General features: G+C 50.0%; 1 protein-coding gene and 1 pseudogene across 1 annotated transcript; both read left to right on the top strand.

The window, feature by feature from the left end:
• The first annotated feature begins 18,925 nt into the window (after positions 1 to 18,925).
• Positions 18,926 to 58,285, top strand: gfi1b (growth factor independent 1B transcription repressor). The gene is made up of 7 exons (XM_070863667.1): positions 18,926 to 19,077; positions 25,402 to 25,525; positions 42,308 to 42,472; positions 47,223 to 47,488; positions 48,580 to 48,717; positions 52,692 to 52,857; positions 56,300 to 58,285. The coding sequence occupies exons 2-7, from the start codon at positions 25,414 to 25,416 to the stop codon at positions 56,479 to 56,481; spliced, it is 1,029 nt and encodes a 342-aa protein (XP_070719768.1). The 5' UTR covers positions 18,926 to 19,077; positions 25,402 to 25,413; the 3' UTR covers positions 56,482 to 58,285.
• On the top strand, positions 27,094 to 27,296 carry LOC139233298 (U2 spliceosomal RNA; annotated as a pseudogene).
• Positions 58,286 to 71,635: the final 13,350 nt, after the last annotated feature.

Here is a 71,635-nt window from a genome sequence, read left to right as displayed (position 1 = left end):
AACATCACTAAAACAGATTACTATTTGTGGGAGCTTGCTGTGCTAAAATTGGCTCCCGCGTTTCCTACATTAGAACAGTGACTACACTTGAAAAATTACTTCATTTTCTGTAAAAGCATTTTGGAACGTCTTGAGGTCATGAAAGGCGCTATAGAAATGCAAGTATTTCTTTTATTTTCTTGCTTTCTCACCTGAATTAAGATACTTTTACACATTTTGACCTGTCAGCAAATTTATGTTAAAGGATATGGGTGCGTTATAGTGAAATGTCTGATATAAATTGAAATATCAAATTGTATATGAATTATTTAATAGCGCAGCAGTGCCCCCTGCTGAATGATAAAGTCACTGCAGGAAACGCACGAATATTTTATTCTCTATTCAGCAGCGGATGGTGACCCTGCCATCTGTTGGTGAAAGAGCGGTACTTCAGAGTACAGCACTGTAATATTTTAGTGCACCTGATGCCATTTATTGATAACATCTGCCTATCCTTACGAAATGACACATACCCCATAATATTTAGTTCCCAGCCTTAGTCACCTTGCAACCACGTCTCTGTAATGGCAATCAGACCATACCCTTTGATTTCTATTTGTGCCATCAACTCATCTATCTTGTTACAAATGCTGCGTGCGTTCAGATATAGAGCTTTTAATTTTGTCTTATATATATATATATATATATGTTCTGTCCCTGGTTATCATTATTCTATTGCTACCCTGCACCACTTCTCTTTTCTCTTTGACTATTTTAATTTCCACTCACCGGATCCCTCCCCTCACTAACACAAGAGTAATGTAGGTCACTGCCAGCCCCTGCTCAACCCCCCCACGATCACAACCCCTTCCCAGCCGGATCAGCTTCCGGACTCTGCCCCCGGAGTTAGGCCGGCCCGAGCCATTGAGCTGCGTTGGCATGTGCCCATTGATGGGAATGAAGATTGTGCCGAGTTTATAACGGGGCAGCGAATCCGAAACCCCAGTGTTATGGCCGGGCAGAAAGTCGCAAGCCTAACCCATAGTGCTGTGGAATAAGTAACCAGGAAACGTATCGATGGAGACCTCATCAGTGGATTCAAAAGACAAAAGGAACAAATATTTTGTATTATTCACAGTAGAAGACACAAAAAACATCGCAATAGTGGATAATCAAGGGGCTATAGGGAGGGAGGAACTTAATACAATGACTATCACTAAAGAAGTAGTACTTAATACAATCACTAAAGAAGTAGTACTTAATACAATCACTAAAGAAGTAGTACTGGGCAGGAAGATCGGCAGGGCCCAGGTACAGAGGAGGTTGGGGCGGATGAGCAGCGAGAAATCATGGCGGAGGCGCGACAGATGAGGGTACGGGGCCCAGAGAGCCGAGGGGCAGCACGGACCAGCCCACACTGTGATATGTGTGCGTGCTAGGTCCGTGCAGCAGAGCAGGTCTCCAGTCGTCCTGGTTAATCCTTGCCACTGGACCAAGATCTAGCTCTGTCAAGCCCGTGTGGTGGCTAATGTGCAACGGTCACCCCACGTTAAAAAAATTCACGCACAGGCATCTTCCACCCCCTCAATTGGAGTTCAGGACTGGAACATCGGGTCCTTCATCGAAATACCTGTGAACTCGTGGAAGCAAGTCATCCTCGTTCGAGGGACCGCCTGTGATGATGATGACCGAACTCCAATTTGAAAACTGCAGTCTTATTAACTCATGTTAAGTAAATAAAGAAAATGCTGGAAATACTCAGTCGGTCAGGCAGCATCTGTGGGGAGAGAAACAGAGTTAACGTTTCAGGTTGAAGACCTTTCGTGAGAACTGGAACTAGTTAAGAGATGTAACAAGTTTTAAGCAAGTGTAGGGGCAGGGCAAGGGTTTGCGGGGGGGGGGGGAGCGCGGAGGAAAGAACAAAAGGGAAGGTCTGTGATAGGGTGAAAGGCAGGAGAGATTCAATTACAAAAGGTACGATGGTGCGAGGCAAAAGGACTAAAAGCAAAGCATTAACTCATGTTAATATCACAGTTATTTAACCATTTTCTGTTTTTCTTTGAAGCACATAACAGGTTGCTTTACTCACACTTTCTAATTTATGTGCTATTTTCTCTCTCCCCTTTCTCTTTGCTCTGTTCCCAGTAAATACTGCTCATTTACAACTTTTTGATGCAAGGTTATGACAGAAGCGTTAATTGCTCTCGTCTCTCCACAGATGCTGATTGACCTGCTGTTTGTTTTCAGCATTTTCTGTTTATGTTTCAGTTTTCTGCAATTTGCAATATTTTACTCATTAATTTATGGATCATATTTGACTAGATTGCAGGAAGATTGTGCCAACCTATGCACAACCCTGACTCAGATTGTGCAGTGATGACACCGTCAGACGGAAACGAACACGAATAAAATATTTTACACAACAGATTTCCTGTTTATAAATCAATTACATTGTAGAAAAATGCAATTATTCTCTGAAATTGTCTAATTTTTTTCAGGACGCGTTATTTGTACTGTAAAAATGGCCGCCCTTTGTCTCTGATTGGTTCCCTTGGAGGTTAAGCCACACCCTGAAGTTTCTCTGGAATGTGTAACTGGAACATCCATCCCAAGTTCTCACTGACTTTGCAAATTGTAACTCGATCCAGTTTGACTTCCAGAAGCCACAGAGGATAGATCTCCCCAGAAGCCACTAAGTGCCAGCCGAAGTGCCTTACCCCAGCGCAAGTGCTGCCTCCCCCAGCCGAAGTGCCTTACCCCAGCGCAAGTGCTGCCTCCCCTAGCCGAAGTCCCTCACCCCAGCGCAAGTGCTGCATCCCCCAGCCAAAGTCCCTCCTTGCCCCCCCCCCCCCACTCCCACCACCACAGATGGGGCATTGTGTACAGGTTTATTGGGTATGAAGTGAATAGTGACATTGAAGTGACTTCTGGATTTTGTCCACTCCAACGATGTCCCTTGTTGGGGGTTGTAAGAACGTGATCCGTCGACCCTGAGTTTCCTCTCTCCCCTCCGATCCCCCCCAACCGTGTGTCTCCCCCCCCCACCCCCACCCCCCCACTCACCGCAGGCTCCCTCTCCCCCACCCCGCAGGCTTTCTCTCCCTCCCGTCCCAGGCTCTCCCCCTATTCTCTCCCTCTCTCTTCCCCTCCTCCCTCTCGGCCGCCTGCCTGGTCGGGGCCGCTGGGGTCGGGGGCTCAGCGGGAAACGTGGTCCGAATGATGCGGGTCCGGGGGCGGGGGCTGGGCAGCTGAAGCGCATCTCGACACTGCCACCCTCTGGGGGTAAACGGTATTACACAGGTGGCGATGCTGTTGCTCCGGTTATATCGCGCTGCTGCCAACAGGTGGCAGTGTTACACCACCGGCTCAGTTCTGCACAAATTTACAGCAAGAACCTGCAATTATGCAGCATCTTATCATGTTCTCAGAACGTCCCAAAGTGCTTCACAGTCAATGGATACGTTTTTGAAATGTACTCACTGTTGTTATGCAAATAAAGAATCTGCAAAACCATATTACTGTATTATAATTATATATAACATGAAAAAAGTAACATCCCCATCCTCTCCGTCACCAAGACCACCTACTTCCACTTCCGTAACATTGCCCGTCTCTGCCCTGCCTCATCCCAGTCATTGAAGGTTGGCATGCAGGTACAGCAGGCGGTGAAGAAGGCAAATGGTATGTTGGCCTTCATAGCGAGGGGATTTGAGTATAGGAGCAGGGAGGTCTTACTGCAGTTGTACAGGGCCTTGGTGAGGCCTCACCTGGAATATTGTGTTCAGTTTTGGTCTCCTAATCTGAGGAAGGATGTTCTTGCTATTGAGGGAGTGCAACGAAGGTTCACCAGACTGATTCCCGGGATGGCAGGACTGACATATGAGGAGAGATTGGATCGACTGGGCCTGTATTCACTGGAGTTTAGAAGGATGAGAGGGGATCTCATAGAAACATATAAAATTCTGATGGGATGGGACAGGTTAGATGCAGCAAGAATGTTCCCGATGTTGGGGATGTCCAGAACCAGGGGACATAGTTTAAGGATAAGGGGTGAGCCATTTAGGACTGAGATGAGGAGAAACTGCTTCACTCAGAGAGTTGTTAACCTGTGGAATTCCCTACCGCAGAGAGTTGTTGATGCCAGTTCATTGGATATATTCAAGGGGGAGTTAGATATGGCCCTTGCGGCTAAAGGGATCAAGGGGTATGGAGAGAAAGCAGGAACGGGGTACCGAAGGAATGATCAGCCATGATCTTATTGAATGGTGGTGCAGGCTCGAAGGGCCTCTGCAGGGAGACAGAGGGAAACAAAAAGGAGACAAAAGCAAAAGACAGAAAGGAGATGAGGAAAAGTGGAGGGCAGAGAAACCCAAGGCAAAGAACAAAAAGGGCCACTGTACAGCAAAATTCTAAAAGGACAAAGGGTGTTAAAAAAACAAGCCTGAAGGCTTTGTGTCTTAATGCAAGGAGTATCCGTAATAAGGTGGATGAATTAACTGTGCAAATAGATGTTAACAAATATGATGTGATTGGGATTACAGAGACGTGGCTTCAGGATGATCAGGGCTGGGAACTCCAGGGGTATTCAACATTCAGGAAGGATAGAATAAAAGGAAGAGGAGGTGGGGTAGCATTGCTGGTTAAAGAGGAGATTAATACAATAATTAGGAAGGACATTAGCTTGGATGATGTGGAATCTATATGGGTAGAGCTGCAGAACACCAAAGGGCAAAAACGTTAGTGGGAGTTGTGTACAGACCTCCAAACAGTAGTAGTGATGTTGGGGAGGGCATCAAACAGGAAATTAGGGGTGCATGCACTAAAGGTGCAGCAGTTATAATGGGTGACTTTAATATGCACATAGATTGGGCTAACCAAACTGGAAGCAATACGGTGGAGGAGGATTTCCTGGAGTGCATAAGAGATGGTTTTCTAGACCAATATGTCGAGGAACCAACTAAGGGGGAGGCCATCTTAGACTGGGTGTTGTGTAATGAGAGAGGATTAATTAGCAATCTCGTTGTGCGAGGCCCCTTGGGGAAGAGTGACCATAATATGGTGGAATTCTGCATTAGGATGGAGAATGAAACAGTTAATTCAGAGACCATGGTCCAGAACTTAAAGAAGGCTAACTTTGAAGGTATGAGGCGTGAATTGGCTAGGATAGATTGGCGAATGATACTTAAGGGGTTGACTGTGGATGGGCAATGGCAGACATTTAGAGACCGCAAGGAATGAACTACAACAATTGTATATTCCTGTCAGGCGTAAAAATAAAAAAGGGAAGGTGGCTCAACCGTGGCTATCAAGGGAAATCAGGGATAGTATTAAAGCCAAGGAAGTGGCATACAAATTGGCCAGAAATAGCAGCGAACCCGGGGACTGGGAGAAATTTAGAACTCAGCAGAGGAGGACAAAGGGTTTGATTAGGGCAGGGAAAATGGAGTACGAGAAGAAGCTTGCAGGGAACATTAAGACGGATTGCAAAAGTTTCTATAGATATGTAAAGAGAAAAAGGTTAGTAAAGACAAACGTAGGTCCCCTGCAGTCAGAATCAGGGGAAGTCATAACGGGGAACAAAGAAATGGCGGACCAATTGAACAAGTACTTTGGTTCGGTATTCACTAAGGAGGACACAAACAACCTTCCGGATATAAAAGGGGTCAGAGGGTCTAGTAAGGAGGAGGAACTGAGGGAAATCCTTATTAGTCGGGAAATTGTGTTGGGGAAATTGATGGGATTGAAGGCCGATAAATCCCCAGGGCCTGATGGACTGCATCCCAGAGTACTTAATGAGGTGGCCTTGGAAATAGCGGATGCATTGACAGTCATTTTCCAACATTCCATTGACTCTGGATCAGCTCCTATGGAGTGGAGGGTAGCCAATGTAACCCCACTTTTTAAAAAAGGAGGGAGAGAGAAAACAGGGAATTATAGACCGGTCAGCCTGACATCGGTAGTGGGTAAAATGATGGAATCAATTATTAAGGATGTCATAGCAGTGCATTTGGAAAGAGGTGACATGATAGGTCCAAGTCAGCATGGATTTGTGAAAGGGAAATCATGCTTGACAAATCTTCTGGAATTTTTTGAGGATGTTTCCAGTAGAGTGGACAAGGGAGAACCAGTTGATGTGGTATATTTGGACTTTCAGAAGGCTTTCGACAAGGTCCCACACAAGAGATTAATGTGCAAAGTTAAAGCACATGGGATTTGGGGTAGTGTGCTGAAATGGATTGAGAACTGGTTGTCAGACAGGAAGCAAAGAGTAGGAGTAAATGGGTACTTTTCAGAATGGCAGGCAGTGAGTAGTGGGGTACCGCAAGGTTCTGTGCTGGGGCCCCAGCTCTTTACACTGTACATTAATGATTTAGACGAGGGGATTAAATGTAGTATCTCCAAATTTGCGGATGACACTAAGTTGGGTGGCAGTGTGAGCTGCGAGGAGGATGCTATGAGGCTGCAGAGCGACTTGGATGGGTTAGGTGAGTGGGCAAATGCATGGCAGATGAAGTATAATGTGGATAAATGTGAGGTTATCCACTTTGGTGGTAAAAACAGAGAGTCAGACTATTATTTGAATGGTGACAGATTAGGGAAAGGGGAGGTGCAACGAGACCTGGGTGTCATGGTACATCAGTCATTGAAGGTTGGCATGCAGGTACAGCAGGCGGTTAAGAAAGCAAATGGCATGTTGGCCTTCATAGCGAGGGGATTTGAGTACAGGGGCAGGGAGGTGTTGCTACAGTTGTACAGGGCCTTGGTGAGGCCACACCTGGAGTATTGTGTACAGTTTTGGTCTCCTAACCTGAGGAAGGACATTCTTGCTATTGAGGGAGTGCAGCGAAGGTTCACCAGACTGATTCCCGGGATGGCGGGACTGATCTATCAAGAAAGACTGGATCAACTGGGCTTGTATTCACTGGAGTTCAGAAGAATGAGAGGGGACCTCATAGAAACGTTTAAAATTCTGATGGGGTTAGACAGGTTAGATGCAGGAAGAATGTTCCCAATGTTGGGGAAGTCCAGAACCAGGGGACACAATCTAAGGATAAGCCATTTAGGACCGAGATGAGGAGAAACTTCTTCACCCAGAGAGTGGTGAACCTGTGGAATTCTCTACCACAGAAAGTTGTTGAGGCCAATTCACTAAATATATTCAAAAAGGAGTTAGATGAAGTCCTTACTACTAGGGGGATCAAGGGGTATGGCGAGAAAGCAAGAATGGGGTACTGAAGTTGAATGTTCAGCCATGAACTCATTGAATGGCGGTGCAGGCTAGAAGGGCCGAATGGCCTACTCCTGCACCTATTTTCTATGTTTCTATGTTTCTATGTGCTCTGAAACCCTCAACCGTGCCTTTGTCACCTTCAGGCTCGACTATTCCAACACTCGATACTCGTTGGCCTCCCGTCTTCCATCGTCCGCAAACTTCAGCTCATCCAAAACTCTGCTGCCCCGTGTCCTAACTCGCGCCAAGTCCCGTTCACCCATCGCCTCTGTCCTTGCGGATCAACATTGGCTCCTGGTCCCCCCAGCCCCACCCAACCCCCACTGCCTCCAATTCTCCCTTCCCTATCTCTGTAATTTCCTCCAGCCCGACACTTCGCACCTCCTCAGAACTTTATGTTCCCTCCGCTCTGTGTGTTCCTGCCCTATCGCGGTACCATTGGCAGCCCTGCCTTGCGCTGCCCAGGCCCAACCTTCTGGAATCTCCTCCCTAAATGTCTCCAATTCTCTACCTGCCGCTCCACCTTGCGGCTTGTTGCTACGTTAAAGGTGCTATATAAATGCAAGTTATTGTTGTGTTCTTGAACTACATTAAATCATTTCTAACATTTTGCATCTCTTATTAACAGCAACGGCACGTACTGATAGAAAACTGGAGGATATTTTTATTCAAATTCAAGACGGGGAGCGCTCTTGTCCTCTACAGTGATTCATTCCCAAGCACTTGAAGCTGTGGCCACACTGCACACTTTTGAGGGGCAGCTGTTGGAAAATTTCACCCCAAAAGAGCGTCCACGTGTTGTGAGCAGATTGAGAAATAATGAAACCATTGGAGAGCCGGAGCAACGCGCCACTGCCATCCACTGGCAGAGTGCGGCACTGCAGGCGGTGTCATTGTTACAAACCCACCAAAGTGCCCCCTGCTGGAAATCAAACTGTACTCAAGGATTCACCCTCACCTTTAGGCTGGGGGTCTCTAGGATTGTCACTGAGCAGATCATTGGGGGTCCTGAAGATAGATAGTGGTCAGCCGTGGCTCAGTGGCTCGCACTCTCGCCTCGGAGTCAGAAGGTTGTGGGTAAATCCAGGCTGACACTCCCAGCACAGTGCTGAGGGAGTGCTGCACTGTCGGAGGTGCCGTCTTTCAGATGAGACGTTAAACCGAGGCCCCGTCTGCTCTCTCAGGTGAATGTAAAAGATCCCATGGCACTATTTCGAAGAAAAGCAGGTGAGTTATCTATCCCCGGTGTCCTAGCCAATATTTATCCCTCAATTAACATAAAAAAACCAGATTATCTGGTCATTATCGCATTGCTGTGTGTGGGAGCTTGCTGTGGGCAAATTGAGCTGCCACGTTTCCTATATTACAACAGTGACTATACTCCAAAAGTACTTCATTGGCTGTAAAGCGCTTTGAGGGAGCAGAAGGGGGAGAGGGAGGAAATCAAAAACTGGCGGCCCATTTCGCTGCTCAATGTGGACTACAAGATCCTGTCAAAGGTCATCGCCAACAGGGTCAAGTCTGCTCTGGAGCTGGTGATCCACCCGGACCAGAACTGCGCTGTCCCCGGCAGGGAGATCTCTGATAGCCTCGCGCTACTCAGGGATACGATCGCCTACGTGCGGGACAGGAGGGTGAACACCTGTTTAATCAGCTTAGACCAGGAGAAGGCCTTTGACAGGATATCGCACACGTACCTGATGGACGTGCTCTCCAAGATGGGGTTTGGGGAGGGTATCCGCAATTGGGTCAAACTGCTCTACACAGACATCAGTCGTGCAGTTCTAATCAACGGGTGGGAAACTGAAAGCTTTCCGATCAGATCTGGAGTCAGGCAAGGCTGTCCCCTCTCCTCTGTCTTGTTTGTGTGTTGTATCGAGCCCTTTGCCGGGTCCATCAGGAAGGATGCGGGCATTAGAGGGGTGACGATCCCAGGCAGCGGAGGCGCTCAGGTCAAGACCTCCCTGTACGTGGACGATGTAGTCATCTTTTGCTCAGATCCGCAGTCGGTCCGCAGATTGCTCACAATCTGCGACCAGTTTGAACTGGTCTCGGGTGCGAAGGTCAATCGCAGCAAGAGCGAGGCCATGTTCTTTGGCAACTGGGCTGACCGATCCTTTAGTCCCTTCACCGTTAAGCCAGATTACCTGAAGGTGTTGGGAATATGGTTCGGAGCAGACGGGGCGTGCGCCAAAAGCTGGGACGAGCGTATCGCCAAGGTCAAACAAAAACTGGGATGGTGGAAGCTGTGCTTCCTCTCCATGGCAGGAAAGAACCTGGTCATCAGGAGTGAGGTGCTCTCGGGGTTGCTGCACGTGGCACAGGTCTGGCCCATCCCTCGCTCCTGTGCCGCGGCAGTCACCCGGGCCGTCTTCCACTTTGACTGGAAGTCCAAAATGCACCGTGTCCGCAGAGACACAATGTACAAATCTCTGGACAGTGGAGGAAAGGACGTTCCCAACGTGGCCCTCATCCTGATGGCCACCTTTGTGTGCGGCTGCATCAAGCTGTGCACAGACCCCCGGTACGCAAACACCAAGTGTCATTACATGCTGAGGTTCTACCTGTCCCCGGTGTTGTGAAGGATGGGTCTGGCCACGCTGCCGTGAAACGCCCCACCAGCTGGACCATGCCTGTCCACCTGTCCTTTGTGGAAAAGTTTTTCACAAAAAACCCCTTTGACCACAAGGCCATAAAGCAGTGGTCAGCACGCAAGGTCCTGGACGCCCTACGAAAGAAGGAGAGGGTGGACCCTGTTGGGTGGTTCCGAGCGGACTGTCGAACTCGTTTGGCAGAACGTCTCATCACCAGAGCTTTCACACAAGCACCAAGACGTAGCTTGGTTGGCGGTGAGGAGGGCCTCACCCGTCAGAGCCTTCATGCATAGCCGACGTCTCAGCAACACGGCACGGTGCCCCCGGGCCGGCTGCGGGGCGGACGAGACTGTCACCCATCTCCTTCAGGATTGCGCCTTTGCGACGCAGGTCTGGAAAGAGATGCAGTGGTTGCTGTCGAGGTTCATCCCGAGCAGCTCCGTGACACAGGACTCTGTGCTCTACGGGCTGTTCCCAGGGACACACACCGAGACAGACATCACCTGCTGCTGGAGGGCCATCAACTCGGTCAAAGACGCTCTTTGGTCTTGCCGAAACTTGCTGGTCTTCCAGAGCAAGGAGATGTCCACGTCTGCATGTTGCAGACTGGCGCAATCCAAGATCCAGGATTACGTGCTGAGGGACGCACTTAAAATTGGTGCAGTCGCCGCAAAGGCACGGTGGGGAAGAGCCACAGTTTAAAGCCCTTCCCCATGGTAAACCCGGGGGCTGGAATCAGTATAAAACCCCCCTCGGGCTGTATTTGTAACTTCTGTTTCGTGTACATGGAGCACCATGATCTGTAAACACCTATGTAGTGCCATGTACAATGCAAGGTCTGTTTCGTAATGCACGTTGAAAAGGAAAAAAAAATGTAAATGTACCGTCACCCATTCCGTGTAATGTATAGCGATAATTTTGTTGAATGTACTACAAGGTATCCCGTATTGTACCGAATTGTACTTGAAATGAAAAGCAAGGAAATGTATCGAACGGAACTGCCGTCAGCACCCAAATGTAGTGCATGGGATTGCTGACTGCAGCTAAACGTACTGAACTGCTTTTGAATGTACTGTACAAAGTTTTATATGAATAAAGTATATTTTGAAATAAAATTTAAAAAATTGGCTGTAAAGCGCTTTGAGACGTCCAGTGGTCGTGAGAGGCACGAGATAAATGCAAGACTTTCTTTTAGATTTGGGGTGGACTCCAGTCGAGTCAGACCTCTCGTATCCTGGTGGTCTGCTGTACTCTGCATAGTCAGCTCATCTGCAGAAAACTGCTCATAAACGGCCCCAGAGGAGGAAGGGGAGTTTGACTGAGGGTGGGAGGATGAGAGGCAGCTGATTGAGAGAGAGCTGGTGCAGGAGAAGCCCTGTCAAACTGGGCAGGGAGCTCATAGGGGCCATCTCCAGTTAAACCAATGCTACACCAGCACTGCCTTCAATGTCCGTCCAATCATTCCTGATCTGACATTCCCACTCTCACACAATATTCCCAGCTCCTGTCCATTCGGATCTTCTCTCTCTTGGGCACCTCCCCTCTTTGCTATAGAAATGAACAGCTCGAATCTCTACAGCGCCTTTCACAACCTCAGGACGTTCCAAAGCTCTTTACAGCCAATGAAGTACTACTTTTGGAGTGTAGTCAGCTCGCACAACATCAATACAATAATAGACCAGATAATTCATTTTTTAGTGATGTTGATTGAGGGATAAATATTGGCCAGGACACCGGGGATAACTCCCCTGCTCTTCTCTGAAATAGTGCCATGGGATTTTTTACATCCCTCAGTACTGCCCCTCCAATAATGCGGCGCTCCGTCAGTACTGCCCCTCCGACAGTGCAGCACTCCCTCAGCACTGACCCTCCGACAGTGCAGCACTCCCTCAGTACTGCCCCTCCGACAATGCAGCACTCCCTCAGCACTGACCCTCCGACAGTGCAGCACTCCCTCAGCACTGACCCTCCGACAGTGCGGTGCTCCCTCAGTACTGCCCCTCCGACTGTGCAGCACTCCCTCAGTACTGCCCCTCCGACAATGCAGCACTCCCTCAGCACTGACCCTCTGACAGTGCAGCACTCCCTCAGCACTGACCCTCCGACAGTGCGGTGCTCCCTCAGTACTGCCCCTCCGACTGTGCAGCGCTCCCTCAGTACTGCAGTGGATTATGGGCACAAGCCTCTGGAGTGGGACTTGAACCTGTGATCTACTAGACTCAGATTGCTGCCCACTGAGCCACAGCTGACACCAAAGTAGTTTCTTTCATCCCTCAGAAGTCCCTTTATCCCCCTGATCTTCCCTCCCGATCCCTCCAGTATCCTCTCCTATGCCCTGTGTTGCTGGTTTCACTGCGATAGTCATTCTATGTTTGAGGTACGTGGACTGATATTAATGTAATATTATAGGGCAGAGATTTTACCATAGGATTTACAGTTTGATCACTTACTGGCACTGGTATTGATACCATAATTTCCATAATTCTGTTCCACCAACAGTTCCCACAACAGTTGTACACAAATCAGATGGAAACATTTGAAGTCATTTCCAATGCAAATGTGTTGAACAGGTAGGATTGCAAAATATCAGCCTGCAACAGTGAGGGATGGACAGGTTGTGGCAATGATGGTGGGGAACTACCGTCAGTGTGTGAGAAGACAAGAAAGAAAGAACAAGCAAGGGTCAGAGAAAGAGATAGAGAGAGGCTTAGAGGGAGGGAGAAGGAGGGACTCGGGCTCAAAAAAGAAAAGACAGACTTGCATTTCTATCGCGCTTTTTAATGCCTGTTGTAATGTAGGAAATGTGGCAGCCAATTAGCACACAGCAAGCTCCCACAAGCAGCAATGTGATAATGACCAGATCATCTGTTTTTGTGATGTTGATTGAGGGCCAGGACACCGGGGATAACTCCCCTGCTCTTCCTCCAAATAGTGTCATGGGATCTTTTACTTCCACCTGAGAGAGCAGACGGGTCTCGGTTTAACATCTCATCCGATACACGGCACATCCGACAGTGCAGCACTCCCTCAGTACTGCCCCTCTGACAGTGTAGCACTCCCTCAGTACTGCCCCTCCGATAGTATAGCGCTCCCTCAGTATGGCCCCTCCGACAGTGCAGCGCTCCCTCAGCACCGCCCTTCTGACAGTGCAGCACTCCCTCAGCACTGCCCCTCCGACAGTGCGGCGTTCCCTCAGCACTGCCCCTCCGACAGTGCGGCGTTCCCTCAGTACTGCCCCTCCGACAGTGCAGCACTCCCTCAGCACTGCCCCTCCGACAGTGCGGCGCTCCCTCAGCACTGCCCCTCCGACAGTGCGGCGTTCCCTCAGCACTGCCCCTCCGACAGTGCGGCACTCCCTCAGTACTGCCCCTCCGACAGTGCGGTACTCCCTCAGTACTGCCCCTCCGACAGTGCGGCGTTCCCTCAGCACTGCCCCTCCGACAGTGCGGCACTCCCTCAGTACTGCCCCTCCGACAGTGCGGTACTCCCTCAGTACTGCCTCTCCGACAGTGCAGCGCTCCCTCAGTACTGCCTCTCCGACAGTGCGGTACTCCCTCAGTACTGCCCCTCCGACAGTGCAGCGCTCCCTCAGTACTGCCCCTTCGACAGTGCAGCACTCCCTCAGTACTGCCCCTCCGACAGTGCGGTACTCCCTCAGTACTGCCCCTTCGACAGTGCGGCGTTCCCTCAGCACTGCCCCTCCGACAGTGCGGCGCTCCCTCAGCCTAGATTTTTGTGCTTAGGTCGCTGGACTTGGAATTGAACCAAAACAATTTGACTCAGAGGTGAGAATGCTACCCACTGAGTCAGAGCTGACATCAAGCAGAGTGACAGTGTGAGAAATGTGACGAAAGAGATGGGGAGAGAGGGGAGATGGACAGGAAGATCAAACAGAAGGGGAAGACAGATCTCAGAGAGATAGAAGGACAGAGAGGCAGGAAGAGTGTGAGGCAGAATGGTGAAGAGTTGGAGAGTCAAAGTAACAGAAACAACTAGAACCAGACAAAGTGAGAGAGTGTCAGAGATAGAGGTTAGAGAATGAGAGAGAGAGAAATAAACAAGATAGTGGAAGGCAATGAGAAGAAAAAGGAAAGTGTGGAAATCAGGGATAATGGAGGGAATATCCGAGGGATAATGGAGGGACTATCAGAAGCATGAGGAAGGATCTGGCTGGATTTTATTGGTGGGTACAGGCAGAGCCAGATGTGCTTTGAGACTCCGCCCACTGCGAACCCGCCCTATTTTCCTCGAATAATTTCATTTTAATATTTGTGGGCGGGGCTCCCGGTGTTATTTCTTTTCATTGGGCCCTCGCCGCTGGGCTGGGGAAGGGAGCGGAGGGTCAGGGAAGTCCGGTGCTGCTGCAGCACTTAAATAGCTGCAGCTGCTTAAAGGGCCCAGGCAGCCCTTTTAAAGTGGGGGAGGGCAGCCATGTTTTTGTGTGCAGGAATTTGAATGAATGTTAATAAAGTGATGCCCGAAGCAGAGCCCCAGGACGTACAAACTCCTTGTTGAAGCGTTATTGTCAGGAGTGAGGCAGAGGGCAGGGCCGTTCGAAGGTGGGGCCCCGATTGACTTTCTTTGTTCTCTGCCCAGAATTAGAGGTGCTGGCTGTGGCTCGGTGGTTAGCCCTCTCCCATGTGAAGCAGAAGGTTGTGGCTGCATTACAGTAGTGCCTTCACTCCAAGTGTAGTACTTCATTGGCTAAATAGTGCTTTGAGATGTTTGGTGGTCGTGAAAGGCGCTATATAAATCCAAGTCTTTTTTTTCAAGCCCTGCTCCAGGTCATAACCCAGGCTGATACTCCAGTGCAGTACTGAGGGAGCGCCGCACTGTCGGAGGGGCAGTACTGAGGGAGCGCCGCACTGTCGGAGGGGCAGTACTGAGGGAGTGCTGCACTGTCGGAGGGGCAGTACTGAGGGAGCGCCGCACTGTCGGAGGGGCAGTACTGAGGGAGCGCCGCACTGTCAGAGGGACAGTACTGAGGGAGCGCCGCACTGTCGGAGGGGCAGTACTGAGGGAGTGCTGCACTGTCGGAGGGGCAGTACTGAGGGAGCGCCGCACTGTCGGAGGGGCGGTACTGAGGGAGCGCCGCACTGTCGGAGAGGCAGTACTGAGGGAGTGCTGCACTGTCGGAGGGGCAGTACTGAGGGAGCGCCGCACTGTCGGAGGGGCGGTACTGAGGGAGTGCCGCACTGTCGGAGGGGCAGTACTGAGGGAGTGCTGCACTGTCGGAGGGGCAGTACTGAGGGAGCGCCGCACTGTCGGAGGGGCAGTACTGAGGGAGCGCCGCACTGTCAGAGGGACAGTACTGAGGGAGCGCCGCACTGTCAGAGGGGCAGTACTGAGGGAGCGCCGCACTGTCGGAGGGGCAGTACTGAGGGAGCGCCGCACTGTCAGAGGGACAGTACTGAGAGAGCGCCGCACTGTCAGAGGGGCAGTACTGAGGGAGCGCCGCACTGTCAGAGGTGCCATTTTTCGGAAGAGACGTTAAACCGAGGTCCCGTCTGCCCTCTCAGGTGTTTGTAAAAGATCCCATGGCACTCTTTCGAAGAAGAGCAGGGGAGTTATCCCCAATGTCCTGGGGCCAATATTTATCCCTCAATCAACATCATTAAAAACAGATTATCTGGTCATTGTCACATTGCTGTTTGTGGGAGCTTGCTGTGCGCACATTGGCTGCTGTGTTTCCTACATTGCAACAGTGACTATACTTCAAAAAGTACTTCATTGGCTGTGAAGCTTTTTGAGATGTCCGGTGGTCGTGAAAGGCGCTATAGAAATGCAAATCTTTCTTATTCTTTTTCTTTGTCTGTGTATCTCTTTACACAGATTCACATCCATTTCCCTGTCGCTCTTTGCGAACCTGTAGAATGCTCTTTGTATTTCAGATGTTATGTTACAGTGTGGTTAGTAAACTCTGGAACTGTTTATATTGAGAATGGATTAAATATGGCATTCCATGTAAAATGAGACCTTGGTCAGTGTATGTTATAAACTCCCCTATTTTTTTTTACTGCTTTCTTCCTCTTTCCATCATATCTTCTTCCTTCTGTCTCTCTTTCCTTGCTATGTTCCTTTCTTTGCTTTCTCCTTCCTTCTTTCTGCCCTATCTCCCTCCCTCACTCGGTCTATCTCTCTGGTTTCTGCGTATCTGTGAAACAGGGCGGTTTTCTGTCTTTGCAAACCCAAAGCTTTTTCTGTACTGCTTAGATAAGAATTCTGTTATCTGTGAGCTGTGAGTGTGGTGCTTAAAAAGAGGGAATTAAAAAATTCATCATACTTCTGATGAGAATAAATGGAATACACACATTTAAATCCAAAACACTAGCAGAGCCCAGTGACAGGATAACCTTGCATTTAACTTACCATAAAACCGTGTGCTCCTTTGAACAAAGTATCTGTACATTAAATATATTCTGGTCTGCAATCGTCTTGGATGCCCCAACCACTGGACCAAGACCTCGCTCTGCCAAGCCCGTGTGGTGGCTGGTGTGCAACGGCCTCCCCACATTAAAAGAATTCACACACAGGCATCTTCCACCCTTCAAAATGAAGTTCGGGAACTCATATTAGGGTGGGAGCAAGTCTTCCTCGGGCTCCGAGGGACTGCCTAAGAAGAAGAAGCAGAAGATTATTCTGAAACCTTGTGCTCCCAGTGACTGGGTATCTGCACATTAAATACACTCGCTCATTATTGTTACAGATATTGATTCCAAACTGTTGACACTTTGTAAAACCAGAGCTGCTGGCCCTGGGGAATTGCTGTGAATGAGTGGCGCAGACTGCACTCGTTACACCTACAGAACCGAGTGACTATTGGGGATGTTATACATCAAAATATTATTATTTTCAAATCAAATGTGATTGACACTCCCAATGACTTTTGCAGATCCGTTGAGACATTGCTGTGTAAGTGAATGTCCATCGACCACTGTTGTTTAATCCGTACCGTGTGTGTGTGACTCTCTGTTTATGTGTGTATGTGACTCTGTGTGTGCGTGCCTCTCTGTCTCTCTCTCTCCCCATGTCTCTCTTTCTCTTTCTCTGTGTCTGTGTGTCTCTCTCTGTGTTTATGTGTGTGTCACTGGCTGTCTGTCTATCTCTCCCTCCCTGTGTGGGTATGCGTCTCTCTGTGGGTGTGTGTATCGCTCCCTGTCTGTCTGTTGTGAGGAGGACACAAAAAATCTGCAAAGTGATATAGACAGGCTAAGTGCGTGGGCAAAGATTTGGCAGATGGAGTATAATGTGGGAAAATGTGAGGTTATCCACTTTGGCAGAAAAAATAGAAAAGCAAATTATAATTTAAATGGAGAAAAATTGCAAAGTGCTGCAGTACAGAGGGACCTAGGGGTACTTGTACATGAAACACAAAAAGTTAGTATGCAGGTACAGCAAGTAATCAGGAAGGCAAATGGAATGTTGGCCTTTATTGCCGGGGGGATAAAGTATAAAAGCAGAGAAGTCCTGCTACAACTGTACAGGGCATTGGTGAGGCCACACCTGGAGTACTGCGTACAGTTTTGGTCTCCATATTTAAGGAAGGATATATTTGCATTGGAGGCTGTTCAGAGAAGGTTCACTCGGTTGATTCCGGAGATGAGGGGGTTGACTTATGAGGATAGGTTGAGTAGGTTGGGCCTATACTCATTGGAGTTCAGAAGAATGAGAGGTGATCTTATCGAAACATATAAGATAATGAGGGGGCTCGACAAGGTGGATGCAGAGAGGATATTTCCACTCATAGGGGAAACTAAAACTAGGGGACATAGTCTCAGAAAAAGGGGCCGCCCATTTAAAACTCAGATGAGGAGGAATTCCTTATCTCAGAGGGTTGTAAATCTGTGGAATTCTCTGCCCCAGAGATCTGTGGAGGCTGGGTCAGTTAATATATTTAAGGTGGAGATTTTTGAGCGATAAGGGAAAAAGAGTTATGGGGAGCGGGCAGGGAAGTGGAGCTGAGTCCATGATCAGATCAGCCATGATCTTATTAAATGGCGGAGCAGGCTCGAGGGGCCAGGTGGCCTACTCCTGCTCCTATTTCTTATGTTCTCTCCCTCCCTGTGGGTGTATCTCTCTTCCTGTGGGAGTGTGTCTCTCTCTGTGGGTGTGTGTGTCTCTCTCCCTGTGGGTGTGTGTCTCTCTGTCTGTGTTTGTGTCACTGTGTGGATGTGTGACTTGTGTGTGTGTGTGACTCCCTCTGTGTGTGTGTGTGTGACTGTGTATGTCTGATTGTGTGTGTGAGTGTGTGTGAGAGTGTGACTGTGTGTGTGTGTGTCTCCCTCTGTGAGTGTGTGTCTGCCTCTGTCCTGCTTTGTGTATACTTCTCACCCATATGTGTGTGTCTCTCTCTGCTTCTCACTCTGTGTACCTCTCTCAGTCCCTCGCTCTCTTTCAGTCCTTCTGTGTCTCTCTCTCTGTCTCTCTCCCTGTGTGTGTTACTCTCTCTCTCTGTTTCTCTGTGTCTATTTTTATGTCTCAATCTTGGTCGCTTTTTCAGTCCCTCTGTGTGTGTGTGTGTGTTTATGTCTCTCTCTTTGCCTCTGTGTAACTATCTGTGTTTGTGTCTCTCTCTCAGTTCTGACAAAAAGACATGGACCTGAAACATTAACTCTGTTTCTCTCCTCACAGATGCTGCCTGACCTGCTGAGTATTTGCAATATTTTCTGTTTTTATTTCAGATTTCCAGCATCCGCAGTATTTTGCTTTAGTCTCTCTGCCTCTCTGTGTAATTGTTTATGTGTTTGTCTGTCTGTATGCCTGTGTAACTAACTGTGTGTGTGTGTGTGTGTCTGTCTGTGTAACTATCTCTGTGTGTCTCTCTGTCTGTGTAACTGTCTGTGTGTCTCTATCTGTAACTATCTCTGTGTGTCTCTCTCTGTAACTATCTCTGTGTGTCTGTCTGTCTGTGTAACTATCTCTGTGTCTCTCTCTGTCTGTGTAACTGTCTGTGTGTGTGTCTCTCTCTCTCTGCCTGCCTCTCTGTCAGACAGCTCTGCACTTCTCTCTCTTTCTATTGGCCAACGCGTGACTCCTAGAAAACAGATTTGCGGAAAAAAAAATAATTATCAGATTGAAAAATCAGGGCGGGTTAGAAAGAGAAAAGGCAAAAAGAGGGGAGAAGATCGGGGACAGGCTGAGCTGCAGGGACAGAGAGTGAGAGAGGGAGAGGAGTTGCTGAGAGCTCAGGGTCAGCTCAAGGATTGGGATTCCGGCTCCACTCTATCCAGGCACAAGCTCAGGACCCGGTCCCAGTGACAGGCTGCAATCCCGGTGAGTGTCGGAGCGTTTAAACCCGGGCGGGACTGCAGTCAGCAAATAGAAATGTATAAAACATCCTTAAAGGGAAAGCGATGCAACAAGCTGTAAAGTGAAGAAGTGTTTGCAATGCAAGTAATAAATATTTATAAAGGAATATTACAATATTCAGTAAAGTTGCGGGACGGTTGCAGAGTGTATGTGCTGTGTATATTGTGTTCAGGGCTGCTGATTAATCGGACCCTGCTGGGATATTCCTCCTCACCCCTGGGCTGGGCTGCTCTGTCCCAAACCCTGGCCCCAGTCCCCAATCCCGTAAAAAGCAAAGAAAGATCCCAGGTCGTCCCAAAGCGCTTCACAGCCAATGAAGTACTTTTGGAATGTAGTCACTGTTGTAATGTGGGAAACACAGCAGACAATTTGCGCACAGCAAGCTCCCACAAACAGCATTGTGAGAATGACCAGATAATCTGTTTTAATGCTGTTGGTTGAGGGATAAATATTGTCATATATTGTTTAAGACACTGGGGAGAACTCCTCTGCTCTTCTTTGAAATAGTGCCATGGGATCTTTTACATCCACCTGAGAGAGCAGATGGGGCCTCGGTTTAACATCTCATCCGAAAGACGGACCCTCCGACAGTGCAGCGCTCCCTCAGTACTGCCCCTCCTACAGTGCAGCACTCCCTCAGTACTGCCCCTCTGACAGTGCAGCACTCCCTCAGTACTGCCCTTCCGACAGTGCGGCACTCCCTCAGTACTGCCTACTGCCCCTCTGACAGTGTGGCACTCCCTCAGTACTGCCCCTCCAACAGTGCAGCACTCGCTTAGTACTGCCCCTCTGACAGTGTGGCACTCCCTCAGTATCGCCGCTCCGACAGTGCGGCACTCCCTCAGCACTGCATTGAAGTGACAGCCTAAATTTTAGTGCTCATTTCCCTGGAGTGGGATTTGAACCCACAACATTCTGTTCCTAATCCTAAATCGAACAGGGAGCCCGAGACACTGCACAGCCCCAGACCCAGAGTTCAGTCTAAATAATAGACCATAATAGTCTCCCCCCAATCCCATTCTCTCCCCAATCTGTCTCTCCAATTCCAGTATCCCCAATCCCAGTCTCTCCAATTCCAGTATCCCCAATCCCAGTCTCTCACCAATCCCAGTCTCGCCCAATCCCAGTCTCCCCCCAATCCCAGTCTCTCCCCAATTCGTCTCTCCAATTCCAGTATCCCCAATCCCTGTCTCTCCCCAATTCCAGTCTCTCCAATCCCAGTATCCCCAATCCCAGTCTCACCCAATCCCAGTCTCCCCCCAATCCCAGTCTCTCCTCAATCCCAGTCTCACCCAATCCTAGTCTCCCCCCAATCCCAGTCTCTCCCCAATCCGTCTCTCCAATTCCAGTATCCCCAATCCCAGTCTTGCCCCAATCCCAGTCTCGCCCAATCCCAGTCTCCCCCCAATCCCAGTCTCTCCCCAATCCGTCTCTCCAATTCCAGTCTCACCCAATCCCAGTCTCCCCCAATCCCAGTCTCTCCCCAATCTGTCTCTCCAATTCCAGAACCCCAATCCCAGTCTCGCCCCAATCCCAGTCTCGCCCAATCCCAGTTTCCCCCCAATCCCAGTCTCTCCCCAATCCGTCTCTCCAATTCCAGTATCCCCAATCCCAGTCTCTCCCCAATCCATCTCTCCAATTCCAGTATCCCCAATCCCAGTCTCGCCAATCCCAGTCTCTCCAATCCCAGTATCCCCAATCTCAGTCTCCCCAATCCTGTTTTCCCCACTCCCAGTTTCTTCCCAATCCCAGGTTCCCACTCCTGTCTTCCACAATCCCAGCTTTCTCTAACCCTAGTTTCTGAGTTGAGACACTGAAACAACATGCTGGGTATTAATGTCTCCCAACTCACGTTGACCCTAAATGGAGCTTTCTACAGGAGCCCCGCCCTCACACACTCTGTCAATAGTTTTTGAAGCGGGGTGGTTGAATCCTTTTCTTCGAAGCTGCCTTGTTTAAATGACATAAATAATGAGTTTTGATGGGGTTTAGAGTGGAAAGGAAATTGACCCCCAAAAAGTTTGCCAATTTCCGTTCTCCTCTAATTTAACAGTAATCCCATTGGACGGAATTTCCGGGATCCTGTTAGCATCTGTGTGAATCTCTGGCCATTTAACCCTCCCCCTCTCCTGTCATTTGAATAAAGATAAGGATTGCTTATGACATGGATGAATTTGCACCAAAGCCTGTGAGCTGTGAAGCTGTTTGTGGGGATTCTACGTGTCAGTAAAATCACTGGGAACCAGAAATGGACAAAAGAAGTCCAGAATTGGAAGATCTTCCTCCCAGTGCCGGACAGTTATAAAGGTGCATCAAGGGAGTCTCGTTATAAGAACATAAGAATTGGGAGCAGGAGTCGCCCATAGGGCCCCTCGAGCCTGCTCCGCCATTCAATAAGGTCATGGCTGATCTTCAACCCCAACTGCACTTTCTCACCCGATCCCCATAATCCCGTCATTCCCCTAGAGTCCAAAAATCTATCGATCTCCGTCTTGAATATACTCAACGACTCAGCAGCCACAGCTCTCTGGAGCAGAGAATATCAAAGATTCACAACCCTCTGAGAGAAGAAATTTCTCCTCATCTTCGTCCTAAATGGCCGACCCCTTATCCTGAGACTGTGCCCCTTAGTTCTCGGTTTCTCAGCCAGAGGGAAACATCCTGTCATCATGTCCCCTATCAATCCCCCTCAGAATCTTATGTTTATATATATATACATGTTGTTCATCTCCCTCATTCCAGTTCCCCAGTGCCCAGCTGGTTACTCCTTACTTAGAAAGTGAATATTGGTCCACTCTTCGACCATGAGAGCCATCACAGAGGAGCAAGTGTCACTGGACAGTATTCAAGAGCAGGAACACTGAATGATTCCACTCTCCCTGCCCCCCCTCCCCCCGCGCTCACTCACCCAGGGCACTGAGGCTAATTGTAGCACATCTGAGGTCAGCTCACTCAATAAAAAGTTGCATTTGTATAGCGCCTGTAACGTAGAAAAACAGCCACAGGCGCTTGACAGAGGTGTAAACAAGGTTTTACGGATTAACTCTCCTATCTCATAGATTTCTGCCAAGGGAATACTATTGGGAATGTAGGTGCCTGCATGGTTTTCCATCCATTATGTGTCAGCTGTGGCCCAGTGGGAGCACCCTCACCTCTGGGTCAGAAGATCACGGGTTCAAGCCCCACTCCAGAGATGCATAATCCAGGCTGACACTCCCGGTGCTGTCCTGAGGGAGTGCTGCACTGTTGGAGGGGCAGTACTGAGGGAATGCTGCACTGTCGGAGGGGCAGTACTGAGGGAGTACTACACTGTTGGAGGGGCAGTACTGAGGGAGCGCTGCACTGTTGGAGGGACAGTACTGAGGGAACGCCGCACTGCCGGAGGGGCAGTATTGAGGGAGCGCTGCACTGTTGGAGGGGCAGTACTGAGGGAATGCCGCACTGTCGAAGGGGCAGTACTGAGGGAGTACTACACTGTTGGAGGGGCAGTACTGAGGGAGCTTTGCAGTGTCGGAGGGGAAGTACTGAGGGAGCGCTGCACTGTCGGAGGGGCAATACTGAGGGAATGCTGCACTGTCAGAGGGGCAGTACTGAGGGAGTGCCCCACTGTCGGAGGGGCAGTACTGAGGGAGCACCACACTGTCGGAGAGGCAGTACTGAGGGAGCACTGCACTGTCAGAGGGGCAGTACTGAGGGAGCGCCGCACAGTTGGAGGGGCAGTACTGAGAGAGCACGCACAGTTGGAGGAGCAGTACTGAGGGAGTGCTACACTGTCGGAGGTGCAGCCTTTCAGATGAGACATTAAACCGATGCCCCGTCTGCCCTGTCAGGTAGACATAAAAGATCCCATGGCTACCATTTCGAAGAAGAGCAGGAGAGTTCTCCCTGATATCCTGGCCAATATTTATCACCAAAACAGATTATCTGGTCGTTATCACATTGCTGTTTGTGGGAGCTTGCTGTGCTCAATTTGGCTGCCGCATTTCCCACATTACAACAGTGACTACTCTTCAAAAAGTACTTCACTGGCTGTAAAGTGCTTGGGCACGTCCTGAGGTCTCGAAAGTTGCTATAGAAATGCAAGTTCTTTCTTTCTTTCCATTATTTAATCTTTGCACATGACCTGCGCTCCCACACTGTACCAAGATCCACAATGGGAGCCTCCATTCATAACCGCAGCCAAGAGGCAGGGAATGGGCTGAGCTGGGGAGCTCCTACATTATCAGGGACTCTGACCCAATCAGAGATTGTTATCCAGTCATGGACTCCTACCAATCAGGGACTCTTATCCAACCAACAATTCCATTCCTATTCAATATTTTTTGCTCCCATTTTCTTTATGTTCACCTTTCCGAGGTTGTTGTTGTGTTTTTGCCCTGGGGAGTGATCCAGGGTCTCGGCGGAGTTCCACAGGAGGGTTCGCTGCCCGTTTGTGAAACAACTGATGCTTTCTAATTTTAAAAGAACTTGCCCTGTGTTAAGGCGGACTCCATTGTCGGTGTAGATTGAAATGGTTATTTTTACCAGCGCCTCAGCCTCTGACACACATCTGAGCTGAGAAACCACGAATCGTCCTGAAATACATTGAAATGCGAGCGTGTCAGAAATTCCCAGAAAAACTTCAGCCATTCTCCGAACCTTCCCATTCTGTCAATTCGCTTCCGCTGGGATTGGGGGAGGGTGCGAGAGGATAAAGGAAAGAAATTGTAGAGAAAGGAAACATCGGAGTGAAATTTTATTTAATTATAATTTATTTTTGCCAATATTCTCCACTATATTTTCTCCCCTTCTCTCCTTGCTGTGCGCAAATTGGCTGCCATGTTTCCCACATTACAACAGTGACTACACTCCAAAAAGTACTTCATTGGCTGTAGAGCGCCTTGAGATGTCCCGTGGTCATGAAAAGCACTATATAAATCCAAGTCTTTCTTTTTTTCTTGATGGCACTGACTCTGGCTGGGATGCAGTCTGTGCATGGACCATAGGATAACTCTGCACAGAAAGAGACCATTCGGCCCATCGTGCCTGTGCTGTCTCTTTGAAAGAGCTGTCCAATTAGTCCCACTCCTCCCCTGCTCTTTTCCCATAGCCCTTTTCAAATATTTATCCAGTTCCCCTTTAGGAAGTTCCTATTGAATCTTCTTCCACCGCCCTTTCAGGCTGCGCATTCCAGATCACAGCAACTCGCTGCATTAAAAACATTCTCCTCATCTCCCCCTCTGGTTCTTTTGCCAATTACCCTAAATCTGTGTCCTCTGGTTACTGACCCGCCTGCCACTGGAATCACTTTCTCATTATTTACTCTACCAAAAACCTTCATGATTTTGAACACCTCTAATAAATCTCCTCTTAACCTTCTCTGCCCTAAGGAGAACAACCCCAGTTTCTCCAGTTTCTCCAGGTAACTGAAGCCCCTCATCCCTGGGACCATTCGAGTAAATTACCTCTGCACCCTCTCGAAGAGCGATCAGCAGTTGGAATTGATTCCCAGATACAGTTGGGGCGGGGTGGGGGGGCAAAAAGCCTGGAATCATTTCATAACAACAACAACTTGTATTTATATAGCACCTTTAATGTAGTGAAATGTTCCAAGGCGCTTCACAGGAGTATTATTAGACACCGAGCCACATAAGTAGAAATTAGCGCAGGTGACCAAAAGCTTGGTCAAAGAGGCAGGTTTTAAGGAGCAGCTTGAAGGAGGAAAGAGAGGTAGAGAGGCGGAGAGGTTTAGGCAGCAAGTTCCAGAGCTTGGGGCCCAGGCAACAGGAGGCACGGCCACCGATGGTTGAGCGATTATAATCAGGGATGCTCAAGAGGGCAGAATTAGAGGAGCGCAGACATCTCGGGGGAGGTTTGTGGGGCTGGAGGAGATTATACAGGGAGGAGCAAGGCCATGGAGAGATTTGAAAATAAGGGTGAGAATTTTGAAATTGGGGCGTTACTTAACCGGGAGCCAATGTAGGTCAGCGAGCACAGTGGGTGATGGGTGAGCAGGACTTGATGCGAGTTAGGACACAGGGAAGCTGAGTTTTGGATCCCCTCTAGTTTACGTAGGGTAGAATGTGGGAGGCCAGCCAGGAGTGCGTTGGAATAGTCAAGTCTAGAGGTAACAAAAGCATGGATGAGGACTTCAGCAGCGATTTAAGAGATTATTGGATGCTGCAATGAAAGGGAGGTTAGGATGGATGGATTATGTTGGGCCGAATGGCCTTCCTCACCTTGTGTTTGGCAGTTTCAATTTACAATTTTTTATTTCCTCCATTCTTTCCCCCTCCCCCAATGCCCCAGAGATATTTCACAATGCCTCGATCGTTCTTGGTGAAAATAAAGAAAGCAAATACTTACCACCAGCCCCGGTGTACTGATGATGAAGTGTTTCCCCAACTGGAGCCAGTGCCGTCACCTCCTATCGGTGAGTTTCCTGTGGGACAACACGAGGTGTGTTATCCAATGTGCGCGTGTTGAAGGGTGTGTAATGTATTTGCTTCATGGGTTCTTTGCGTAAGAAATCATAGCAACACGTTGCTATTAAGAACTACAACAACACAAAAGCAAAATACTGCGGGTGCTGGAATCTGAAATAAAATGCTGGAAATCTCAGCGGGTCAGGCAGCATCTGTGGAGAGAAACAGAGTTAACGTTTCAGGTTGATGACCCTTCGTCAGAACTGTTCAAAATGAACAGATTCTTCAGGAGCATTGAAAGAGGGAGTGGCGGAAAGAACCAAAGGGAAGGTCTGTGATAGGGTGGAAGACAGGAGAGATTAGAGAGACAGAAGGGATAATAGGCCGACTTGAGATGGTAATGGCAGAAGTTAGAAAAAGATTAGTCTAGATCATCATCATCATAGGCAGTTCCTCGAAGCGAGGATGACTTGCTTCCATGCCAAAAAGGGACGAGTTCACAGGTGTTCCAATGAAGGACCTAATATTCCAGATCCCAAACTATATCTTGAAGGGTGGAAGATGCCTGTGCGTGGATTTTTTTAACGTGGGGTGACCGTTGCACACCAGCCACCACAGGAGCTTGACAGAGCTTGGTCTTGGTCCAATGGCAAGGATTACCCAAGACGACCGGAGACTAGCTCTGCTGCACGGACCTAGTGCGCACAAAAATTGCAGTGTGGGCTTCCAAATAGGGCCCAAATCAAATGCAAACAGTTCATTGCCATGAGAAAAAAAGAGACAAAATACTTAACGCAAGGTGAACATGATGACAGTTTGCAATCTATTTTCAATTATCCGAGAGAAAAAGAACCATAGGATCTCATGACACACCCAATGGCGGAATAATTACCAACTGCCATGGGAAACGGAGAGAATTTTTTTTACATAAGATGGGGAGGTGCAGGGGGTTGACGTAGTTGGTTTATCACACTACATATTAGCCGTTCATCCACTAGGCTCACAACTGTACACCTCATCGTGGGTGACCTAGACTCAAGTGACTGGGGTTTTATTGAGTTTTGTGAACATCGCGTGACTGACTAAGCCACTCACAACGCAACAGCTCCACAAACCTGTGAGCATATTCACAGGTGGCTACAATACAGGGGGGAATTCATCAACCGATTATGATATCGTTACTCTCTCTGTCGCTCTACCTCTCTCTATCTTTTATCTCCGTTTCTATCTCATCCTTTTTTCCCATCGCACTCCTCTATCATTCTTCCTCGTTCTGTTTCTCTTCTTTGACTTTCTAGTACTCTCTTTTTAGATCTCTCTGCATCATTTGCACCTCATTTGACTATATCATTAATCTAAAAAGGGCTAATGGAGTGTCAGCCTTGATATCTAGAGGGCTACAGTATAATGGGGAGGATTTTGCTACCACTGTACAGAGCCCTGGTTAGCCCACATCTGGAGCACTGCGCACAGTTCCGGGCACCGCGCCTCAGGAAGGGTATATTGGCCTTGGAAGGAGCTCCAAGGGTTAGATTATGAGGCAAGATTACAAAAACTAGGCTTGTATTCCCTGGAATCCGTTTCTCGGCCTTTTGGCTAAGATCATGCGTAACTGACCTGACAGGGGAGTAACCATGACCCCAACGTGGTTCTCCCTGGATTAGGAAGGTGGTTCTCCTATGCTATTTTGGAAATAGGAGGTGGGTGGGGTGGCTTGACCCATCCACCTCCATGGCACGAACCTGGTATTGCAGTACTTCCAGGAACGGTGCTTGGGCTCTAGGCCTTTTGGCTAAGAGCATTAGCGCAGGGTGATCCTTGATGTGTGCAAGGTGACCTCTGGCGTTTGTGATCTGACAAAGAATTGGAAAGATTGGCTACGGGAAAAAAAAATACAAACGGTGAAGGGTGATTTCTTTGAGGTTTTTAGGATTTTGAAAGGAATTGATAGGAAGCATTTTCCGCTGGTGGGGGAGTCTAGGACAAAGGGGCCACTACCTTAAAATCAGAGCCAGGCCGGTCAGGAGAAGTTAGGAAACACTTCTTCATGCAAAGGGTAGCAGAAATGTGGAACACTCTCCCACAAAAAGCAGCAATGGTAGCTCAATTAATAATTTCAATTCTGAGATCGAGAGGTTTCTGCTTTCCGAGGGTATTCAGGGATACGGAGCCAAGGTCGTGTTCCATGTATATGTAGAGTGTGCGAGGTTGCAGCTCCCTATTCCATTACTTGAAGGGGCTGCTCCTCAAATTCTGGCTGCACTTCAGTCCCACGCTCCTGATCTTTGGGCACCCTGTGCGGAGGGGAGCGGGTAGGTCCGAGGGCCTTCTCGTAGGACTGCTCCTGGTGGCCAAGGTGGCCATCAGCCGGTCCAGGCAGCGGGCGGTCGAGGGGGCCGTTCAGCCCGACTGCCTGCCTCTCTTCTGCGGTTACATCCGAGCCAGGGTGTCCCTGGAGATGGAGCACGCGGTGTCCACCGGTACGCTCGCGGCCTTCCGCGAGAGGTGGGCGCCGGAGGGACTGGAGTGCATCATCACCCCCGGCAACCAAATTTTAATTTGAATTAAGTAGATGGCCAAAATGTAATTTGTTTATTTGTCGGTTTTAGTGCCCCCTCTAATGAGGGGGCATTTGATTGATGGTCTCAATTTAAAATAGTTGTAGACTTGTTGATTGTGCCCTTAAAAAAGGGGCACTTGATTTAAAAGTTTTACAGAGCCAAGGCGGGTGGATGGAGTTAGGATACAGATCAGCTAGGATCTGACTGAATGGCGGTACAGGCTCGAGGGGCTGAATGGCCTCCTCCTGTTCCTACGCCATCTCTTCCTCGCTGTCTCTCCATCTGTCCTGTCCACTTCTCGCTCTCTCTTGTAATGGATAAAAAGCCGGAGGACAACCTCTGTGTAAAACATTGTACCTGCTGCTCACGGAATCACCCTCCTCAGTCTTACAGTCATAAGCTTACACTTTATCGATATGGAACCCTGGCCCTGATTTTAAGTCTGGGTGGGTAGGTGAACCAAGTAAGCATGTAGATCGTGAGTTCAAATCCCACCGGAGCAAGTTATGAAACTGAATCGGAGAAATCTGGTCATTTGTGGACTGATCTGACACCAGGAAAAATTACCCATGAAAGCCATAAACATGTGAAAAACAAATTGCGTGTTTTCTTCCTTTTCCTTGAACACTTCTGTGTTATTAGTTTTAAGGACATTGGAGATGGGGCGGGGGTCGATGCGGAGGTGAAAGGCTTCTTTGACGTTCAGTAAAGAACCATCCAGTTGGATAATGAAGAGTCTGTTCGCTTTCCAATCGTTCGCAGTGTCAGCTGTGGCTCAATGGGTAGCACTCTTGCCTCCCAGTCAGAAGGTTGTAGGTTCAAAAAAAAAATCTAGGCTGACACTCCCAGTGCAGTGCTGAGGGAGCGCTGCACTGTCGGAGGTGCCATCTTTCGGATGAGGCGTTAAACCGAGGCCCCGTCTGCTCTCTCAAGTGTACATAAAAGATCCCATGGCACTATGTTTCTTACACTCCAAAAGTACTTCATTGGCTGTAAAGTGCTTTGAGACGTTCAGTAGTTGTGAAAGGCGCTATATAAATCTTTCTTTCCTTCAATTGGCCATGGGTAGGCGGGGCTCGGTGATGATGGACGTGCCGGGAAGCCAATAGCGGGAGCATGGGCAGTGAGAGGCGGGAGGTCGTGTGATAAAACCTCCAGGAATACGTCCAATCAGAGATGGCGACTGTACTTGGTGGATGCACAGAAGAGCGGATTGGTTGCTAAGCAACTGTGGAACTGTACCCCAGCCAGAAGTTAATGCCTTTGGGGCAGGGTAGAGAAAACTGACAAGCAAAAAAAAAATCTCAACCAGCCAGGGATGAAGTGTTTATGTATAAACTCTGTCCTGATTATTATTAATCTATTTTCAACAGGAGGGGAGGGCGCCTGAGCTTAGAGAAGTTGGGTTTGTGTTGCTATTAGTAAACACAAAGTCCATTATCTCTCCGTGATCAGTACCTGTAGTGGAGCTTTCATGAGGGAAGAGATTGAAAGCCAGAACTCCCAACTACAGCCACTGCTAATGAGCTGTAAAAGTGATTTGCATAACCTGGAATCTGAAGCAGACTCCATTCTGCAGTATAAACAATGCAGAGGTACTGATCCCCAGAGGCAAACGAGCATTTGCTCGCATGGAAGGTGTGGGTATGTGGATAAGAACTTAAGAAATAGGAGCAGGACTCGGCCATTTGGCCCCTCGAGCCTGCTCCGCCATTCAATGAGATCACGGCTGATCTGATCTTGGCCTCAACTCCACTTTTTAAAAAAGGAGGGAGAGAGAAAGCGGGTAATTATAGACCGGTTAGCCTGACATCAGTAGTGGGGAAAATGTTGGAATCAATCATTAAGGATGAAATAGTAGCCCATTTGGAAAGCAGTGACAGGATCAGACCGAGTCAGCATGGATTTATGAGAGGGAAATCATGCTTGACGAATCCCTACCGCAGAGAGTTGTTGATGCCAGTTCATTGGATATATTCAAGAGGGAGTTAGATATGGCCCTTACGGTTAAGGGGATCAAGGGGTTTAGAGAGAAAGCAGGAAATGGGTACTGAAGGAATGATCAGCCATGATCTTATTGAATGGCGGTGCAGGCTCGAAGGGCCGAATGGCCTACTCCTGCACCTATTTTCTATGTTTCTATGTTTCTCCGCCCGCTCCCTATAATCCTTGATCTTCACCAACCATTGTACATGGCCTTCTATGACCTCACAAAGGCCTTTGACACTGTCAACTGTGAACGACTATGGAGCGTCCTCCTCTGTTTCGGCTGCCCTCAATAGTTTGTCTCCATTCTCCGTCTGCTCCATGATGACATGCAAGCCGTGATCCTGACCAATAGATCCACCGCAGACCCAATCCATGTCTGGAGCGGGGTCAAGCAAGGCTGTGCCATCGCGCCAATGCTCTTTTCGATCTTCCTTGCTTCAATGCTACATCTCACCCTTAGCAAGCTCCCCGCCGGAGTGGAGCTAAATGATAGAACAGATGGGAATCTGCCTCCAGGCCATATCCAAGGTCGTCCCTTCCTCTGTCATTGAACTACAGTACGCAGACAACGCTTGCATCTGCGCACACTCGGAGGTCGAACTCCAAGCCATCGTCAACACCTTCACCGAGGCGTACGAGAGCATGGGCCTCACGCTAAATATCCGTAAGACAAAGGTCCTCTACCAACCTGATCCCACCACACAACACTGCCCCGCTGATCTGATTATCAAAATCCACGACAAGGCCTTGGACAATGTGGACCATTTTCCATACCTCGGGAGTCTACTGTCAGCAAGAGCAGACATTGACAATGAGGTCCAACACCGCCTTCAGTGTGCCAGCGCAGCCTTCGGTCACCTGAGGAAGAGAGTGTTTGAAGACCAGTCATGAAGCCTGATGGATCCGTGCGAATCTGTGGGGATTACAAGTCTACCATAAACAGAGTCTCCCTACAGGACCAATACTCGCTGCCCAGAGCGGAGGACCTATTTGCCACGTTGGCTGGAGGAAAACTTTTCTCGAAACTTGACCTCACATCTGCGTATATGACGCAAGAACTGACTGAAGAGTCTAAGCTACTCACCACCATCAACACACATCGAGGCCTTTTTTATGTACAATCGATGCCCATTCGGCATCAGGTCAGTAGCTGCTGTATTCCATCGCAACATGGAAAGTCTGCTCTAGTCCATCCCGGGGACGGTTGCGTTTCAAGATGACATACTCATCACGGGCAGGGACACCGACTCTCATCTCCGCAATCTTGAGGAAGTACTAAGTCGATTGGATTGGGTAGGCCTAAGAGTTAAGAAATCCAAGTGTCTGTTTCTCACGCCTGAGGTTGAATTTTTGTGCAGAAGGATTGCCGCTGATGGAATCCACCCAACCGAATCCAAAACCGAAGCGATTCGCCTGGCACCCAGGCCCCGGAATGTCTCGGAACTGCGCGCCTTTCTCGGGCTGCTCAATTACTTTGGGAACTTTATGCAGAACTTGAGCACGCTGCTGGAGCCTCTCCATGTGCTACTCAGAAAGGGGTGCGATTGGTTTTGGGGGGACGCCCAAGAACGTACCTTCAATAAGGCACTTAACCTTCTATGTTCCAAAAGTGTTTCAGCCTTTTTTGACCCAGGTAAAAAGTTAGTCCTTACGTGTGATGCATCAGCGTACGGGGTCGGGTGCGTTTTACAGCACGTCAATGATGCGGGTAAATTGCAGCCCCTTGCTTATGCCTCCAGGTCACTTTCGCGGGCGGAGCGCGGGGTATGGTTGAGAAGGAGGCGCTCACGTACGTGTGCGGTGTCAAAACGATGCACCAATACCTTTTCGGGGCCAAGTTTGCGTTAGAAACCGACCACAAACCCCTCACGTCCCTACTATCCAAGTGCAAGGCAATCAACGCCAACGCCTCGGCGCGCATTCAGCGGTGGGCACTCATGCTGGCGGCTTACGACTACACGATAAGGCACAGACCAGGCACAGACAACTGTGCCGACGCGCTTAGCAGGCTACCCCTGGCGACCACAGAAGGGTTCGACGAACAGGACTGTGAGATGGTCATGGCAATCAATGCCTTTGAATCCACAGGTTCGCCTATGACGGCTCTCCAAATCAGAGCCTGGACGACCAGCGACCCCACGTTATCTCTTGTTAAAAGATGCGTTTTAACCGGTAACTGGGCAGAGGCTCACGATGCCTGCCCCGAGGAGGTCAAACCCTTCCATAGGCGCATGCATGAACTCTCACTACAGGCAGACTGCCTGATGTGGGGCAGCCGAGTAGTTATGCCCTTACGAGGCAGAGAGGCGTTTGTCCGGGAGCTCCATCGCGAGCACCCGGGGATCGTCCTTATGAAGGCCATAGCCAGATCTCATGTCTGGTGGCCTGGCATTGAAGCGGACTTGGAGCTCTGCGTCCGTTGGTGCACCATTTGTGCCCAACTCAGTAATGCCCCCAGGGAGGCCCCCCTGAGCCCCTGGCCCTGGCCCACCAAACCGTGGTCGCGGGTGCATGTAGACTCTACGGGCCTATTCATGGGCAAAATGTTCCTCGTAGTCGTGATGCATTTTCAAAATGGATCGAGTGCACCATTTAAACTCGAGCACCACCTCCACCACTGTGGAGAGCCTTAGAACCATGTTCACAACGCACGGCATTCCTGACATATTGGTCAGTGATAATGGTCCGTGCTTCACCAGCACAGAATTTCACGATTTTATAGTTGATCACGTTAAGACGGCACCTTTCATGCCGGCCTCCAATGGCCAGGCGGAGCGAGCAGTGCAGATTATTAAACAAGGCATGCTCAGAATCCAATGTCCCACGCTGCAGAGCCGCCTGTCGCGACTGCTGCTGGCATACAGATCTCGTCCGCATTCGTTGACTGGGGTTCCCTCCGCGCAACTATTGATGAAACGAACCTTAAAGACCAGGCTCTCGTTAATCCTCCCAGACATGCATGAAATTGTTGAGGCTAAGCGTCAAAAGCTAACTGAGTACCATGACCGAAATTCGAGGGGGAGGTGGAATGAGATAGGGGACAAAGTGTTTGTGCTAAACTATGGCCGGGGTCCCAAATGGCTTGCAGGGACAGTAACAGACAAAGAGGGAAACAGGCTACTGGTTGTACAAATGGACAATGGCCAAACCTGCCGGAGGCATGTAGACCAAGTAAAAAGTAGATTTACTGATAACACTGAAGAACCAGAGGCAGACTACAATGTGGAACTCACACCACACCTGGTGGACAGACAGGTGGAATAACCTGAGGAAAGGGCAGTCTCAACAGACAGCCCAGGCGAGATATCAGCAATCACACCGAACGAAAAACAGGCACCAAGGCAAACAACTGAACCACAACTAAGACGCTCCACGCGAGAGTGCAGACCACCTGAGAGACTGAATGTATAAAGGCAATAAGACCTTGGTGGAGGGTGATGTCATGTATCTCACACTACTGTATATAACTGTATCTTACCATGCTATACATGACTGTAACTGGATATGACCTGCAACAATAAGCATACCTTACCACCAGGGGTGCACTTGCAGGAGACACTCCATACCTGTCCCACTGAGGTATATAAAGGGAGGTCTCAGGCAAGTGCAGCACTGGAGAGCTGGAATTAAAGGTGCAGGGCCTTGACTTCAGCATGTGTCTCGTGTAAGTCGGTACATTAGATTCAGGACTTAACACTATCCATCACAGCCTTGAATATATTCAGAGACTCGGCATCCACAGCCCTCTGGGGCAGAGAATTCCAAAGATTCACAACCCTCTGAGTGAAGAAATTCCACCACTTAAATGGACGATCCCTTATCCTGAGACTGTGGACCCCTCGTTCTAGACACTCCAGCCAGGGGGACACAACCTTTAAGGAGTGTCTTAAAGGAGGACAGAGAGGCGGAGAGGTTTAGGGAGGGTATTCCGGAGCTTAGGGCCTAGACGGCAGAAGGCATGGGCGCCAATGCTGGGGTGAAGGGAGCATGAGATGGACAGGAGGCTAGAATTGGATGAGTGCAGAGATTTTGGAGGGTTGTAGGGCTGGAGGAGGTTACATCAACTGAAGTTGGAACAGTCACAACCCATTTCTTAGGGGGTTACGAGTCCAAAGCACAATATTGCTCATAATTTGAACAAATCGAGAATAATAGAATTTCCCAGCACAAAAGCAGACCATTCGGCCCATCGTACCCATATTAGCTCTTTGGTAGAGCCATTCATTTAGTCCCACTCCTTTGCCCATGTAAATTTTTCTTTTTCAAATATTTATGGATTCTGCTTCTCTGCATATTTCTGGTTGGGCAATCAACGCCCTTTGGGGGCGAAATTACATATCGCCCCGTTTGGGGGCGGTCACCTTTGCAAGGCAGGACTTCCTGAAATTCATGTTACCACCTCTGAGAGGAAGTGGAGCGCAATGTCTGTTAAAGGGATGACACGTTAAACCGAGGCCCCGTCTGCCCTCTCAGGTGGATGTAAAAGATCCCAGGACACTATTTCGAAGAAGAGCAGGGGAGTTCTCCCCGGCGTCCTGGGACCAATATTTATCCCTCAACCGACATCACTAAAAAAAAAATTATCTGGTCATTATCACATTACTGATTACTTATCCAATACTGCAAAAGTCGCTGGAGATCACCAACGATGTCTCTGCAAGACCCTACAAATCCCCTGGGAGGACAGACGCACCAACATTAGCGTCCTCGACCAGGCCAACATCCCCAGCATCGAAGCACTGACCACACTTGATCAGCTCCGCTGGGCAGGTCACATTGTCTGCATGCCAGACACGAGACTCCCAAAGCAAGCACTCTACTCAGAACTCCTACATGGCAAACAAGCCAAAGGTGGGCAGAGGAAACGTTACAAGGACACCCTCAAAGCCTCCCTGATAAAGTGCAACATCCCCACCGACACCTGGGAATCCCTGGCCAAAGACCGCCCTAAGTGGAGGAAATGCATCCGGGAGGGCGCTGAGCACCTTGAGTCTCATTGCCGAGAGCATGCAGAAACCAAGCGCAGGCAGCGGAAAGAGCGTGCGGCAAACCAGTCCCACCCACCCCTTCCCTCAACGACTATCTGTCCCACCTGTGTCAGGGACTGTGGTTCTCGTATTGGACTGTTCAGCCACCTAAGGACTCACTTTAAGAGTGGAAGCAAGTCTTCCTCGATTCCGAGGGACTGCCTATGATGATGACTGCAAAAGTACTTAATTGGCTACAACGTGCTTTGGGACGTCCTGAGGTTGGAAAAGGTTTTTTAAAAAGTGCAAGTCTTTCTCGTTTAGCCTCAGAACTAAACCCTCTCGTCTCTGGTATCATCTGTGTGAATCCCTTCACAATCTCGACCAGAGAGGAGCTGCAATGCAAAGGGGAGAAAGTTGCACAGAGGCTTGGTCAGACCCCCATCTGGAGCACGACGTTTAGTTTTGGGCACCACGCCTCAGGAAGGATGTAAGGGCCTAGGAACGGGTGCCGTACAAATTCACCAGAATTAAACCAAGGCTTAAAAGCTTAAATAACGAGACCATGTTGCAGAAACGTGGCTTGTATTCCCTTGAGTTTAGAAGATTAAGGGGTGATCTAATTCAGGTAATTAAAATTCTAAGGATTGGATAGGGTAGATACAGGAAAACGATTTCCTGTGGTAATTAAAATTAGGAGTGAAATCAGGGAGCACTTTTTCACACCGATGGTAGTGGAAAACTGGACCTCTCCCCCCCCCCCCCAAAAAAAAAGTGTGGATACTGGAGGAATCAATTTAAAATTTCAAGACTAAGATTTTTTCTGCGTAAGGGTATCAGGGGATCCGGAGCGAAGATGGGTGTAATATATGCACCTGTGAGTATACTGTTGAGTTGGGAGTGGCTTAGCCAGTTGTGTGATGTTCACAAGACTCAATAAAACCCCAGGCCGTTGGGTTCGGGGGATCCACGATGAGGCAGGTGGTTATTAATAAACCAACTAGTTCTTAAGCAAACGTAGGTCCCCTGCAGTCAGAACCAGGGGAAGTCATAACGGGGAACAAAGAAATGGCGGATCAATTGAACAAGTACTTTGGTTCGGTATTCACGAAGGAGGACACAAACAACCTTCCGGTTATAAAAGGGGTCGGGGGGTCTAGTAAGGAGGAGGAACTGAGGGAAATCCTTATTAGCCGGGAAATTGTGTTGGGGAAATTGATGGGATTGAAGGCCGATAAATCCCCAGGGCCTGATGGACTGCATCCCAGAGTACTTAAGGAGGTGGCCTTGGAAATAGTGGATGCATTGACAGTCATTTTCCAACATTCCATTGACTCTGGATCAGTTCCTATAGAATGGAGGGTAGCCAATGTAACCCCACTTTTTAAAAAAGGAGGGAGAGAGAAAACAGGGAATTATAGACCGGTCAGCCTGACATCGGTAGTGGGTAAAATGATGGAATCAATTATTAAGGATGTCATAGCAGTGCATTTGGAAAGAGGTGACATGATAGGTCCAAGTCAGCATGGATTTGTGAAAGGGAAATCATGCTTGACAAATCTTCTGGAATTTTTTGAGGATGTTTCCAGTAGAGTGGACAAGGGAGAACCAGTTGATGTGGTATATTTGGACTTTCAGAAGGCGTTCGACAAGGTCCCACACAAGAGATTGATGTGCAAAGTTAGAGCACATGGGATTGGGGGTAGTGTGCTGACATGGATTGAGAACTGGTTGTCAGTCAGGAAGCAAAGAGTAGGAGTAAATGGGTACTTTTCAGAATGGCAGGCATTGACTAGTGAGGTACCGCAAGGTTCTGTGCTGGGGCCCCAGCTGTTTACACTGTACATTAATGATTTAGATGAGGGGATTAAATGTAGTATCTCCAAATTTGCGGATGACACTAAGTTGGTTGGCAGTGTGAGCTGCGAGGAGGATGCTGTGAGGCTGCAGAGCGACTTGGATAGGTTAGGTGAGTGGGCAAATGCGTGGCAGATGAAGTATAATGTGGATAAATGTGAGGTTATCCACTTTGGTGGTAAAAACAGAGAGGCAGACTATTATCTGAATGGTGACAGATTAGGGAAAGGGGAGGTGCAAAGAGACCTGGGTGTCATGGTACATCAGTCATTGAAGGTTGGCATGCAGGTCAGCAGGCGGTTAAGAAAGCAAATGGCATGTTGGCCTTCATAGCAAGGGGATTTGAGTACAGGGGCAGGGAGGTGTTGCTACAGTTGTACAGGGCATTGGTGAGGCCACACCTGGAGTATTGTGTACAGTTTTGGTCTCCTAACCTGAGGAAGGACATTCTTGCTATTGAGGGAGTGCAGCGAAGGTTCACCAGACTGATTCCCGGGATGGCGGGACTGACCTATCAAGAAAGACTGGATCAACTGGGCTTGTATTCACTGGAGTTCAGAAGAATGAGAGGGGACCTCATAGAAACATTTAAAATTCTGACGCGGTTAGACAGGTTAGATGCAGGAAGAATGTTCCCAATGTTGGGGAAGTCCAGAACCAGAGGTCACAGTCTAAGGATAAGGGGTAAGCCATTTAGGACTGAGATGAGGAGAAACTTCTTCACCCAGAGAGTGGTGAACCTGTGGAATTCTCTACCACAGGAAGTTGTTGAGGCCAATTCACTAAATATATTCAAAAAGGAGTTAGATGAGGTCCTTACTACTAGGGGGATCAAGGGGTATGGCGAGAAAGCAGGAATGGGGTACTGAAGTTGCATGTTCAGCCATGAACTCATTGAATGGCGGTGCAGGCTAGAAGGGCCGAATGGCCTACTCCTGCACCTATTTTCTATGTAACCCATGAAGCAAATACATTACAGGTATCAGGGAATATGTAGCAAAGGCGGGTAAATGGAGTTGGGGTTACAGATCAGCCAGGATCTAATGGCCTCCTCCTGTTCCTCTGAGAGGCAGGAAACAGAGCCTGCTAAGTACTTCTACAGCCCAAGAAGGAGCCAGGCTCGGTACTCAATCGTGCTGGGCTAACTGGTCTTGGCACGGCTGATTTTGGGGAGCTACAATTTGCCTCAGTACTCCTGATTTAAAGAGAGGGAGAAAATCAATCAGGCTTTCTGCATCACGAACCTTGTGAAGTGCGTCCTCCTGGATGTTGGGACCTGAACCAGCTCCGATGTGAGGTTTCCCATGCCCGAATAGCCGACTCTCATCATCTTAAGCTCCTTGGGACGTTTTAGTACATCAAAGGCGCTATATAAATGCAAGTTGTTGTTGTTAGCTGACAGACATGAAGAATGACTCCTCGGGGCCAGGGCACCAGAGGGTGTCTGACACTCTGGTTCTGAACTCCAGAGAGGAGTGATTACGGCCATCGTGAGACTCAGCCCCTGACCACCCTGAAGGTCGGGGTGTCAGGAGGAGAGCCTCCAGGAGCAGGCCTTTGGTGTTGTAGAGCACATCTGTGGGGAAGAGCAGGTCAGAGGCTGGGTATTCTGCGGCGAGTGTCTCACCTCCTGACTCCCCAAAGCCTCTCCACCATCTACAAGGCACAAGTCAGGAGTGTGATGGAATACTCTCCACTTGCCTGGATGGGTGCAGCTCCAGCAACACTCAAGAAGCTCGACACCATCCAGGACAAAGCAGTCCACCTTAAACATTCACTCCCTCCACCATTGGCGCACCATGGCTGCAGTGACTACCATCTACAAGATACACTGCAGCAACTCGCCAAGACTTCTTCGGCAGCACCTCCAAAACCCGCCACCTCTACCACCTAGAAGGACAAGGGCAGCAGGTGCATGGGAACACCATCACCTCCAAGTCACACACCATCCTGACTTGGAAATATATCAGCCATTCCTTCATCGTCGCTGGGTCACAATCCTGGAACTCCCTCCCTAACAGCACTGTGGGAGCACCTTCACCACACGGACTGCAGCGGTTCAAGAAAGCAGCTCACCACCACCTTCTCAAGGGGCAATTAGGGATGGGCAATAAATGCCGGCCTTGCCCTTGGAGAGATTACAAAATGCTGTGGTACAGAGGCACCTGGGGGTGCTTGTACATGAAACACAAAAAGTTAGCATGCAGTACAGCAAGTAATTAGGAAGAAAAATGGAATGTTGGCCTTTATTGCAAGGGGGATAGAGTATAAAAGTAGGGAAGTCCTGCTACAACTGTACAGGGTATTGATGAGACCACACCTAAAGTACTGCGTACAGTTTTGGTCTCCTTATTTAAGGAGGGATATACTTGCATTGGAGGCAGTTCAGAGAAGGTTCACTCGGTTGATTCCTGAGATGAAGCGGTTGTCTTATGAAGAAAGGTTGAGCAGGTTGGGCCTGTGCTCATTGGAGTTTAGAAAAATAAAAGGAGATCTTATTGAAAAGAATAAGATTATGAGGGGGTTTGACAGGGTTGATGCAGAGAGGATATTTCCCCTCGTGGGGGAATCTCGAACTAGTGGTCATAGTTTCAGAATAAGGGGTCTCACATTTAAAACGGAAATGAGGAGGAATTTCTTCTCTCAGAAGGTGTAAATCTTTGGAATTCTCTGCCCCAGAGAGCTGTGGAGGCTGGGTCATTGAATATATTTAAGATGTAGATAGACAGACTTTGAATGATAAGGGAGTCAAGGGTTATGGGGAGCAGGCAGGGAAGTGGAGCTAAGTCCAAGATCAGATCAGCCATGATCTTATTGAATGGTGGAGCAGGCTTGAGGAGTCAAATGGCCGACTCCTGCTCCTATTTCTTATGTTCTTATGAACGAATTAAAAAACAAAAATCCCCCTGCCAAAGACCCTTGGAGTCAGTTACCCTCCCCCACCCACCCACCATCGCGGCCCCAGTCTAGTGTGTCAAGAGGCTTGTAACTTGACACCACCCCATGGGTGGGGCCAAACTCAGGCCTTCATCGCTCTCAGAATATCAGCCTCCAAACTCACCACAGCTCCCCTCGTTGGGAACTCCCAGTGCAGTCACGCCCCACCCCTTCCCAAACAAGGTCAACAAAGATTCAAGGGCCTGAATTTTTTTTCTATTTATTTCTCCTGGGATGTGGGCGTCGCTGACAAGGCCGGCATTTATTGCCCGTCCCTAATTGCCCCTTGGAAAGGTGGTGGTGAGCCGCCTTCTTGAACCGCTGCAGTCCGTGTGGTGAAGGTTCTCCCACACAGTGCTGTTAGGGAGGGAGTGCCAGGATCTTGACCCAGCGACTATAATGTATTTGCTTCATGGATTCTTTGCTTAAGAATTCATAGCAACACATTGCCATTAAGAACTAATTGGTTTATTAACAAAGGTTTAACAATCGCACGACACATTACCAATTCATCCACTAGGCTCACAACTGCATACCTCAACGTGGATGACCTAGACCCAACTGGCTGGGATTTTATTGAGGCCTGTGAACATCACGTGACTGGTTAAGCCACTCACAATGCAACAGCTCTACAAACCTGTGAGCATCCTCACTGGTGCATGCATTACAGCGACGATGAAGGAATGGCCGATATATTTCCTAGTCAGGATGGTGTGTGACTTGGAGGAGAAGGTGGAGGTGGTGGTGTTCCCATGCGCCTGCTGCCCCTGTCTTTCCAGAGACTGGCAGAGGGCAGGCTGCAGTTATGGTGGGGGCCTACCCACTGGAACAGCGGAGCAACTTTAGAGACAATGGCATCATGGGAAGAGCAGTATGGCGGGGAGAAGAGGAAAGTGGCTAAAGTCACTCAATCGGGACAGTCACAATGGAGCATCGACATCCGCCCCATTGAAACCCTCAGGAATATGAGGGAAAATCTTGGAATTCTAGATTTCGATCTATCAGCTGTGGCTCAGCGGGCAGCACTCTCGCCTCTGAGTCAGACAGTCATGGGTTCAAGTCCACTCCAGGGACTTGAGGAAAAATCCAGCTGACACTCCCAGTGCAGTGCTGAGGGAGCGCTGCAGTGTCAGAGGTTCGGTCTTTCGGATGAGGTGTCAAACCGAGGCCCCGTCTGCTCTCTCAGGTGGATGTAAAAGATCCCAAAGCACTATTTTGAAGAAGAGCAGGGGAGTTATCCCCGGAGTCCTGGCCAATATTTATTCCTAAATCAATGTCACTAAAAATACAGATTATCTGGGTCATTATCACATTGCTGTTTATGGGAGCTTACTGTGCGCAAATTGGCTGCTGTGTTTTCTACATTACAAAAGTGACTACACTCCAAAAGTATTTCATTGGTTGTAAAGTGCTTGAGACGTCCTGAGTTTGTGAAAGGCGCTATAGAAATGCAAGTCTTTCCTTAATTCGTCCCCTCCCGGTTACTATTGTTATAGAACAAGGAAGGTGCTTTGACTTTTGTTAGTGTAAGGCTTAAAATCCTGTGGATTTTTTTCACACTATGTTAAAAGCTACAATGTGGAGCAGTTAAACCAAGGCACTGTATTTAAATGAGTCGCATTCAAATCAGGCTCTGTTCGCAATTGAGTGCACGGTGGAATAGAGCAGGTAATTCCAGCAACACTTGGGGTGTTGGACTGAGTTCAGGAACAAAAGAAGGCTGCTCACAAAAGGCGGCTAGCACCGCTCTTTCTGCGGAGAGGGTGAATAAAGCAAAGGGGAGGGGATTTTTACATCGAATGTACAGCACAGAAACAGGCCAGACGGCCCAACTGATCCAGGCCGGTGTTTATGCTCCACACGAACCTCCTCACATCCATCTTCATCTCACCCCATCAGAGTATCCTTCCTACCTCATGTGTTTATCCAGCTTCCCCTTAAATGCATCTCTGCTATCCGCCTCAACCACTCCCTGTGATAGCGAGTTCCACATTCTTTATTGGATTTCTTATACTTATCATAAAATCACAGAATCTTACAGCACAGAAGGAGGCCATTCAGCCCAACGTTTCTGTGCCGGCTCTTTGAAAGAGCGATCCAATTAGTCCCACTCCCCCATAGCCTTGCAAATTTTTCTGCCCTTCCTCTATTTATCGAATTCCCTTTTAAAAGTTACGACTCAATCTGGTTCCACCGCTCTTTCGGATAGCACATTTATGACCCCCGGTTTTGGAATCCCTCACAAGCTTTACAACAAGTGACAACACTTCAAAAATACTTAATTGACTGTAAACCTAAAATAAAAAGGGGAGGAGGGGGACTGAGGGAGAAATCTAGGACTGAGACGCGAGCGCAAGAGAGCAGGATTAATAAAACCTGTTGCAGTTGGAAGCAAGTAAGTTAAAAAAATAAATTGTGTGGAAATATTTCTTCCTTGCAAGATTTAAGGAATATGAATGACTTCTGTTGCTTTCTCCAGATTCGGCCTTTTGGTCTCCAGTGCAGTGCACGGGATTCAGCGGCGGGGTGAAAGATCACGGCACCGAGCATGGGCGGGAGGAGCCAGCGCGGGAGGTCAGAACAGCCTATCAGAGGGCTTCCTCGTGTCAAGGAACCAAAGCCACTGGCCACAACTTCTCTCCAGGTACCAAGAACTCATTCACTGGTTGTGAGCAGTAAGGGCATCAGCTCCCTCTGTTTAAAAGAGGGGGCCCAACAAGGAATGTTTCACTTGCAAGCACGATTTCCGTGATATCAATTGACAAACAAAGCTTGCAAGTGTACAAAGAGAAAGAACTTGCATTTCTTTAGCGCCTTTCACAACCTCAGGACATCCCAAAACGCCTTACAGCCATTGAAGTACTTTTTTGAAGTTTAGTCACTGTTTTAATGTAGAATATACTGCAGCCAATTTGCGCACAGCAAGCTCCCACAAACAGCATTGTGATAACGACCAGATAATCTGTTTTAGTGACTTTGGTTGAGGGATAATTATCGGCCAGGACACCGGAGAAAGCTCTTTTTTGAAATCGCGGGTGTGGGATCTTTTATGTCCATCTGAGAGGGCAGACGGGGCCTCGGTTTAATGTCTCATTGGAAAGACAGCACCTCCGACAGTGCAGCCAGTGCTCCGTCAGTACTGCCCCTCCGACAGTGCAGCGCTCCCTCAGTACTGCCCCTCCGACAGTGCAGTGCTCCCTCAGTACTGCCCCTCCGACAGTGCAGCCAGTGCTCCGTCAGTACTGCCCCTCCGACAGTGCAGCGCTCCCTCAGTACTGCCCCTCCGACAGTGCAGCCAGTGCTCCGTCAGTACTGCCCCTCCGACAGTGCAGCGCTCCCTCAGTACTGCCCCTCCGACAGTGCAGCGTTCCCTCAGTACTGCCCCTCCGACAGTGCAGCGCTCCCTCAGTACTGCCCCTCCGACAGTGCAGCGCTCCCTCAGTACTGCCCCTCCGACAGTGTGGCACTCCCTCAGTACTTCCCCTCCGACAGTGCAGCGCTCTCTCAGTACTGCCCCTCCGACAGTGCGGCACTCCCTCAGTACTGCCCCTCCGACAGTGCGGCACGCCCTCAGTACTGCCCCTCCGACAGTGCGGCACTCCCTCAGTACTGCCCCTCCGACAGTGCAGCACTGTCTCAGTTGCCAACTATGGTTGGATGTATTCCTGGAGGTTTGATCATGTCACAATTGATCACATGTCAATTGTTCACGTGATCAATGACATGACGGTGGTCACATGATGATTGGGGGGGAGGGGTGGGGAAGAGAAAATAGGAAATAATTGCAGGTTTGTGACTCCGAGTCCTGTTGTCACGAACTGAATGAAAAAGCTCTCTTATTTCAAACTGAACATCCGTGGCACTTTCAGATAAGAGTTTTGAACTGCTGATTTACAATACAAAGTTAGAACTGTGCACAGACAAGCTACTGTATAAATTAATTATTTCCACAATAACATTTTCTAAGTGGTTTAGGCTTTAATGATTCTCTCTATGTCCCTAAACCGCCTGGGATTCCTCATGATTGAGAGCGTGTTATTTGTGGTGGTAGAAAATAAAAGTCGTTTGATGCAGAGATTTACTTTGAACGTTTCTGCATTGGATCTGCCCCGTTGATTGGATCTTGCTGTGCAATGTTCTCCGATGTGCGACATTCGAATCATAGAATGGTTACAGCACAGAAGGAGGCCATTCGCCCCGTCGAGCCCGTGCCGGCTCTCCGCAAGAGCACTTCAGCTAGTCTCGCTCCCCCACCCTTTCCCCGGAGCCCTGCAATTTATTTTCCTTCCAGTACTTATCCAACTCTCCTTTTGAATGTCATAATTGAATCTGCTTCCACCACTCTTTCAGGCAGTGGATTCCAGTGTTATGTATGCAATAAAGGTTCAAACTGAATACTGTTTAACTAATCAAGGTACAACCTTGGCTGTGCTTTATTTAGGCCCAAAGTGCCTGACTCTCAAAATGGCTGGCCTTTTATACCTGAGCAGCACCATGTGCGCGCTGCTCAGTGGCCTCCAACAATGACGCCACCTGGTGGCTACAAACAGAATGTATATACATAACATCCAGATCCCAACCCGTCGCAGCGTAAACAACGTTTTTCCTCATGTCGCCTTTGGTTCTTCTGCCAATCACCTTAAATCTGTGTGTCCTCTGGTACTTGACCCTTCCGCCAATGGGAACACTAGAACCCTCATGATTTTGAACACCTCGATCAAATCTCCTCTCAACCTTCTCTGCTCCAAGGAGAACAACCCCAGCTTCTCCAGTCTATCCACGTAACTGTAATCCCTCATCCCTGGAACCATTCTCGTAAATCTTTTCTGCGCCCTCTCTAAGGCCTTCACATCCTTCCTAAAGTGCGGTGCCCAGATATTGGACTTTTCTTCATTCACTGCGGACCAGCAAATGCAATTTATTTCCCCTGACCTGGCCTGCTGGACATACCTACATAAGAATGTAAGAAATAGGAGCAGAAGTAGACCATTTGGCCCCTCGAGCCTGCTCCGCCATTGAATAAGATCATGACTGATCCGATCTTGGCCTCAACTCCCCTTCCCTGCCCTCTCCCCATAACCCTCGACTCCCCTGTTGCTCAAAAATCCGTCTATCTCCACCTTAAATATATTCAATGACCCAGCCTCCACAGCTCTCTGGGGCAGAGAATTCCACAGATTCACGACCCTCTGAGAGAAGAACTTCCTCCTCATCTCAGTTTTAAATGTTGTGATCCTGGGCAGAAGCAATGTGCAAAGTTTGAGCGCCCACCTCGCCCCGCTCGTCCCTTTGAAATAAAGAAGGGCAGAGCAGGGCATCGTGGAATATGCTGGGACAAAGCAGTCTGGAAAAGAAAGTCCAAGCCCCTAACTCTGAGGCCGAAATTGGCCCTTCCGATAAGTCATCTAGCCACCGAATCGCCAAGGGGGCTACCATTTTGTTGCCAAATTGCCCTATCTTAGTTTTGGAGCGGAGCCCGGCACCGCTCCGCCCATTTTCCCGCCGCGGCGTGCACGCACCGGCCCCTTACCGACTGGCGGGGTCCCCCTCCTGAAATTGCCCCTCGCGAAACTGCCCCTCAGGAAATGGCCCCTTTCCCGGTATTGCCCCGCGAGAGCGGCCCCGTCCGCCGATCGGTGCCCCCGACAGCTTTAACGTGGCTGGGCGGCGTGGCTCCCATTAAAGTGGAGGGCGCACTGCCGCGGCTGCCGCGGCAATAATTTTTCTCGGCTGACTGTCGGGTCGGGCCGACCATTATGTCCGCGGGTTTGGCCAGGGCCACCAACAGGTGCCAGGCCGCTGGCTCGGACGAAACCCTTCACGGTGGCCCAGTGCTTGCCACTAAAGTGGCTGGAGAGCGCGGCCCTCCACTTTAACTGAAGGAGAGACGTTATGACGCGCTGGTAAGATGACCTAATCAGCTCGCCGCTGACGACTGACAGACCTTGCCCCCACTTGCGCCCCGCTCGGAAAAAATCCCCGAAAGTGTTGAAATTCGACCGTTAGGCCATTCCAATGCAGAACATGTCGACCGTGGGAGGCTCGCCTCGTTTCTGGCGGTGGGCAATTTTTTTCCGTGTATTTTTTTCTCTCATTTTTTTTTCCCGTGTTTTTTTCCTGCGTTTTTTTCCCCCTATTTTTTTCTCCGCCTTTTTTCTCGCGTGTTTTTTTTCGCGTGTTTTTTTTCCCGTAATTTTTATCCCATGTTTTTTTTCCGTGTTTTTTTCTTCGCATTTTTTTTTCGCCTTTTTGTCTCCTGCGCTTTTTTTCCCCTTGTTTTTTTCACAAGTTTTGTTCCCACGTTTTTCTTCCGCCGTTTGATGTTCCCGCAGTTTTTTCCTGTTTTTTCCCCCCCACCTTTTACTTCCATATGATTTTACTTTCAACTTGCTCGCAACAATGTCCAGGGGATAATCCTCAATTCCTGGTGACTCCCGGCCAATCCGGGAACCCGACCTCAGTTCGACACTGGGAGTGTCGGCTTAGGTTTTGTGCTCAAGTCTCCAGAGTAGGGCTTGAACCCACGACCTGCTGACTCAGACGCGAGTCACATTGCTGTGTGTGGGAGCTTGCTGTGCGCAAATTGGCTGCTGCATTTCCCACATTACAACAGTGACTACACTTCAAAAAGTACTTCATTGGCTGTAAAGCGCTTTGGGACATACTGAGGTTATGAAAGGCACTTTTTAAGTAGATTGGGCCTATACTCTCTGGAGTTTAGAAGAATGAGAGGTGATCTAATTGAAACATATAAGATTCTGAGGGGGATCGACAGGGTAGATGCTGAGAGGCTGTTTCCCCCTGGCTGGAGAGTCTAGAACCAGGGGTCACAGTCTCAGGATAAGGGGTCGGCCATTTAAGACTGAGATGAGGAGGAATTTCTTCACGCAGAGGGTTGTGAATCTTTGGAATTCTCTACCACAGAGAGCTGTGGAGGCTCAGTCGTTGCTCAGTTGTTGAGCATATTCATGGCTGAGATCGATAGATCTTTGGAATCTAGGAGGATCGGGGGATATGGAGATTGGGCGGGAAAGTGGAGTTGAGGTCGAAGATCAGCCATGATCTTATTGAATGGCGGAGCAAGCTTGAGGGGCCGAATGGCCGACTCCTGCTCCTAATTCTTATGTCCTTGAAGTGCAAGTCTTTTTTCATCCAATCGGGTAACAAACAATCTATTCACTTTCCAATTGGCCGTGGGAAGGCGGTGCGTTGCGAAGATAATCAATGGCGGGAGTGTGGGGGCGGGGCAGTTGGAGGCGGGAGGTTATGTGATGAAATCTTCAGGAATAGTTGCAACCAGAGTTGGCAACGTGGGGCGAGGGGGAGGGGGGAGTGCAGGAACCAAATGCATGATTGTTTATTTTAACCTCCATTTCTTTTCCTTTCTGTCGCAGTGTCTGGCCCCCTCCTCCCAAGATCCCCCGTCAGTAAAGATTGCCTGCTGACTTCGGCCTACAAACAGAGCTTCCCCTGGGACATGTTCCAGAACGTGTACGATTTCTGCCATCTCTCCTCCAGCTTCCAGTCCACCCTCCGGGTGGGCACCACTGGACTGTACGGGTCCCCCATTACAAGTGCATTGGAGAGTGACCAACCGATCGACTACAGCACCCATTACCCCTCAGACCTGAAGTCTTACCACTGCATGAAATGTAACAAGGTAACCACAGCCGAGGGCACGTCAAATCAAAAGAGAGAGAGAGAGAGGAGATCCCCACCCCACCCCCTCCCGCCATCGCCCCATACCCAATTTGTACGGGCTGCAATCTCAGCCCCGTGAGAGAGGGATGGGACCCCGTAGAGTCAGCTGCCGTTCGTGATTCAGTGGGCAGCACTCTTATCTCCCAGACAAAAGGTCGTGGGTTCAAGTCCCACTCGAGAGACCCGTGCACAAAAATCTAGGCAGACACTCCAGGGCAGTACCGAGGGAGCGCCGCACTGTTGGAGGGACAATACTGATGGAATGCTGCACTGTCGGAGGGGCAGTACTGAGGGAGAGCCGCACTGTTGGAGGGACAATACTGAGGGAATGCTGCACTGTCGGAGGGGCAGTACTGAGGGAGCGCCGCACTGTCGGAGGGGCAGTACTGAGGGAGCGCCGCACTGTCAGAGGGGCAGTACTGAGGGAGCGCCGCACTGTCAGAGGGGCAGTACTGAGGGAATGCTGCACTGTCGGAGGGGAAGTACTGAGAGAGCGCTGCACTGCTGGAGGGGCATTACTGAGGGAGTGCTGTACTGTTGGAAGGGCAGTACTGAGGGAGCGCTGTACTGTCGGAGGTGCCATCTTTCAGATGAGACGTTAAACCGAGGTCCTGTCTGCCCTCCGAGGTGGATGTAAAAGACCCCATGGCACTATTTTGAAAAAGAGCAGGGGAGTTCTCCCCTGTTGTCCTGGGGCCGATAACTATCCCTAACCAATGTCACTAAAACAGTTTATCTGGTCGTTATCACTGTCTCTGTCTTGAATATACTCAAAGACTGAGCCTCCACAGTCCTCTGGGGTAGAGAATTCCAAAGATTCACCACCCTCTGAGTGAAGACGTTTCTCCTCATCTCAGTCCTGAGACTGTGACCCCTGGTTCTAGACTCCTCAGCAGAGAAAACATCCTCCCTGCATCTACCCTGTCAAGTCCATGTTCAATGCTTAATCTCTGCCATTGAATATGACATAGAAGCACAGTCAGAGATCGTTCATTGACTGGGAAAGGTCTCTCGTGATCCTCGCCTTAACAGGTCAACTTCTTCCACCAGGTCTTCTCCACCCCCCATGGCCTGGAGGTCCACGTCAGGAGGTCACACAGCGGGATGCGACCTTTCGCCTGCGATCTGTGTGGAAAAACCTTCGGTCACGCAGTCAGCCTGGAGCAACACATGAACATCCACTCACAGGTACCCCACCCCATTCCAGTCTTTGTGTGAAGGTCACTGATCCAGGTCTTCCAAATAACCGATGCCCAAAAAACCACAGGGTGCTGAGAGTGGGGACCCGTACCCCAGTGAGAGTCAGCACCTTCAGGAGAGGGCGGACCTGTACCAGAGTGAGGACTAAAATTTCCCCAGGAGTTGCCCCGTTTTTCTTTTTGGAGTAAGTAGCTTTTTTTGGAGTAACTCAAAAATCTCAAATTTCCCCATTTAACTTGTTCCAGTGCAAGTCAGTTGGTTAGGTTTTTTTTCTATTTTAGCTTGTTCTCTCCAAAAGGGATCGTGACAAGCCACTTATGTCTCTTCTGGCCATAGAAGCAAATTTGGCCAGCTGAAAGTTACTCCAAACTAACTTCGGCCAGTGTATGTGGCCACTTTTGTAGGCACAGAAAAACCTTACCTACATTTAAGAAATCAGCGCAGGTAGCCAGAGATGGGGGTGCGGGGGGGAGCTGGGGAGGTGAGTTAGAGGATTCTAAAGCACTAAAGACCTTCAGAACATCAGCACAACACCACAACATCTTCAGCACAACAGCTGCACAACATCATCAAAAATAAATGAGAGATAAATCAGCTACTGAAAATAGAGCAGTCCTACCTTGCCGACTGCAGAACACACCGGTTAGCCCTCCCGCCAGGGCGAGGGGCGGCAGGCACACATGACTGTAGGGGGTGAGGGATTTTTACTTTTTACAGTTGTCCCTAAATGTTGCGTGGTCCTAATGGAACATGATTGAGTTTTAATGCAAAATATCTTTTATTGGATATTTTACAGTGCACTTCACTGACAACAACAACAGCAACAACAGCAAAGAAAGGCTGCACCCATCCCTCACCCACATCTCGCGGAAAGTGCACTTCCTCATCGGGTCGGTGATGCTGGTGGGGGGGGGGGGGGTTGGTGGCCCGGCTTGGGTCTGGATTGAAGTCGGAGTGGCATTTGAGTATCCGGCCTTTGAGCCCTTATTGCAGAAGCCAGCTCCCTCGTGGCATCTACCATTGTTTGCACACCCTCTGAAGTGCCCGCCCTCACTTCCCGTCTCAGTGCTGATGTTTCTCCCGACAGTGTCGCTGTCTCATCACGCACCCCACTGACGGTCGCCACGAGTGATCTCCTCACCCAATGACAGAATCTGATTAACCTCTGCTGAGGGCTGCATCTCAGGAGAGACTGGTCGGCTTCTCCTTCCCCTCGCCGTGGGTCTGCCTAGTGGCACCCCTCCAGTGTGAGGCGCAGGCTGGGACGGTGGGGCATTGGGTGTCCCAACATGCATTTCACCACCGCCACTGGGACCCGCGACCTCGGAAGGTGTGAAACCGTGGAATGTCGCCGAGGAGCTCATGGAGGTTTCTGGCCGTGTGCTGCTCTGTACTATGGACTGATCCATATCACGGTCAGCATTCCCCTGTGAACACATTTCCACGGACCCCTCCTCCCCCCCACCCGCCTTGGTCTGGAACGCACGCATCTGGATCTTCCGGTGGATCTTCAGGATGTTGAGGAGTGTCTTTGTCTTCTGCAAAAAACAACAGAACAGTCAAATGGTTAGCAGCACAGGAGGGGGCAGGCTGGGTGGCATGAGTAGTCTCACGCGTAGCAGGCCAGTCAGCAGGTTCATTTGAAGGGCGACTATGCATTTTAATGACTCACCTTCACCCTTGCGTGTGGGTCCAGCCTTTTCTGCAGCTGCGACTCAGCAAAGCAAAAGCTCTCTGTTCCAGGGGTGACACTTGGTGCAGATTTAGCGGCCCTCCTCCTGTTCTAAGTCTTTCCCTTTTGTTGTGGGCCAAATTCTTCTGCAAAGATGAAAATATTAATTTTCACACTTGGTGCGCTTCTGATGGGTGGGACACATACAGATGGTCACATTTACAATTGCAATTCAATTTAAAGAGGAGGATATTACTTACACTCACTACTTGACCAACGTCCTGCCATTTCTTCTTGCACTGGCTTCCAGATCTTGCGGTATTGACCCCTGCGGAGAATTCTTCTGCAACGAGGTTCCATCGCCGTCTCATTTCCTTGGGTGGAACTTTTGAAGGACCACTCTTGCTGATATCCAGCTCCAGCCATTTGTCCTCAATGACAGTGACTGGCTTCTCCACTTCCTCATGGAGGAAATTCTTTGCTCTTGTTGCACGCTCTTGCGCCATTCGTGTATTGGACTTACTCTCAGGTAATGTTCAAAAATCACACTTCTCACTTTTCTTCCACCTATCCAGCACTCCTTTCCACTTCCTCAGCCACACAAAAATCACTATTTAAACCTTACCTTTATATATGGTCCATTACCAATGATACTCAGGGCACTCTCCCTTTAATTGGCCGATTGCCAAACTTCCTGCTGCACTGCGCATGCGCGCTCGCTGAAACACCCATTGCGCATGCGCGCACGCTCAAACAGACATGTGTCCCCCTGTCGGCACTTCACAAGACACTGGACCCAAGCCACGCCCCCCCACCCCCCACCCCCCGCCAGCCGCGCTGAGCAAGCGTGGCCAAAGCTCCGGCCCCCGCAGGCTCTGTAGCGCCAAGCCGATGGATCCGGACGACGAGGGAGTGGCCAAAATGGAAGGTAAGCTTTTGCCGCTTTTCTTGGCTTAGAAAGTCGGCATCCCCTAACTGCGCCGCTCTAGGCGGCTGGGGAAATTTGGGCCCTGAGAGTCAGCACCTTCAGGAGAGGGGGGGACCGGTATCCCAGTGAGGGTCAGTACCTTCAGGAGAGAGGGGGGGACCTGTATCCCAGTGAGGGTCAGCACCTTCAGGAGAGAGGGGACCTGTATCCCAGTGAGGGTCAGCACCTTCAGGAGAGGGGGGGACCTGTATCCCAGTGAGGGTCAGCACCTTCAGGAGAGAGGGGACCTGTATCCCAGTGAGAGTCAGCACCTTCAGGAGAGGGAGGGACCTGTATCCCAGTGAGGGTCAGTACCTTCAGGAGAGGGGGGGACCTGTATCCCAGTGAGGGTCAGCACCTTCAGGAGAGAGGGCACCTGTATCCCAGTGAGGGTCAGCACCTTCAGGAGAGGGGGGGACCTGTATCCCAGTGAGGGTCAGCACCTTCAGGAGAGAGGGGGACCTGTATCCCAGTGAGGGTCAGCACCTTCAGGAGAGAGGGCACCTGTATCCCAGTGAGGGTCAGCACCTTCAGGAGAGAGGGGACCTGTATCCCAGTGAGGGTCAGCACCTTCAGGAGAGGGGGGGACCTGTATCCCAGTGAGGGTCAGCACCTTCAGGAGAGGGGGGGACCTGTATCCCAGTGAGGGTCAGCACCTTCAGGAGAGAGGGCACCTGTATCCCAGTGAGGGTCAGCACCTTCAGGAGAGAGGGGACCTGTATCCCAGTGAGGGTCAGCACCTTCAGGAGAGGGGGGGACCTGTATCCCAGTGAGGGTCAGCACCTTCAGGAGAGAGGGGACCTGTATCCCAGTGAGGGTCAGCACCTTCAGGAGAGGGGGGGACCTGTATCCCAGTGAGGGTCAGCACCTTCAGGAGAGAGGGGACCTGTACCCCAGTGAGGGTCAGCACCTTCAGGAGAGGGGGGGACCTGTATCCCAGTGAGGGTCAGCACCTTCAGGAGAGGGGGTGACCTGTATCCCAGTGAGGGTCAGCACCTTCAGGAGAGAGGGGACCTGTACCCCAGTGAGGGTCAGCACCTTCAGGAGAGGGGGGACCTGTACCCCAGTGAGGGTCAGCACCTTCAGGAGAGGGGGGACCTGTACCCCAGTGAGGGTCAGCACCTTCAGGAGAGGGGGGACCTGTACCCCAGTGAGGGTCAGCACCTTCAGGAGAGGGGGGACCTGTACCCCAGTGAGAGTCAGCATTCCAGGGGAGGAATGGGGAAAACGCATTGTGATGTCCCCTCTTTAAGCATGTTGAGTTGTACGAACGTGTTTTTATTTTCGAGATCCAGACTCACTTATTGCTATTTTCTTTTGTAGGAGCGAATCTTTGAATGTAAAATGTGTGGAAAAACCTTCAAGAGATCGTCCACACTGTCTACCCATCTGCTGATTCACTCAGACACCCGGCCCTACCCCTGCCAGTACTGTGGGAAGCGCTTCCACCAGAAGTCAGACATGAAGAAACACACCTACATCCACACAGGTAAAGTGTGATACACCTACACACACACAGGTACAATGTGACACACCTACACCCACACAGGTAAAGTGTGATACACCTACACACACAAAGGTACAATGTGACACACCTACACCCACAAAGGTACAGTGTGACACACCTATATTCTCACACGTACAGTGTGACACACCTACACCACACAGGTACAGTGTGACACACCTACATCCACACAGGTACAGTGTGACACACCTATATTCTCACTCTTACAGTGTGACACACCTACACCCACACAGGTATAATGTGACACAACTATACATACACTGGTATAGTGTGACACACATACACATACACAGGTACAGTGTGACACACCTACACACACACAGGTACAATGTGACACACCTACACCACACAGGTACAGTGTGACACCTATATTCTCAACGTACAGTGTGACACACCTACACCCACACAGGTACAGCATGACACACCTACAACCACACAGGTACAGTGTGACACACCAATATTCTCACACCCATGCAGATACAGTGTGACACACCTACACACACACACAAGTACTGTGTGACACATCTGCACCCACACAGTGTAACACACCTACACACACACAGGTACAGTGTAACACACCTACACCCACACAGGTACAATGGGACACACATATATTCTCACATGTACGGTCTAACACATCTATATTCACCACCGTAAAAATACACTCCCTCCACCACCAGCACACCATGGCTGCATTGTGTACCATCTATAAGATGCACTGCTTCTATGACAGCACCTCCCAAACCCGCCACCTCTGCCACATAGAAGAACAAGGGCAATAGGCGCATGGAAACACCATCACCTCCACGTTCCCCTCCCAGTCACACACCATCCTGACTTGGAAATATATTGCCGTTCCTTCATCATCACTGGGTCAAAATCCTGGAACTCCCTCCCTAACAGCACTGTGGGAGCACCTTCACCACACGGACTGCAGCGGTTCAAGAAGGCGGCTCACCACCACCTACTCAAGGGGCAATTAGGGATGGGCAATAAATGCCGGCCTTGCCAGCGATGCCCACATTCCAAGAATTAATTTTTTTTAAATTCACACAGATACAGTGGACACAGAGAAATGGAGATAGACAGAGAGAGGGAGAGGCAGACATCCCATACAGAGATAAAGATAGAGAGAGGCACAGATAGAAAGGCAGCCACTGTATTCAGCCTCCTCTTATGTTCACCTGAGAGAGCAGACGGATCCTCGGTTTAACGTCTCATCCGAAAGATGGCGCCTCTGACAGTGCAGCGCTCCTTCAGTACTGTCCCTCCGACATTGCAGCGCTCCCTCAGTACTACCCCTCCGACATTGCAGCACTCCCTCAGTACTGTCCCTCCGACAGTGCAGCACTCCCTCAGTACTGCCCCTCTGACAGTGCGGCGCTCCCTCAGTACTGCCCCTCCGACATTGCAGCGCTCCCTCAGTACTACCCCTCCGACATTGCAGCACTCCCTCAGTACTGCCCCTCCGACATTGCAGCGCTCCCTCAGTACTGCTCCTCCGACAGTGCAGCACTCCCTCAGTACTGCCCCTCTGACAGTGCGGCGCTCCCTCAGTACTGCCCCTCCGACAGTGCGGCGCTCCCTCAGTACTGCTCCTCCGACAGTGCAGCACTCCTTCAGTACTGCCCCTCCGACATTGCAGCACTCCCTCAGTACTGCTCCTCCGACAGTGCAGCACTCCCTCAGTACTGCCCCTCTGACAGTGCAGCACTCCCTCAGTACTGCTCCTCCGACAGTGCAGCACTCCCTCAGTACTGCCCCTCTGATAGTGCAGCGTTTCCTCAGCAATGCCCCTCCGACAGTGCGGCGCTCCCTCAGTACTGCCCCTCCGACAGTGCAGCACTCCCTCAGTACTACCCCTCCGACATTGCAGCACTCCCTCAGTACTACCCCTCTGACAGTGCAGCACTCCCTCAGTACCGCACGGGGGAGTGTCGATCTGGATTATGTGCTCAAGTCTCTGGAGCGGGGCTCGCACCCACAACCTTCTGACTCAGAGGCGAGAATGCTACTTACTGAGTCACAGCTGACGGAAAACGTAGTATAAAATTTCAGGACAATGTTGTTTAATGACGATGACACGCAGGAGTTAAGAAGCCCTCCAGGTAACCTGCTTTCCTCCTGCAGCATGCAATGTTACTGCCACCCAATGATACTCTCCCCTCCCCACTTTGGTGTCAGCTGTGGCTCAGTGGGTAGCTACCATTGTCTCTTAGGTGAGGAAGTTGTAGGTTCACGTCTCGCTCTAGAGACTTGAGCACAAAGTCCAGGCCGACACTCCAGTGCCAGTACTGAGGGAGCGCTGCACTGTCAGAGGGGTAGTACTGAGGGAGCGCTGCTCTGTCGGAGGGGCAATACCGAGGGAACGCCGCACTGTCGGAGTGGCAGTACTGAGGGAGCGCTGCACTGTCGGAGGGGCAGTACTGAGGGAGTGCCGCACTGTCGGAGGGGCAGTACTGAAGGAGCGCTGCACTGTCGGAGGGGCAGTACCGAGGGAGCGCTGCACTGTCGGAGGGGCAGTACTGAGGGAGCGCAGCTCTGTCGGAGGGGCAGTACTGAGGGAGTGCTGCACTGTCGGAGGGGCAGTACTGAGGGAGTGCCGCACTGTCAGAGGGGCAGTACTGAGGGAGCGCCGCACTGTCGGAGGAGCAATACCGAGGGAACGCCGCACTGTCGGAGGGGCAGTACTGAGGGAGCGCTGCACTGTCGGAGGGGCAGTACTGAGGGAGTGCTGCATTGTCGGAGGGGCAGTACTGAGGGAGCGCCGCACTGTCGGAGGGGCAGTACCGAGGGAACGCCACACTGTCATAGGTGCCGTCTTTTGGGTGAGACATTAAACTAAGGCTCCATCTGCTGTCTCAGTTGGATGTAAAAGATCCCATGGCACTATTTCAAAGAACAGGGGAGTTCTCCCCGGTGTCCTCTCAATAATTATCTCTCAACCAATATTAATAAAACTGATTATCTGTTCATTATCACATTGCTGTTTGTGGGAACTTTTATGTTCTGTGGGAACTCCAAAAAATGACTTAATTGGCTGTAAAGCGCTTTGGGACGTGCTGAGGTGGATGTAATGTATTTGCTTCCTGGGTTCTTTGCTTAAGAATTCACAGCAACACATTGCTATTAAGAACTAGTTGGTTTATTAACAAAGGTTTAAGAATCACACTACACATTACCAGTTCATCCACCAGGCTCACAAGCACCTGCCTCATCGTGGATCCCCAGAACCCAACTGGCTGGGGTTTTATTGAGTCTTGTGAGCATCACGTGACTGGCTAAGCCACTCCCAACTCAACAGCATTACAAACCTGTGAGCATTACGGGGGGGGGAAAAAGGCGCGATAGAACTGCACGTCTTTCTTTGTTAACTTTGCTTTTGTTTTTTTTTTCTTGTTCCCAGGCGAGAAGCCTCACAAGTGCCAGGTGTGTGGGAAATCCTTCAGTCAGAGCTCCAACCTCATCACCCACAGCCGCAAGCACACCGGCTTCAAGCCCTTCGGGTGTGAGCTGTGCGCCAAGGGCTTCCAGCGCAAGGTGGATCTGCGGCGTCACCACGAGACTCAGCACGGCATCAAGTGTTAGCAGCCGGCGGCGATCCGACACGGGAGGTTGGGGGGAGGGGTGGGGGCGGATGGGGGACAGGGAGGAGCTCCCCAGGCAGCGATCCGACACTCGAAGGGTGGGGGTGGGGGAGGAGCGCGTCGGGCAGCAATCCGACACGTGAGGGAGGGGTCGGAGGGCGCGCCAGGCAGTGAACGACGACCAACAGTGCTCCGGGATGGACCGCCAGCACACACTGCCCCCCCCTCCCCCCCGACACCAAGGCTCAGCAGGAGGATTCCAACCCTCGGTGAACAAACCCGAGCAAACACAGAGCACAGAACAGGCACGCCTGAATCCTGTTCGCTTTGGTCTTCCTATCCTCTTCTGCCGCCATCTCGGAGACGGCCTGGGTATTATTTCTGAAACAACGTCGCCGTGAGCTCTTTAGTCAGTTTCCCCCCCCCCGATAGCCCGGCCAGTTCATCCACTGAGTGATTCTCATCCACGTCTTCAAATCCCTCCATGGCCCTCGCCCCCATCTGCCAAATGTTTGCCCACTGACTTAGCCTGAATATATCCCTTTGCAGATTCTTTGTGTCCTCCTCACAACTTGCTTTCCCACCCATCTTTGTATCATCAGCAAACTTGGCTACATTACACTCTGTCCCTTCATCCAAGTTATTAATATGGATTGTAAATAGTTAAGGCCCCAGCACCGATCCCTGCGGCACCCCACTAGTCACTGTTTGCCAATTGGAAAGTGACCCATTTATCCTGACTCTCTTTTTTCTGTTAGTTAGCCAATCCTCTATCCATGCTAATATATTACCCCCAACCCCGTGAGCTCTTATCTTGTGCAGTAACCTTTTATGTGGCACCTTAGTGAATGCCTTCTGGACATCCAAATACACCACATCCACTGGTATAATCTCCTCCATCGCCACAACCCTCCGAGATCTCTGCGCTCCTCGAATTCTGGCCTCTAGTCCGTTCCCCATTCCGTCGCTCAACCATCGGTGGCCGTGCCTTCTGTTGCCTGGGCCCCAAGCTCTGGAACTCGCTGCCTAAACCTCTCCGCCTCTCTACCTCTCTTTCAAGACACTCCTTATCCACTCCAGAGCCTGTAGCGCCATGCAAGGACAAGATTGCCGATGCCCTCCTGTGCCCCCTCCCCCTCCCCCCCCCCTCCCCCCCCCCGCCCCCCACCTCCTCCTCCCCCCATGTGTCTCCGGGCCAAAGCTGGCGGGAGAACAGCCGAGCGGCTGTGACTGCGGGGGAGCGGGAGCGAGAAATGCGTCCAGGTCCTCCAAGGGTTTTGTTCATTCCCCCCCCCCCCCCACCTCAAGCGTATGTGGTGTCGGGGGTTCCCAACCCTCCAGGATCACCCTGGAGTCTCCAGGAATTAAAGACTAATCTCCACGACACTGTTGAGAGCAACACCCGGGGGAAAAATCATAGGGAGTGTTTAAAAAAATAGTGCTGTTATAAAAAGAGTCTTTAAGCACTTTTGTTTATTAGTTATAAAGATATCGGAGCTGGGCAATAAAGGCTGTTTGATTGACAGTCAAGATTCATCCAATGGGATAAATGAAGGATCTGTTTGCTTTCTGATTGTCCGTGGGAAGGCGGGGCACCACGAGAATGTACATGTCGGGAGCCAATGGCGGGAGAGTGGGGGGCGGGGCAGTTGGAGGCAGGAGGTCATGTGATGAAACCTCCAGGAATACGTCCAATCAGAGTTGGCGACTCGAATGCGGTGTAATGAGGGCTTTTTAAAATCGCTGTTGTTTCTCTATTTCTGATACCAGATGAAGTTTATTGAGAATAAAGTCTCGTCGAATTAGCCGCTTTTGTGTCGGCAGAGTTTTTTTTCCCTCAACTGTATTTTGAAAACCTTAATTTTTCGGAACCATTCCTGGCGCCAATGTTTCTTCTCATTTTATTTTTGGGTCCGCTGTCCCTTTAAGGGGCCTCGCGGGTCGTTCAAAATTCCTTGTGAGCACGGGGTTTCTATTTAAATGCCGGCTCACCTGTTGTGCAGGACCTGCAAGGGGGATGGAGTATAAAAGTAGGGAAGTCCTGCTACAACTGTACAGGGTGTTGGTGAGACCACACCTGGAGTACTGCGTACAGTTTTGGTTTCCTTATTTAAGGAGGGATATACTTGCATTGGAGGCAGTCCAGACGAGGTTCACTGGGTTGATTCCTGAGAAGAAGAGGTTGTCTTATGAAGAAAGGTTGAACAGGTTGGGCCTGTTCTCATTGGAGGTTAGAAGAATGAGAAGGAATCTTATTGAAACGTACAAGATTCTGAGGGGGCTCAACAGGGTAGATGCAGAGAGGATGTTTCCCCTCGTGGGGGAATCTAGAACTAGGGGGGCATAGTTTCAGAATAAGGGGTCGCCCATTTAAAAAGGAGATGAGGAGGAATTTATTTTCACAGAGGGTCGTGAATCTGTGGAATTCACTGCCCCAGAGAGCTGTGGAGGCTGGGTCATTGAATATTTTTAAGGCGGAGATAGACAGATTTTTGAACGATAAGGGAGTCAAGGGTTATGGGGAGTGGGCGGGTAAGTGGAGTTGAGGCCAGGATCAGATCAGCCAGGATCTTATTGAATGGCGGAGCAGGCTCGAGGGGCCAACTAGCCTCCTCCTACTCCTAGTTCTTATTTTCTTATGTTCTGCAGAGTGCTACTGTACAGTAACTCCTGACCTATCATCCCAACAGGTTGCAGCTCCATTGCCTGAGGGTGAACCTTAAATCATCATGCCTTCTGCTGCCACGAGAAACCAGATCCTGTGTCGGTGTCATTTACACAGGGTTTACATGCTAGAGGGGAGGAGGCGAACGAGCAAAGTGGGTTGGGTCCCAGGTACGAGCGAGGAGATCTTGGCCAATGGCAGGGTTGGTGTGATTGATCTGAATACCAGAGCGCTAGGTAGAGGGAAATTCAACCAGGTGTGTGGGTACAGGTGTGTGGGTACAGGAGTGTGTGGGTACAGTTGTGTGTGGGTACAGGAGTTTGTGGGTACAGGTGTGTCTGGGTACAGGAGTGTGTGGGTACAGAAGTGTGTGGGTACAGGTGTGTGTGGGTACAGGAGTGTGGGGGTACAAGAGTGTGTAGATACAGGTGTGTGTGGGTACAAGAGTGTGTGGGTATGGGAGTGTGTGGGTACAGGAGTGCGTGGGTACAAGAGTGTGTAGGTACAGGAGTGTGTGGGTACAAGAGTGTGTGGGTACGGGAGTATGTGGGTATGGGAGTGTGTGGGTACAGGAGTATGTGGGTACAGGAGTGTGTGGGTACAGGTGTGTGTGGGTACAGGAGTGTGTGGGTACAGGAGTGTGTGGGTATAGGTGTGTGCCGTGGTACAAAAAGAAAAAGACTTGCATTTCTATAGTGCCTTTCATGACCACCGCACATACAAAGCCCTTTACAGCCAATGAAGTACTTTTGGAGTGCAGTCACTGTTGCAATGTAGGAAACGCAGCAGCCAATTTGCGTACAGCAAGCTCCCACAAACAGCAACGTGATTATTGTGTTCCTAACACAGATGAGACTGCACACAGGGAGGTTAAAGTAACAGTGACCTCAGTCTTTAATAAGACACTCCAGAGTGAGGAACAGGTCTTAGGGGCCGGCTTATATACAATGCTCCCAAGGGATGCTGGGATCCCTTGGGACTTCAGAGGATGCGTTCCCTGGTGACGGAACATGGGAGTGCATGCTTTACAGATACACAACATCACTCCCCCCCCCCCCCCAAAGTCAAAGTGAAAACTATTTACAAGGTGAGGCGGCCGGGAGCCTTTCTTTCCCTGGTGGACCGTCTCGGTACAAATGTCTGTTCTGGTGTGTTGGCTGTGCCCTCGCTAGGCTGGCGTGTTGTTGGCCCTGCAGGGCTGCTGGGTGAGCCTGGCCTTGCTGGGCTGTTGGGTGTGATGGGTTCGATTTCCTGGTCCGGGGTGGTGTCGTTGATCCTTTGGGTGTGTGTTGTGGGCTCGAAAAAGGTGGTATCTGCTGTGGGTTGTTCAGGGCAGTCTGTGAACCGCAGCCTCGTTTGGTCCAGGTGCTTTCTGCAAATTTGTCCATTGTCTAGTTTGACTACAAACACCCTACTCCCTTCTTTAGCTATCACCGTGCCCGCGATCCACTTGGGACCATGTCCATAGTTTAGCACATACACAGGGTCATTTAGACCAATTTCCCATGACACAGTGGCGCGACTATCGTTTACATTTTGTTGCTGCCGCCTGCTCTCTACCTGATCACGCAGGTGAACCAGCGAGAGTCTGGTTTTAAGTGTCCTTTTCATGAGTAGCTCAGCCGGGAGCACCCCTGTGAGCGAATGGGGTCTCGTGCGGTAGCTGAGCAGTACTCGGGACAGGCGGGTTTGGAGTGAGCCTTCTGTGACTCGTTTAAGGCTCTGTTTGATTGTTTGTACTGCCCGCTCTGCCTGCCCATTGGAGGCTGGTTTAAACGGGGCCGAGGTGACATGTTTGATCCCATTGCGGGTCATGAATTCTTTAAATTCGGCACTGGTGAAACATGGCCCGTTGTCACTGACCAGTAGGTCAGGCAGGCCGTGGGTGGCAAACATGGCCCTCAGGCTTTCAATGGTGGCGGTGGCGGTGCTTCCCGACATTATTTCACATTCAATCCATTTTGAAAAAGCATCCACCACCACCAGGAACATTTTAACGAGAAACGGGCCCGCATAGTCGACATGGATCCTCGACCATGGTCTGGAGGGCCAGGACCACAAACTTAGTGGTGCCTCTCTGGGCGCGTTGTTCAACTGAGCACACACGCTGCATTGCCGTACACAGGACTCTAAGTCAGAGTCGATACCGAGCCACCACATGTGGGATCTGGCTATCGCTTTCATCATTACTATACCCGGGTGTGTGCTGTGGAGATCCGAGATGAACGTCTCCCTGTCCTTTTTTGGTAGCACTACGCGGTTACCCCACAACAGGCAGTCTGCCTGAATGGACAGCTCGTCCTTTCGCCGCTAGAACGGCTTTATTAGCTCTTGCATTTCAACGGAGATGCTGGCCCAGCTCCCATGCAGTACACAGTTTTTTACTAGGGACAGCAGAGGATCTTGGCTGGTCCAAGTCCTAATCTGGTGGGCCGTGACAGGTGATTTATCATTTTCAAATGCTTCCATGACCATCAACAAGTCTGCGGGCTGCGCCACCATCAACAAGTTTGCAGGCTGCGCCATTTCCACCCCCGTGGTGGGCAATGGTAGCCGACTGAGAGCATCCGCACAGTTCTCGGTGACTGGCCAGTGGCGGATGTATAGTTATACGCTGATCGCGCGAGTGCCCACCTTTGTATCCGGGCTGAGGCATTAGTATATATCCCCTTGTTTTCAGCGAACAGGGATGTGAGGAGCTTGTGATCGGTTTCCAGCTCAAATTTGAGGCCAAACAGGTACTAATGCATTTTCTTTACCCCGAACACACACACTAATGCCTCTTTCTCAATCATGCTGCAGGCCCTCTCGGCCTTAGACAAGCTCCTGGAAGCATAGGCGACAGGTTGCAACTTCCTGGCAACGTTAGCTTGTTGTAATACACACCCGACTCCGTACGACGATGCGTCACGTGCTAGCACATGTCTTTTACACGGGTTATACAATACAAGCAGCTTGTTGGAGCATAAAATGTTTCTGGCTTGCTCAAAAGCAATTACTTGGTTTTTTCCCCATACCCAGTTCTCACCTTTGTGCAATAACACATGTAGGGGCTCTAAAAGCGTGCTTAACCCCGGTAGGAAGTTACCAAAATAGTTGAGGAGTCCCAGGAACGACCGCAGCTCCGTGACATTCTGTGGCCTGGGCGCGTTTCTGATAGCCTCTGTCTTGGCGTCTGTGGGTCGAATGCCGTCCGCCGCGATCTTTCTCCCTAAAAACTCCACTTCTGTTGCCATGAAGACATATTTCGACCTCTTCAGCTGCAGCCCTACGCGATCCAGTCGCTGGAGGACCTCCTCCAGGTTTTGTAGGTGCTCGACGGTGTCCCGACCCGTGACCAATATGTCGTCCTGAAAGACAACCGTGTGTGGTACCGACTTGAGTAGGCTCTCTACGTTTCTCTGGAAGATCGCTGCAGCCAACCGAATTCCAAATGGGCATCTTTTGTAGATGAACAGTTCCTTGTGCGTGTTGATGCAGGTGAGGCCCTTTGAAGACTCCTCCAGCTCCTGCGTCATGTAGGCCGAAGTCAGGTCGAGCTTGGTGAAACATAGAAACATAGAAACATAGAAAATAGGTGAAGGAGCAGGCCATTCAGCCCTTCTAGCCTGCACCGCCATTCAATGAGTTCATGGCTGAACATGAAACTTCAGTACCCCATTCCTGCTTTCTCGCTACCCCTTGATCCCCCGAGTAGTAAGGGCTTCATCTAACTCCTTTTTGAATATATTTAGTGAATTGGCCTCAACTACTTTCTGTGGTAGAGAATTCCACAGGTTCACCACTCTCTGGGTGAAGAAGTTTCTCCTCATCTCGGTCCTAAATGGCTTACCCCTTATCCTTAGACTGTGACCCCTGGTTCTGGACTTCCCCAACACTGGGAACATTCTTCCTGCATCTAACCTGTCTAAACCCGTCAGAATTTTAAACGTTTCTATGAGATCCCCTCTCATTCTTCTGAACTCCAGTGAATACAAGCCCAGTTGATCCAGTCTTTTTTGATAGGTCAGTCCCACCATCCCGGGAATCAGTCTGGTGAATCTTCGCTGCACTCCCTCAATAGCAAGAATGTCCTTCCTCAAGTTAGGAGACCAAAACTGTACACAATACTCCAGGTGTGGCCTCACCAAGGCCCTGTACAACTGTAGCAACACCTCCCTGCCCCTGTACTCAAATCCCCTCGCTATGAAGGCCAACATGCCATTTGCTTTCTTAACCGCCTGCTGTACCTGCATGCCAACCTTCAATGACTGATGTACCATGACACCCAGGTCTCTTTGCACCTTCCCTTTTCCTAATCTGTCACCATTCAGATAATAGTCTGTCTCTCTGTTTTTACCACCAAAGTGGATAACCTCACATTTATCCACATTATACTTCATCTGCCATTCATTTGCCCACTCACCTAACCTATCCAAGTCACTCTGCAGCCTCATAGCATCCTCCTCGCAGCTCACACTGCCACCCAACTTAGTGTCATCCCCAAATTTGGAGATACTACATTTAATCCCCTTGTCTAAATCATTAATGTACAATGTAAACAGCTGGGGCCCCAGCACAGAACCTTGCGGTACCCCACTAGTCACTGCCTGCCATTCTGAAAAGTACCCATTTACTCCTACTCTTTGCTTCCTGTCTGACAACCAGTTCTCAATCCACGTCAGCACACTACCCCCAATCCCATGTGCTTTAACTTTGCACATTAATCTCCTGTGTCTGAACATCTTGCTCCTGCCAGCATCACAAATAGGTCGTCTGCCTCAGGTAGCGGGTGTTGGTCCTGTAGCGAGAAACGATTCATAGTTACTTTATAATCGCCGCAAATCCTGACCGTGCCATCACTTTTGAGTACTGGAACAATCGGGCTGGCCCACTCGCTGAATTCCACTGGGGAGATGATGCCCTCGCGTTGCAGCCTGTCCAGCTCGATTTCCACTCTCTCCCTCATCATGGGAGGTACCGCTCGTGCCTTGTGGTGAATGGGTCATGCCTCTGGGACCAAGTGGATCCGCACCTTTGCCCCGGAAAAGTTTCCAATGCCTGGCTCAAAAAGGGAAGGAAATTTGTTAAGAACCTAGGAACATGAGGCCTCATCGACATGTGATAGCGCTCGGATGCCATCCCAGTTCCAGCGGATTTTGCCCAGCCAGCTCCTTCCAAGCAATGTGGGGCCATCGCCCGGGACAATCCAGAGTGGCAGTTCATGCACCGTGCCCTCATAGGTGACCTTGACCATGGCGCTGCCCAGGACAGTGATAAGCTCTTTGGTGTACGTTCTCAGTTTCGTGTGGATGGGGCTCAGGGCTGGTCTGAATGCTTTGTTGCACCACAGTCTCTCAAACATCTTTTTACTCATGCTGGATTGGCTAGCGCCAGTGTCCAGTTCCATGGCTATGGGTAAGCCATTCAATTTTAATGTTTAGCATTATGGGTGGACATTTCGTCGAAAATGTGTGCACCCCGTGTACTTCAGCATCTGCCTCCTCTCTCTGAGGTTCGAAATTGCTTTGATCCACCATGAACCGATCTTCCTCTGCCATGTGGTGGTTAGCAGGTTTTGGAGGTGCCCCATTGTTCCACATCTCTTGCAAACATACCCTTTGAAGCGGCATGAATAGGCTGAATGGAAGCCTCCACAACGCCAACAAGGTGTAAATTGCATTGCATTCATCCTTTGTTGGGGACTCTGAGTCATCTGGGTCACCTGAGGCCTGCTGGCAGTTGCAGACTCATGGGTTCTGCCCTGTACATTTCTGATCGCAAACACAGTTCCAGTTAACTTATGAACATTGCTAGCACTTGTATGCTGAGAGATTTGTTTGGTGTTATCACTGGTGGACATAAACGCCTGTGCTATCGCAATGGCCTTACTGAGGGTCGGTGTCGCTACAGTCAAAAGTTTTCGTAGGATGGTCTCGTGGCCAATGCCCAGTATAAAAAAGTCTCTGAGCATTTGCTCCAGGTAGCCATCAAACTCACATTGCCCTGCAAGTCGCCTTAGCTCGGCGACGTAGCTCGCGACTTCCTGACCTTCAGATCGCTGGCACGTATAGAACCGATACCTCGCCATCAGCACGCTCTCCCTCGGGTTAAGATGCTCCCGAACCAGTGTACACAGCTCCTCATACGACTTATCTGTGGGTTTCACCGGAGCCAGAAAGATTCTTCATGAGGCTGTAGGTCGGTGCCCCGCAGACCGTGAGGAGGACTGCTCTCCTTTTTGCAGCGCTTCCTTCTCCGTCCAGCTCGTTGGCCACAAAGTACTGGTCTAGCCGTTCGACATAGGCTTCCCAGTCATAAGAACATAAGAACATAAGAATTAGGAACAGGCGTAGGCCATCTAGCCCCTCGAGCCTGCTCCGCCATTCAATAAGATCATGGCTGATCTGGCCGTGGACTCAGCTCCACTTACCCGCCCGCTCCCCATAGCCCTTAATTCCCTATCTATCTGTGACTTGAATACATTCAATGAGCTAGCCTTAACTGCTTCCTTGGGCTGAGAATTCCACAGATTCACAACCCTCTGGGAGAAGAAATTCCTTCTCAACTCAGTTTTAAATTGTCTCCCCTGTATTTTGAGGCTGTGCCCCCTAGTTCTAGTCTCCCCGACCAGTGGAAACAACCTCTCTGCCTCTATCTTGTCGATCCCTTTCATTATTTTAAATGTTTCTATAAGATCACCCCTCATCCTTCTGAACTCCAACGAGTAAAGACCCAGTCTACTCAATCTGTCATCATAAGGTAACCCCCTCATCTCCGGAATCAGCCTAGTGAATCGTCTCTGTACCCCCTCCAAAGCCAGTATATCCTTCCTTAAGTAAGGTGACCAAAACTGCACGCAGTACTCCAGGTGCGGCCTTACCAACACCCTATACAGTTGCAGCAGGACCTCCCTGCTTTTGTACTCCATCCCTCTCGCAATGAAGGCCAACATTCCATTCGCCTTCCTGATTACCTGCTGCACCTGCAAACTAACTTTTTGGATTCATGCACAAGGACCCCCAGGTCCCTCTGCACCTCAGCATGTTGTAATTTCTCCCCATTCAAATAATATTCCCTTTTACTGTTTTTTCCCCCAAGGTGGATGACCTCACACTTTTCGACATTGTATTCCATCTGCCAAACCTTAACCCATTCGCTTAACCTATCCAAATCTCTTTGCAGCCTCTCTGTGTCCTCTACACAACCCGCTTTCCCACTAATCTTTGTGTCATCTGCAAATTTTGTTACACTACACTCTGTCCCCTCTTCCAGGTCATCTATGTATATTGTAAACAGTTGTGGTCCCAGCACCGATCCCTGTGGCACACCACTAACCACCGATTTCCAACCTGAAAAGGACCCATTTATCCCGACTCTCTGCTTTCTGTTCGCCAGCCAATTCTCTATCCATGCTAATACATTTCCTCTGACTCCGCGTACCTCTATGTTCTGCAGTAAACTTTTGTGTGGCACCTTATCGAATGCCTTTTGGAAATCTAAATACACGACGTCCTCACCCTCCGAGAACTTCTCCAGGATGCCCACAGTTTGCTGCATCTTTGCGTTGAATTCGTATTCTCGTCGGCATTTATTGTGTTCCTAACACCGATGAGGAGCACACAGGGAGGTTAAAGTAACAGTGACCTCAGTCTTTATTAAGACACTCCAGGATGAGGAACAGGCCTTCGGGGCCGGCTTATATACAGTGCTCCCAAGGGATGCAGGGATCCCTTGGGACTTCAGGGGATGAGCTCCCTGGTATGGGAGTGCATGCTTTACAGATACACAACAGTGATAATGACCAAATAATCTGTTTTGGTGATGATTGAGAGATAAATATCTCTTCTCTTCTTCAAAATAGTGTTGCTACGTTCATAATAAAGTAACGTAACTGAGTGCGGTAGACGTGAGTTAGTGTGACCTGAGTTCCTTTATTCCAACTCCAGAGTGTTGGTACAGCATGGGAGGCCTGCTTATGTACAGTGCTCCCAAGGGATGCTGGGATTCCTTGGGACTCCAACAGGTACACCCTCTGGTGGCGGTATAATACTGGTTATATAGGGTTGCATACATAACATCACTCCCTCCCAAAGTCAATAGTACACTTATTTATAGGGTGAGACGATCTGGGACCTTTTGCTCCCTAGTCGATCATCTCGGTACAAATGCAGGTGTGGGTGAGTTGGTTGGTTCTTCGCTGGGCTGCTGTGCAGCTGGCCTTGCTGGGCTGCTCGGGGTGGTGAGTTCAGCTTCTTGGTCAACCGTGATGCCGGTTGCCACTTGTGTGTGTGTCAGGGGGTTGAAGTTGGTGGTGTCCTCTTCGGGTTGCTCGTGGCTGTCTGTGAATCGCAGTTTGTTTGGTCCAAATGCTTTCTGCAAGTTAGTCCATTTGCGAGTTTGACTTGAAATACCCTACTCCTTTCTTTGGCTATGACAGTGCCAGCAAGCCATTTGGGACCATGTCCATAGTTGAGTACAAATACAGGGTCATTGACTTCAATTTCGCGTGACAGATTTGCGCGATCCTGGTACATGCTTTGTTGATGCCGCCTGCCCTCGACGTGATCACGAAGATCAGAGTGGACAAGGGAGAGCCTTGTTTTGAGCGCCCTTTTCATGAGCAACTCAGCTGGGGGAACACCGGTGAGCGAGTGGGGTCTGGTGCGGTAGCTGAGCAGGACTCAGGACAGGCGGATCCACAGGGAGCCTTCCGACACGCGTTTCAAGCTTTGCTTGATGGTTTGGACTGCCCGTTCTGCCTGGCTGATGGATGCGGGCTTGAACGTGGCAGATGTGACGTGCTTGATCCCATAGCGGGTCATGAATTCCTTGAATTCAGCACTGGTGAAACACGGCCCATTGTCACTGACAAGGTCATCAGGCAGGCCATGCGTGGCGAACATGGCTCGTAGGCTTTCGATGGTGGCAGTGGACCTGCTTACAGACATTATTACACACTCGATCCATTTTGAATAAGCATCCACAACAACCAAAAATATTTTGCCTAGAAACGGGCCCACAAAGTCAACGTGGATCCTAGACCACGGTTTGGACGGCCAAGACCACAAACTTAGTGGTGCATCCCTGGGTGCATTGCTCAGTTGAGAGCAAGTGTTGCATTGGTGCATGCAAGGCTTCAAATCTGAGTCAATGCCGGGCCACCACACATGGGATCTGGCTATAGCTTTCATCATTATTGGGTGGGTACTGTGTAGGTCGCGTATGAATGTTTTCCTGCCTTTCTTAGGCAAAACCACGCGATTACCCCACAAAAGACAGTCCGTCTGTACGAACATTTCGTCTTTGTGCCGCTGGAACGGCTTGATCTCTTCATGCATCTCAGCTGGAACGCTGGACCAGCTCCCATGGAGGACACAGTTTTTTTACAAGGGACAGTAAAGGATCCTGGCTGGTCCAGGTCCTGATCTGGCGGGCCGTAACGGGTGACTTTTCATTTTCAAATGCATCCATCACCAAGAGCAAGTCTGCAGGCCATGCCATTTCTACCCCGGTGGTGGGCAATGGTAGCCGACTGAGAACATCAGCGCAGTTCTCTGTTCCTGGTCTGTGGCGGATTACATAGTTATATGCAGACAGCGTGAGCACCCATCTTTGGATGCGAGCAGAGGTATTGGTATTAATCCCTTTGCTGTCTGAGAATAGCGATATGAGCGGCTTATGATCAGTTTCTAGCTCAAACTTGAGATCAAACTGATAATGGTGCATTTTTTTTATCCTGTAAACGCATGCCAGAGCTTCTTTTTCAATCATGCTGCAGGCCCTTTCGGCCTTGGACAAACTGCTGGATGCATAGGTGGTCAGTTGCAATGTTCCCATTTGTTTGCTTGTTGTAACACACACCCGACCCCATACGAAGACGCATTGCAAGCTAGCACTAAACATTTACATGGGTTATGCAGAACAAGCAGTTTGTTGGAACGTAACAGATTTCGGGCTTTCTCAAAAGCAGTCTCTTGTGATTTCCCCCATATCCAGTCATCTCTCTTGCGTAGCAGCACATGTAGAGGTTCTAGCAAGGTGCTTAACCCGGGTAGGAAATTACCGAAATAATTGAGGAGTCCCAGGAACGACCGCAGCTCCATCACGTTCTGTGGTCTCGATGCGTTCTTGATGGCCTCCGTCTTGGCGTCGGTGGGTCTGATGCCGTCTGCCGCGATTCTTCTCCCTCAGGACTCGACCTCTGGCTCCAGGAAAACACACCGAGCGTTTCAACCTGAGTCCCACCCGAACTAGTCAACCTAGAACCTCTTCCAGGTTCTTCAAGTGTTCGATGGTGTCCCGACCTGTGACCAGTATGTTGTCCTGGAAAACCATGATGCGTGAACCGACTTTAGCAGGCTCTCCATGTTCTTTTGAAAAATAGCCGCGGCCGATCGAATCCCAAACGGGCATCTACTGTAGATGAACAGACCTTTGTGCGTGTTGATGCAGGTGAGGCCTTTCGAAGATTCCGCCAGCTCCTGCATCATGTAGGCCGAGGTCAGGTCCAACTTGGTGAACGTCTTTCCTCCTGCCAGGGTTGCAAATAGGTCGTCTGCCTTGGGTAGCGGGTACTGGTCCTGCAGCGAAAAACGGTTAATCATTACTTTATAGTCCCCACAAATTCTGACTGTGCCATTGCCCTTGAGGACCGGAACAATAGGACTGGCCCACTCGTTGAACTCCACCGGCGCGATGATGCCTCTCGCTGCAGCCTGTCCAACTTGATTTCCACTTTTTCTCGCATCATATATGGCACCGCCCGTGCCTTGCGGTGGATGGGTCGTGTGCCGGGAACCAAATGGATCTGCACCTTCGCCCCCAAGAAACCTCCGATGCCTGGCTCAAACAACGACGGAAACTCGCTCAGAACCTGGGCACAAGCAGCGTCGTCGGCAGACGAGAGCGCTCGGATGTTGTCCCAGTTCCAGCGGATTTTTTCCCAGCCAGCTTCAGCCGAACAGTCTGGGGCCATCTCCTGGTACAATTCATAGTGGGAGTTCATGCACTGCTCTATCATAGAAGCCTTTTACTGCTGCGCTGCCAATTACAGGGATCAGCTCTTTGTTGTAAGCTCTCAGCTTGGTATGAATGGGGCTCAGCTTGGGCCTGTGTGCCTTGTTGCACCACAGCCTGTCAAAGGCCTTTTTGTTCATGATAGACTGACTCACACCGTGTTCAGTTCCATGGATACTGGAATTCCGTCCAGTTCGACTTTTAGCATGGTCGGTGGACATTTTGTGGTGAAGGTGTGTACCCCGTTCACTTCTGCCTCCTCGGTTCGAGTCTCTAGTTCAGTTTGATCCACCATACATTGATCTTCCTCTGCAATGTGGTGGTTTGCAGGGTTTACAGCTCGTCTGCACATTCGCTGGAGGTGTCCCATTGTTCCACAGCCTTTTTTTAAAATTTCAAAATCTACTTTATTCATAAAAAATTCTGTACAATACATTCAAAGGCATTTCAATACCTTTAGCTGCGGTCAGCAATCCCATACACTATTATTTGGGTGCTGACGGCAGTTCCGTTCGTTACATTTCCTTGTTTTCCAGTTCAAGTGCAATTCGGTCCAATACGGGATACATTGTAGTACATTCAAACAAATTACATTTCATGTGTCACGATACAGTACACGGAATGGGTGACGGTACATTTACATTTTTCTTTTCAACATGCTTTTCGCAACAGACCTTGCATTGTACATGACACTACATAGGTGTTTACAGATCATGGTGCTCCATGTACACAAAAAGTAAATTACAAATACAGCCCGAGGGGAGTTTTGTACTGATTCCTGCCCCCGGGTTTTCCGTGGCAGAAGGGCTTTAAACTGTGGCCCTTCCCCACCGTGCCTTTGCGGCGACTGCACCAATTTTAAGTGCGTCCCTCAGCACGTAATCCTGGATCTTGGATTGCGCCAGTCTGCAACACGCAGACGTGGACATCTCCTTGCTCTGGAAGACCAGCAAGTTTCGGGAAGACCAAAGAGCGTCTTTGACCGAGTTGATGGCCCTCCAGCAGCAGGTGATGTCTGTCTCGGTGTGTGTCCCTGGGAACAGCCCGTAGAGCACAGAGTCCTGTGTTACGGAGCTGCTTGGGATGAACCTCGACAGCAACCACTGCATCTCTTTCCAATCCTGCGTCGCAAAGGCGCAATCCTGAAGGAGATGGGTGACAGTCTCGTCCGCTCCGCAGCCGGCCCGGGGGCACCGTGCCGTGCTGCTGAGATGTCGGCTGTGCATGAAGGCTCTGACGGGTAAGGCCCTCCTCACCGCCAACCAAGCTACGTCTTGGTGCTTGTGTGAAAGCTCTGGCGATGAGACGTTCTGCCAAACGAGTTCGACAGTCCGCTCGGGGAACCACCCAACAGGGTCCACCATCTCCTTCTTTCGTAGGGCGTCCAGGACCTTACGTGCTGACCACTGCTTTATGGCCTTGTGGTCAAAGGGGTTTTTTGTGAGAAACTTTTCCACGAAGGACAGGTGGACAGGCATGGTCCAACTGGTGG

The sequence above is a fragment of the Pristiophorus japonicus genome, chromosome 20 (assembly GCF_044704955.1).
Source record: "Pristiophorus japonicus isolate sPriJap1 chromosome 20, sPriJap1.hap1, whole genome shotgun sequence".
Lineage (NCBI taxonomy): Eukaryota > Metazoa > Chordata > Chondrichthyes > Pristiophoridae > Pristiophorus > Pristiophorus japonicus.
Note: the sequence above shows the minus strand (reverse complement) of the source record. Positions and strands in the feature narration are given on the sequence as shown.

Excerpts from the sequence above, each read along its gene's own strand:
- gfi1b (XM_070863667.1), top strand. The coding sequence starts at position 25,414 with ATGCCTCGATCGTTCTTGGTGAAAATAAAGAAAGCAAATACTTACCAC. Across the intron at positions 47,489-48,579 it reads ACTGCATGAAATGTAACAAG|GTCTTCTCCACCCCCCATGG; the intron begins GTAACCACAGCC and ends TTCTTCCACCAG. Across the intron at positions 52,858-56,299 it reads ACACACCTACATCCACACAG|GCGAGAAGCCTCACAAGTGC; the intron begins GTAAAGTGTGAT and ends TCTTGTTCCCAG.